The sequence below is a fragment of the Sus scrofa genome, chromosome 17, assembly GCF_000003025.6.
Source record: "Sus scrofa isolate TJ Tabasco breed Duroc chromosome 17, Sscrofa11.1, whole genome shotgun sequence".
Classification (NCBI taxonomy): domain Eukaryota; kingdom Metazoa; phylum Chordata; class Mammalia; order Artiodactyla; family Suidae; genus Sus; species Sus scrofa.
Window position 1 is genome coordinate 34334345 of NC_010459.5, and position 60948 is coordinate 34395292.

Sequence of the window (60948 nt, forward strand, 5' to 3'; positions counted from 1 at the left end):
AAGTTCCTGCTGTGGCTCAATGGAAGCGAATCTGACTAGTATCCATGAGGTTGCAGGTTCAATCCCTGGTCTTGCTCAGTGGGTTAAGGAGCCGGCATTGCCATGAGCTGTGGTGTAGGTCACAGAGGCAGCTTGGATCCCCACGTTGCTGTGGCTGTGGCGTAGGCCGGTAGCTGTAGCTCCCGTTCGACCCCTAGCCTGGAAACTTCCACATGCCATGGGTGCTTTTTTTGCCTTAGAAAGCAAAATAAAATAAAATAAACAACAAGAAAATAAATTATAAAAATGAGTGAATGAATATTGCAAGTGGAGCACTGAGCAACATGCACAGAAAGTTTCACTAAACAGACACCGTGGCGACCGCAAGAGGCAACCTTCATTGGCCACTGTATTAGCCGGGGAGGTCGGTGGAGTTGTACCCAAAGGGGCTGCCCTAACAAAGTACAGCAAACTGAAGGGGGTCAAACAACAGAAACTGGTTCTCTCCCAGCTCTGGAAGCTAGACATCAAGGTGTCCGCAGGGCCAAGCTCCCTCGCAGACTCTGGGTAGATCCTTCTTTGCCTCTGGCTTTAGGTGACGGCCATCAGTCCTTAGGGTTCCTTGGCTTGTGGCTGCCTCACTGCAATCTCTGCCTCCACCTCCACCCTCATCTTGAAGCTGAGCAGGAGGAGTTCCCTTCGTGGCGTAGTGGTTAACGAATCTGACAAGGAACCATGAGGTTGCTGGTTCAATCCCTGGCCTCGATCAGTGGGTTAGGGATCCGGCGTTGCCGTGAGCTGTGGTGTAGGTCGTTCAGATGTGGCTCGGATCCGGAGTTGCTGTGGCTGTGGTGTAGGCCAGCAGCTACAGCTCCAATTCGACCCCTAGCCTGGGAACCTCCATATGCCACGGGTGTGGCCCTAGAAAAGACAAAAAAGAAAAAGAAAAAAGAAAAAGAAAAAGAAAGAAAGAAACTGAGCAGGACCCTATGGGGCTTTTCCAGGTACAAAACTCCTCCGTGGCCTTTTTTGTTTGTAGAGAAAAGGCTTTCAGTCTCTTAGGCCTTTGCAGAGTTCCAAAGAGTTACTAATTAGGGAATGAGGGAAGGCAGAAACAAAGGAGAAGTAGTCAAACAGGAAAAGAAATGATAACTTCTAAAAAAGTTCAGGGATAGGAGTTCCCATTATGGCTCAGCAGGTTAAGGACCTGATGTAGTCTCCGTAAGGATGCAGGTTCAATCCCTGGCCTTGCTCAATGGGTTAGGGATCCAGTATTGCCAAAGCTTCAGCGTAGTTCACAGATGAGCTTGGATCTGGCATTGCCATGGCTGTGGAATAGGCCAGCAGCTGCAGCTCTGATTTGACCCCTACCCTGGGAACCTTCATATCCCTCAGGTACGGCCATAAAAAGGGAAAAAAAAAAAGTCCAGTGATAAATAGAAACCCCAAACTCCCAGTCCCTCTCCTCCCCTCCTTCCACCCCCTTGGCAGCCACAAGGCTGTTCTCTATGTCTAGGAGTCTGTTTCTGCTTCATGAAAGTTCATTTGTGCCATATTTTATTTTATTTTATTTTTTTTTTATTTTATTTTTTGTCTTTTTGCCATTTCTTGGACTGCTTCCCGCAGCATATGGAGGTTCCCAGGCTAGGGGTCGAACTGGAGCTGTAGCCTCTGGCCTACGCCAGAGCCACATCAATGTGGGATCTGAGCCGCGTCTGCAACCTACACTGCAGCTCAAGGCAACGCAAGATCCTTAACCCACTGAGCAAGGCCAGGGATCGAACCTGCAACCTCATGGTTCCTGGTCAGATTTGGTAACCACTGAACCATGACAGGAACTCCATTTGTGCCATATTTTAGATTCTGCATACAAGTGATAGCTTACTGTATTTGTCCTTCTTTTTCTGACTTCACTTAGTATGATAATCTCTAGCTGCATCCATGTTGCTGTGAGTGGCATTATTTCATTCTTTCTCGTGTAGTATTCCATTGAAGACATGCACCATATTTTCTTAATCCATTCATCTGTCAGTGGACATTTAGGTTGTTTCCATGTCTTGGCTGTTGTGGATAGTGCTGCTGTGAACATAAAGGTGCATATATCTTTTTGAATTATAGTTTTGTCCAGATATATGCCCAGGGGTAGGATTTCTGAATCTCATGGTAGTTCTATGTTTAGTTTTCTGAGGAACCTCCGTACTGTTTTCCATATCAGTTGTACCAATTTCCATTCCCACCAACAGTGCAGGAGGCTTCCCTTTTCTCCACATCCTCTCCAGCATTGGTTATTTGTAGACTTATTCATGATGGCCTTTCTGACCAGTGTGAAGGATACCCCATTGCAGTTTTTATTGGCATTTCTCAAATAATTAGCAATGTTGAGCATCTTTTCATGTGCCTACTGGCCATCCGTATGTCTTCTTTGGAGAAATGTCTATTTAGGTCTTCTGCCCATTTCTCAACTAGGTATGTTCACTTAAGGGAACATTCAATATGTAAGTCCTCATGTTTGCCTTTACATTTAAATATTGATGCCCTCCAGAAAATCTAGAAGGATGAGTAAGCTTTGGAAAACCAAGGTGAAATAAGAAAAGTCACAAGTCTGGAGTTCCTGTCATGTCTCACCAGAAATGAATCTGACAAGTATCCATGAGGACGCAGGTTTGATCCCTGGCCTTGCTCAGTAGGTTAAGGATCCAGCATTGCTGTGAGCTGTGGTGTCGATTGCAGAGGCAGCTCTGATCTGGTGTTGCTGTGGCTGTGGTGTAGGCCAGCAGCTACAACTCTGATTCGACCCCTAGCCTGGGAACTTCATATGTCTCGGGTGCGGCTCTAAAAAAAAAAAATTTTTTTTTAAATAAAGGTCACAAGTCCAAGGCCACTAGGACATGAAAGAAGCCCTGCTGGGTACTGGTCCTCACTGGGTGGCTACCGATAGGCACCATCCCCTGCAATCATCACAATGACCTGGAGGGAAAGATATATTTTGCATTTTCCTGAAGAGGAAACTGAGACTCAGCAACTTGCCCCAAATACCCAGCCAGTCATGAACTGAGCACAGGAAAGACTTGACTGGACCTGCATCAGCTCTTATTAGCTAACAAACCATTCCCAGATCTGGTGGCTTGACACAACAACTATTTACTATCCCCCACCTTTCTCTGAGTCAACTGGACCGTTCTCATGGTCAGGGCTGTGTGGTCTAGGATGTCCTCAGCTGGCTCGGGTCGTCAAGGATGGCGTCACACATCTTGGTGGGTTCAGGGTCACCTGGGGTGAGAGGTCGACCTGACTGCGTGTCTCTCATCATTCAGCAGACCAGCTGGGGCTTGCTCCCACCATAGCCCCAGGGTCCCAGGTGAGCGAGAGAGCAAAAGCCCTAAGGCACAACCCCTTTCAAGCCCCAGAACCTCACATTTGAAAGGGTCCCGTTGGCCAGAGCAAGTCATATGGCCAAAGCCAGCTTCAAGGGGTGGAGTCTTGAGGAAGTCACATTGCAAAAGGCATGCTGACAGGGGCAGGGCCCTGTGGTCAGTTTTGCAATATACCACAAAACAAAATCCAGTGTCCAACAAGAGGGAATGAATTAAGAAAATCCCGGCTGCGCCAGTGGAGGCTTAAGCCACCATTAAACATGTGCATATAGAAGAATCTTCTGCCGTAGAAAGTACTTCACAATACATAGAACATTAAATAGGAAATGCAGGCTAGGAGTTTCCATCATGGCTCAGTGGAAATGAACCTGACTAGTATCCATGAGGACGCAGGTTCAATCCCTGGCCTCACTCAGTGGGCTAAGGATCTGGTGTTGCTGTGAGCTGTGATGTAGTTTGCAGATGCAGCTCAGATCTGGTGTTGCTGTGGCTGCGGCGTAAGTCAGTGGCTACAGCTCCAACTCAGCTCCTAGCCTGGGAACTTCCATATGCCACCAGTCTGTTTAAAAAAAAAAAAAAAGGAAAAGAAATGTAGGCTATAAAGTCACAGGTACTCTTTCACAGGCCGCAGATTGCCAAAACAGTAAAGCAAGGGATGGCAGGAGTGCAGAGCAATAGAAACTCTGGTGCCTGCTGGTGGGAGGGAACTCGGTGAGCCACTTGGAAGCACACGTTGGAAATCTGCTCAGGCTGGTGATGTGAATTCCCCACGTCCGGGAGGGGCTCGCCTCCATTAATACCCTGGAGAAACTCTTGCTCATGGCACAAGGGCTCGTGTAGGAGATAGCCGCTGAAGCCTCTTTAGGCCTGGCAGAGGAATTGAATCAACCTATGGGTCCATCCTCAGAGGCTGAATAAATAGACAGTAATATAATTACACGATGCAATGCTGCACAGCAGTGGAAAAATTACCCTGGTCACAGTCACAGTCAAGGGGTCTGTCTGTGAAAGTGTGTATAGATCCAGAATACACAGTGTGCATGCAAGGCTTTGCCTACAATTTAATAGAATATGTTTGAGTTTTGAAAACATGAAAATAGTATTCATTATATATGGATACATACACATCCATGGGGGCAAGGAGGAGAGAATGAGATGGGGGAGGAAGATGTAAGGGCTGCCAACTTAGTGTCCATGAGGATGCGGGTTCAATCCCTGGCCTCGAGCAGCGGGTTAAGGATCCAGTGTTGCTGCAAGCTGCGGTGCAGGTTGTAGACGTGTCTCAGATCCAGTGTTGCTATGGCTGTGGCGTGGGCTTCAACTGAAGCTCCAGTTCAACCCCTAGCCTGGGAACGGCAGGTGCAGCCATAAAAAGGAAAAAAAAAAATCTGGTAAAATTTGCAACATGTTGACAGGTGCCCATTTGGAGTGATGGGTATATAGATTTGTGTTATATTACCCTGTGCATTCTTAAAATTTCTTTTTTCAAAAAATAAATGAAATGTAAGTAGAACAAAATTTCCAGTAGCTTAGAAAATGTTCCTTTGGGGGTTTGGGTTTTTTGTTTGGTTGGTTGCTTTTTGCTAGGAAACCACTGGAAAATATATATGTCCATAGGTAGAGAGAAATGATTGAGGGAAAAATACTCCAAAATGTTAGCTGTGGTCTTTGCCTCTGGTTGGTAAGAACCCAGGCAATGTGTATTTCTTTTCCCCTCTTGCTAATATGTATTTTCTGACTTTTCTATGAGGGACAAGCTGTGCTTGTTTAATAAAAACAAACAAAATCCAGAGGGGCCTATTGGTTCTCTGGGTCACAGGCTCCCCTTGGCCTCCGAGGGGAGTGGGGGTGCCAGGTTCCAAAATAGATCTGCCCTCCGACCTGGCAAGCTCACTCTTCAAAAACTGGAGTGAGTGCCAGATGTGGGCTCAGGGGCAGTGGGGCTCCCCAGGCCTGAGAAAGGACAGGCGTGGCTTCTGGCCCAGGCAGAGCAGCACAGCTAAGAGGGTACGTGTCCTCCCTCCTGGTCCCCTCTAGGGCGGCAGAGCCAGGACACTGCCATTGTTCAGAGGGGGAAACAAGGCCAGGTTGGACACCCCGGGGTGAGGCAAGCATAGCTGATGGCAGAGGCCACTGTGACGCCAATCTGGCGAGGAATGGACTGGGTGCCGATCTGCTGGGTGACTTTGGACCGGTCCCACAGGGTCTGTGGGCCAGTTTCTCCGGCAGCTCCAATGGACCGAATCCCACTTCCTGCTGCACCTTTAACTATCAGAAGGTCTGAAGGATGTTTTCATGCAAAGAGATGCTGGATCTTTCCCATAACAGCAGGGGTAATAATAACAGCTACCAACTAGTAAGCACTCGTGTGCTAAATACCTACATGGCATTTTCTCATCCTGCCCTTTGGTGGCGGATTATATCTTCCAAAAATGGCTACAACGTCTCCCATCCCATGTGATCTTTCAAAATCTTGCCACTTCCCACTAAGAGGTAGTCTTTTCCCCTCCCCTTGAACCTGAGTGGGACTTTGTGACTGCCTTTACAAGTAGAATGTGGAAGAGAGGGCTCGGCATGATGCGTGAGGCTAGGTCATAAAAGGTCATCCACCTTCTGCCTGATTCTCTTGAGACGCTTACCCTTGATACCCAGCCCACCTGTCATCAGGAGCGCCCCCACCCCGTGGAGAGGTCGAACCTCGTCGTTTGGACTGACAGCCACAGCCGAGGGCTCAGCTATGTGAATGGCTGAGCTTTCAGCTGGTTCCAGGCTTCAGCCTTTGAGCTGCCCCAGCCGATGTTGAACAGACTCTCATCAAGCCATCCTTACCAAACCCGGCCCAGATTGCACGTTTATGAATAAAGTATGTGTTGCACTGTTTTAAACCTCTAAGCACTGGGGTGTTTTATCACACGGCACTGGTAACTGGGGGTCTCACAAACCCTCCTCCCACAACACTTTGCTAATAAGGGACTATTTTCCCATTTCATAGATGTGGAAATAAAGTCTCACCTTCTAAAGTGGAATCGAGATCCGGTGCCAGGAATGGGGAGCTCTGGCTGGATAGGTATGGGTCGCAGAGTGACCTCAAAACCCAGCTTGGGTCCCTTCCGATCCATCCACTGTGTTGCAGCGCTAGGCTTGGAGTGGCGGGAAGCAGAGGCAGGGAACAGCTGTCTTGAGTGGAGAGTCTCACAGGGACACCTTGATTCCTGCTCCACGAGATCCCCCTCGGCTTCCTGGGGACACTGACAGACCATCCCCAGTGCAGTCAGCAGCCCCAGAGCTTCCCGCCAGGGCTCAGCCGTTGCCATCAGCGGTCCTAGGAGATGCCAGTCGCGTTCTCAGGCGTGCAAAGAGCACAGAGCAAGAGGCTTGGGGTGTCTCAAACTGCCTACTTGCCGCCCTCAATTATCACCCTGGGTGTTGAAATGCAGGAAGCTGAAAAGGGGGAGGGCAGGGGAAGTGCCAGATTGTGAAGACGAGGCCAAAAGTGGGAGACACAGACTTGTGACTTCATCCTCTTCTTTGGATCCAAGATCAGCAAGCGACTCTCCAAGAATGATCCTGTTTTCCTCACCTTTGTTCCCAGGAGCAGAAAGAGACATGCTTCCAGGAAAATCGATTCCAGAGTGTGACTCGAGGCACGTCTCCTCCCCTTCTGGGTATGTTTCCTCGGAGTTAAACGTGAGGTGAGGACCCCTGGAATCCCTGGTTACGCCAAGGCGCCACTGGCTGAGGGGGAGGAGGGGTCCGAAGCGGGTTCACTTGGTGAGTAACTAGGATGGGAAGCAGTGGGCAGGTGGTCTGTGCCCATCAACATCCATCTCCCTTCTGGTCTCTGCCCCCAGGTTTCCTTGAGAATCACCCTACCCTTCCCTCAATCCCTTTGGGTCTCATGCGGCTGACTCATGAGGCACTTGGCCCAGTCTGACCAACCAGAGTAGCTAATCCCTTTGGCTATTGTAGTTGGTTCAGGAATGTCCATGTGACCCAAGCCAGAAACTTCCCAAGATCTATCAGGAAAGGGGTACTCCATATTTGAGGGGGTTTCTATGTTAATAGATTGGAGCTGCTATTATCAATGGTGGAGGTGATGGTGGCAGGAACTGAGTGAAGCTAACAGAGGAAATAGGGGCCTAGAGCTGGAGAAAAAGGGGGAAAAAAAGGGATCCTAATATCATTTGAGCACCTGGATCCAGCTATGCCTGAAGCTAGATATCCCTGCAGATTTCAGTTACATCTGCCAATAAATTCTATTTTTGCCCCAAACATTTGAGCAAAAGCCAAATTCCCCAGATGGATATTAGTATTTTCTCCATGCTCTGGCTCCATGGCAACAACAGGCCTGCACAGAGAAAATAAACTAGGGATAGAGGGGTTGTTTTAAGTATTTGGAGGCAAGATACTTGAAACACCCCAAACAGAAACTTCCTGCTGTCCTTACCCTAGAAAGGGTGATTTCCTTAGTCCACCTTGAGATTGTAGCTCCAGCCCCACATTCATTCCACAAACCCTCTTGAGAACCTACTATGAAGTTGACCTTAAGACAAGCAACAGACACAGAAATGGAAAGTGTGGTTGATGCCTGGGAAGGGTTTTCAGGCTAGAGGCGGGTAAAGGCCTGCACACAAGGCTGTATAACCCAGGGTGAGTGCTTGGGTGCGGGATGCACTGGGAGAGGCCTTGGGCTCCAGAGGGAGAGGCCTTTTTCCACCAAAGGAGGAAGGTGGATGGGGAACACTTCCTGGAGAAGGTGATGCCGGAGATAAGACCCAGAGACAGGGAGAAGGAAGCTTGTGAGAAAGCTGTGGAGGAATATGCAAGCAGACGCAACGACAAAAACCAAGGCGCTGAGGCTGGATACAGCAGGAAGCATGTTGGAAAGTAAAACCGATGCCTCATCCCAAGGTACCAAGTCACAGGGAAAGAACAATGAGGCTGGGATCCTGCAGGGATTTAGAAACCATGTACAGAGTTTGGAGCTCACAACGGAAGCGTTTTAAGCAAAGGAGTCAGGAGCTGGATTTGAGTCCTAGAAAAAGTCACTGACTGCAGGGGATGAACAAGAGTTCAGTTCTGAGGCTCTTATGCTCCCATGGGCAAGGGACGAAGACCCTGGACTAAGAGAGTGACAGTGGGAGGAAATGATGACATCAGTGGCTGTCATTTATTGAGCACTTAGTATGTGCCAGGCTCTGTATTAACCCTTCGCAAGGACTGCTTTTTTTTTTTTTTTTTTTGCTTTTTATGGCCGCACCCGTGGCATATGGAGATTCCCAAGCTAGGGGTCCAATTGGAGCTACAGTTGCTGGCCTACACCACAGCCACAGCAATGCCAGATTTGAGTCACATGTGCAACCAACACCACAGCTCACGGCAACGCTAGATCCTCAACACACTGAGCGAGGCCAGGGATCAAACCCGCAATCTCATCGTTCCTAGTCGGATTCGTTTCCACTGTGCCATGATGGGAACTCCCCTTTTTTGTTGTTTTTTGTTTTTTAATAGCTGCACCCACAGCATATGGAAGTTCCTGGGCCACGGATTGAATCCAAGCTGCAGCTGCCACAAAGCCAGATCCTTTAACCCACTGTGCCAGGACCAGGAACCGAACCCCCGCCTCAGCAGTGACTTGAGCCACAGCTGTCGGATTCTTTTTTTTTTTTTCAGTTTATTTTTTGGTTTTTTAGGGCTGAACCCATGCCATATGGAGGTTCCCAAGCTAGGAGTCGTCGAATCAGAGCTGTAGCCGCCAGCCTACGCCACAGCTCACGGCAACACTGGATCCTTAACCTACTTAGCAAGGCCAGGGATCGAACACACATCCTCATTGATACAAGTCAGATTCGTTTCTGCTAAGCCACCACAGGACCTCCATGCAGTCAGGTTCTTAACCCACTGTGCCACAGTGGGAACTCTGGCTTTTTAATCTTTTTAACAACCCTATCAGGTAATTGCTGGTATCAACCCCATCTGACAGAAGAGAAAATGGAGGTAGAGACAGGTTAAGCCGATTCGATTAGACTACACATTTGGAAAGTGGGAAAGCCAGAATTCCAACCCAGAGAGGCTGGCTCTCTTATTCCCAGATAGCGAAGAGGGGCAGAGGGAGGAAAGCGAACAGGACTGATTGGATGTGAAGGCCGGGCTCGGGTGAGGAGGGTGATGGGGGCTGGAGCCTTCCTGGCAGGAGTGGCTACGTAAATTAAGGGGCCTCATGCAGAACGAGAGGGTTGGACCCTTAGTTCAGGGCTTATTAAGAATCTCAAGGGAGGTCCCGTTGTGGCACAGCGGAAACGAATCCAACTAAGAACCATGAGGTTGCAGGTTCCATCCCTGGCCTTGCTCAGGAGGTTAAGGATCCAGCGTTGCCATGAGCTGTGGTGTAGGTGGCAGACACAGCTTGGATCCCGAGCTGCTGTAGCTGTGGTGTAGGCCAGCAGCTGTAGCTCCAATTCGACCCCTAGCCTGGGAAACCTCCATATGTTGTGGGTGCGGCCCTAAAAAGCAAACAAACAAAAAAAAGAATCTCAAGATGGTGACAGCAGGACTTACCATCTTGACTCAGCAGTAACAAACCTGATTAGGATCTGTGAGGATGTGGGTTCGATCCCTGGCCTCACTCAGTGGGTTAAGGACCCAGCATTTCTGTGAGCTGTGGTGTAGGTCACAGACGCAGCTCAGATCTGGTGTGCCTGTGGCTGTGGCATAGGCCAGCAGCTGCAGCTCCAATTTGACCCCTAGCCTAGGAACCTCCGTTTGCTGTGGGTGTGGCCCTAAAAAAAAAAAAAAAAGGAAAAAAAAAAAGTGGTGACAGCAGAGCATTAAACGAAGTGTGGGACTCTGCTAAGCATGGGGCCCTGTGAGTTGCAGAGGTCACACACCCATGAACCTTGCCCTGCTTCCAGGTTTCTGGTCCAGATGCCTGGTCAGGGTTGCAGAATTCCCAGAGATGGAAGGATCCAGAAGAAGCTCCTTTGGGGTAGAATCATGGAAGGAAAAAAAAATGGGAGTTCTGTTTGAGACCTAGGAGGTCACGTCCAGAAGGCAAATGGCTCTGGCTCTGGTGCTCAGAAGGGTGTTTGGGGAAGTTCCTGTTGCAGCGCAGTAGGTTAAGAATCCGACAAGTATCCATGAGGACTCAGGTTCGATCCCCAGGCACTCGCTCAGGGGGTTAAATCATCCGGTGTGGCTGCAAGCTGAGGTGTAGTTCAAAGACTCAGCTCGGATCTGGTGTTGTTGTGGCCATGGCGTAGGCCAGCAGCTGCAGCTCTGATTTGACTCCTAGCCTGGAAACTTCCATACGCTGCGGATACAGCCCTAAAAAGATCAAAAAAAAAAAAAAAAAAAGCAAAACAAACAAACAAACAAAAAACCCAAAAAAAACAAGGGAGCTTGGGCCCAGGAGCCCGGGGCATAGAGCACACTGGTTACCATGTTCGATATTGTCTTTGGGGTCCCTGAGCTTGCTAACTGACTGTGGATGGCATCTTTCCAGTTTCCTCCCTGGGCCCAGCCACCAGCTCCTCCTGCCTGCCACCACCCAGGCACCTGCTGCTTCTCATGGCAACGAGTGTTCTCATTTCCCCAAAGGCCCAGTGGTCACCTTGTAAAGTCTCCGCCTCCGGGCTAGCCCTGTGCCCAAACCACCTCCAACACTGGCCATGAGGCCCTGTGTGCAAAGATCTTCAGCTGCCCAACAGGTGGCAAACTCTCCATAGAGTTCACCTCTGCCAGGTCTCAGGAGGCGTGGGTAGAGACCGTTCATGCCCTCTAACCAAGAAGGAGGAAGCTCCGGCCCCAAGCAGGAGTGACCTTCCCGAGGCCTCCCAGGGTCTGTGGCAGCTGGGGCTTGCCCTGGTCCTGCAGCCCCGTGGCAGCTCCACAACACTCCAGCCTCCTGCTCCTTATCAGCCTGACAGGAAGAGCTTGGCTCATGTATTCACTCACTAGGAGTTCCCACTGTGGTGCAACTGGATCAGCAGCATCTCTGTAGCATCAGGACGCAAGTCCGATCCCTGGCCCAGCACAGTGGTTTAAAGGAGCAGGCATTGCCACAGCTGTGGTGTAGGTCGCAACTGTGGCTTGGATCTGATCCCAGGCCTGGGACCTCCATATGCTGTGGGGCAGCCCCCCCAAAAAGAACTCATTCATTCATTCAGCATATTTACTGAAAACATATTATATATCAAATGCTGAGGACAAACAGAAAGAGGTGAATTATTGCACAAATAATTAATTAACCTCTGAGCACCTTGAGAAGGGTTGAGATAAAGGGGCCGGGCTCCAAGAGGGGCGGTTCTGATTTAAGACTTGAGCAGAGCTGAGGCCTGGTGCGCATGTGTCAGTTCTGCAGCCTGAAGCATTTCCCAGAGACGGCTACACCGATGCACCTCCCGTCCTGCAGGCTTCTCTTGTGACAATGACACTCCTCCATCAAGAGGTAGGGGGTCTATGTTCCTGCTTGAAGCTGGGCAAACCCCGACCAATAGCCTATGGTAGACAGTCCGCTGAATGACTTCCAAGTCTGGGTCATAAAAGGTGATATAACTTCCACCTGGCTCTCTGGGGACCTGAACCTTTGTAGCTCTTTGGGGGCAGGTAAGAAGCCCAGCTGCCCAAAGCCTCATGCTGGGGACACCAGTGTGGACAGTGAGGTGGATGCCCAGGTGCTGACAGGTGAGAGAAGAAGCCTTCAGGATGATCCTGGCTCAGCCACCATCTGACTTTGACCCCATGAGCCACTGGAGCCACTGCCCAGTCGAGCTGCTCCTGAATTCCTGACCTACAGAAACCCTCAGAGATAATACATGGCTATTTTTGTTTTAAACGACTAAGTGTCGGGGTAATTTTCTGGCAGCCACAGGAACAGGAACAGGATGGAAGGTGGGGGCGAGGGCAGGTGGACAGCCGTGTTCTGCACAGAGGAAGCAGTCTGTGCAAAGGTCCTGGGGTGGAATGAAGGGGCGGAGATTAACAGGGGCCTTTCCAAGATTTTCCAGAACTTCTTTTGATTCTCCCTGCATTTCTCCTGTAAACAGACAATCCTATTTCCTCCTTCCATGTTCGTGTAATTATGGGATTCGTGTCTATTTAATTAAGCCTGGTTGGAGCAGGGGAGATGAACATTCATGCCTTCTTTCAGTCTATGAGGCTAAATGTGTCGCCTGTGCTGGGATCGTCCAGTGTCACCGTGGTGCCCATGAGGAGGTGTCCAGGCTCCCTCCAGTGCACAGATGAGGAGGCGGAGGCTGAGGGGCAGGCGTCCTCCTGCACTGCTCTGAGGGGTAAGACAGGCTCTGGAGCCAGCCTGCCTGTCGAACCCGTGCTCCTTCCCCAGTGCCGAGTCAGGCACCTCCAGGCTGTGTGACTTTGGGCAAATCACTTCCCTCTCTGGATTCGGTTTTCTCCTCTGTAAAATGGGGAAGAAAATACCGCTGGCCTTGTGGAGATTATCGCAAAGCTCAACAGACACAAGCCTAATGACCGTTGCCTTTACGCTGGGCTCGTCTGCCCCGAGCTCACATGGTGATAAACTCGTGATTTGCATCAAGATGCTTCTTCCCACAAGGTCGGCGGAGGTGGGTGAGCAGGGCTCAGTGGATGCTGGTGACGGATGACCAGCTGCCTTTCCTTTTCCTGCCAAAGCCTCATACACGGTGTCATGCTCTCAGCCCCCGAGGTGCGTCCTCGGTTTGCCACTGTCCCAAGCAGACTGCCCCGTTCAAAACCCGGCCAGGATTTGGGAAAACAAAGGGAAAAAAACAATACCAAACCGCTGGATAAGCCCCCACTCTGGGAAAAACAAGCAGAGAAAGCTGGAAGAGAGCCCAACAGGAGGGGCCCAACCAACCCCTGGGCACCTTCAGCCCAGCGACCCATGCCCCAAGGACAAAATGATTCCATCGGGAGAAGAGAGATACAGGATAACTATGACACTGAAAATGACAATAAAAAATATTTTGTTAGCACTCATCTTGTGCCAGCACTGCTCTAGCTCACAGAGTTTTCACACCCCGTGAAGTGGATGGAATTATTTCCCTCAGTTCACCAAGGCAAAACAGAGGCACAGAGAGGTGAAGCAATTTGTCCAAAGCCACACAGCCAGAAAGCGGTGGAGCCAGGATTTGAATCAGTAAACAAGTAAAGAAGTAAATCAAAAATGCACCCGTCCCCACGCCAAGAACTCACATACATTCCTTATGCAAGAGATGGAGTTTACCTGGCCTAGCATTAGAATCTAGAGGTCTGGAGAAGTGACACTGCCCACCTCAGGTTGCAGGGCCAGCTGTTAGGGAGCAGGATTTAGAGCCAGCTGCCCCGAACTCAGGGGCTGGTCGAGACACCATTGCACCCCAAACTCTTCCCCCCACAATCCACCTCCCCACTCCAGCCAAAGATGGCTCCAGAACAATCTGCCCCAAGACAGGATGATCTCTCATCACTGTCAACAGCAGTGGAGTCAGGGCCACCCTAGGGCCCAACATCCCTCCAGGCCCCAAGGGAGAAGGCTGGATGGGAGCCAGCTCCCAGCTGGGGCACCCACTTCCCTGGACTTGTAAGAATGTTCTCTGTCTCTAGAAACCGACTGGATGGGCTGCCTCCTCCCCAGCCTCGCCCCTCTGCCCCCTCTCCTTTGCTCTTTAGGGTCACTTCGCTGTGTTCCAAGGCTAATGGGGAATCAGAGGGGGGACGGTGGAGGGGGAGGGAAGGGGAAGGCGGTGGGGGCTGAAATTTGAGATCCCAGCCTGGTGAGGGGCGGCTGGAGAGAGACGCACACACAGAGACAGAGACAGGAAGAGAGAATTCAGTTGCCTTTGGTTTTCCAAAGCGGGCAGCTTGGGGGTTTGAGGGTGTGTGTGTGTGTGTGTGTGTGTGTGTGTGTGTGTGTGTGTGTGTGTGTGTTTTGTTTTCTTTCCTCCTCTCTCGCAGGGAGGCCAGGCCTTCAGGATAATAAAAGGACTCAGAGGCGAGGCGGGCAGAGCAAGCCAGCGCGGGGACAGGGCAGTGTGTGGACAAGAGTGAGGAGGCAGGAAGGGAAAGGGGGGAGACTGGAGGTGAGGGGGTGTCGGGGGCCGGAGCAGGAGGCGGTGGGAGGAAGCCGAGCAGCTGTGGTATTTGGAGCAAGTATAAATAGCCGCCTGGCCGGAGCTCAGCCAGACAGGGCTTTGCAGCTGCAGCGGCTGTGCAACCAGGCCCGGCCACTGTTGGCCACGGTGGGGACATCCTGGGCACGGAGACAGGCAGTGGGCAGGCACGGCCCCCAGGCTCTGACCAGACACCCCTCACCATTGCCACCTCTCTGGATGCCCTCTCGGCCAGCCATGCTGCTGGGTGGCCTCCTCCTCATTGGGGCCACCGTGACTGTGGCCCAGCGGAGGGGGCAGGAGGCCGGCGGGCGCCGGCGGGCACACCGAGTCCAGCATGGCCAGTGCAGCTACACCTTCGTGCTACCTGAGCCTGAGCCCTGCCCTCCGGACCCCGAGGCCTTCGGGGGCTCCAACAGCCTCCAGAGGGACTCCCCGGCGGCTGCACTCAACCTCGGGGACTGGCCCACCCAGCGCGTGCGACAGCTGGAAAAAATGCTGGAGAACAACACGCAGTGGCTGCAGAAGGTAAGGGCTGGGCCTGCGGGGGGGGCGGTAGGCGGTGAGCAGCTGGTAGAATATCCATGCCAGAAGCCTGCCCTGGGCACAGACAGCCAGGCTGATAGGACTCTTGCCTCTGCATTGTGCAGATTGGGATGACAAGGCCCAGAGAGGGGCGGAGATGAGCCTGAGGCCACACAGCAAAATTGGGCAGAGTCAGAACTGGAAACGTGACTCCTTATCTGCCCTCCATTCATTCAACACATGGGCCAGGCCCATTCTAGGCGCTGTGGATACAACAGTAAACAAGACAATATATTACCTTCCAGACTGGGGAAGGAAAGAGGCAATAAAAAGATAAACAGGAATCCCTGTCGTGGCTCAACAGAAACGAATCTGACTAGCGTCCATGAGGTTGCAGGTTCGATTCCTGGTCTTGATCAGTGGGTTAAGGATCCGGTGTTGCTGTGAACTGTGGCATAGGTCGAAGATGTGGCTCAGATCTGGTGTTGCTGTGGCTGTGGTGTAGGCCGGTGGCTACAACTCTGATTTGACCCCCTGCCTGGGAACATCCAAAAAAAAAAGAGAGAGAGATAAGTATCTACTATGTCAGACGGTGAAGCAAAATGAAAAAGGGAAAAAGGCAGGGAATGACCAGAGGTGGCTATTTGAGGTCAGATAATCCAAGAGGACTTCTTGGAGGAGGTGACATTTGAACACAGAGAATAAGCAAAGTGACTGAGCAACCCCTGCAGTTTTCTAGGGGGAGGGCATTCCTGGCAAAGGGAATTGCAGGTGCAAAGGCTGTGTGGTGGGAATGCAGCTGGGGTACCGGTGGCAGCCAGTGTGGCTGGAGAAGAGGAGGGGGAGAGAGTGGGGAGGGACAAGATCTGAGAGGGGAGGAGAGGACAGCCCATGTTGGGCCTTGGGGGCCACCGGAAGGACTTTGGCTCTTGCTCTGAGCGTCACGGGAGCCACTGCAGGGTTTTGAGCAGGGGAGACCAAGCTGATTTAGCTTTAACAGAGCAGACTGTAAGGAGCAGAGTGGACGCTGGAGGTCCAAGGAGCAGGCCACCAAAGCCACCAGACAAGAAGTGACGGAGGCCTAGAGCTGGCCGGGGCTGGGGGAGAGGGTGTGGTCAGTCAGATTCTAGAATACTCTGAAGGGGGAGCTAACGGGCTCTGCTGATGAATTGGACATGGGGTGGCAGAACTCAGGGAGTCGAGGACCCCAATGATGTTTTGGCCCAAGGCCAGGTCAAGGCCACTCTAGGGTCTCCTATCCTCATTCGTTCAGCCGACACTCTGAGCACCTACTGTGTGCCAGGCCCTAGGCGAGGCACTGAGATACGGCGGTGAATAAGGCACATTTGGCCCGGGGTGGGTATGGGGTGGGAAGGGCATAGTGTGGTGTTCAAGATGGGGAGCAGTTCCCCCCCTTACCCCATGGTTTCCAAATTGTTCAAATCATTTGCTAGATAGGCAGTGCTCCCCACCCCCCAATATATGCATATTTATTTAGTATTGCACATGTGCCCACACTGATACAATATGTTCAGGGAATGACACAACTGAAGATAGAACCTTAAGAAGATGGTATATGAGGAGTTCCCACTGTGGCACAGTGGGTAAGGACCTGGCATTGTTGCAATTGTGGCAGAGGTGGCAGCTGTGGCTTGGATTCTATCCCTGGCCTGGGAACTTCCCCCAAAAAGGTATACAAAATCATGTCAATTGAAGTTCTGGTAGTTTCCTCCTATTTTCCAAAGGATTGCCTTCTGCATCCCCTGGGTTGATGCATCCCCAAGGGAGAGGGGTTGTCCTACACGTATCTAAGGAAGCTGATTTGTGCACACACTCACATTCACACCCATGTGCGCACACACTTAACCTCCTATTTCATTCCTGCCCCAACCTTCTACCTCCTCAGCCCCCCATTCACCATCTTCCCATAATGCCTACTTGGCCTCCACCCTTCCTGCCCTGCAATACTTCCAGCTGCCACCGCCCTACCCCAGGATCCCCCTTCAAGGGAGTCCTGGGCCTCAAACCCAGGGGGCTTGGTGCTGTCCTGAAATCTGTGTGTGTCTCTTCAGGCAGCAGTTTCCAGCCCCAAAGGGCCTTGCCCACCCTCGCCTCCTTCTCACCCTCCACCCATCCTCTCACCAGACTGTGGATTTCCTACGTCAACGACAAATGGGGCCCAGAGGAGAGAGGCTCCTCGACTGCCTGCCCTATACCTGCAGACTCACCCGTGCACCTACCAGTCTCCAGGGCCTTTCTCTGGCTCAGAGGGAAGACGTTCCTCCATGGGCCCTACCTGTGGGTCCCATCCCCTGTAGCCCCGCAACCACCTCAAGCCGCCTATCCCCTCCTGTGTCTCTAACAGCTCCTCCTTCTCTGCTGGTCCTTCCCCTCAGGGCTTAATTGCATTCAAGTATCTGCTGTGTAAAAAAAAAAAAAAGAAAGAAAGAAAAAGGTGTTCTAGTTGTGGCTCAGCAGGTTAAGAGCCCGACATAGTGTCCATGAGGATGCAGGTTCAATCCCTGGCCTTGCTGAGGGGGTTAAGGATCTGGCATTGCTGTGAGCTTCGGTGCTGGTCACAGATGCGGCTCAGATGCAGCTTTGCTGTGACTGTGGGGTAGGCCAGCATCTGTAGCTCTGATTCAACCCCTAGCCCAGGGGCTCCCATGTGCCGCAGGTGTGGCTATAAAAAGAGAAGGAAGGAAGGAAGGAAGGAAGGAAGGAAGGAAGGAAGGAAGGAAGGAAGGAAGGAAAAAGAGAAAAGGAAGGAAAGAAAGAGGAGGAAAGAAGGGGCAGAGGAAGAGGAGAAGGAGGGAGAACAAGCCCACTCTCCAACCCCCACCCGCTCTGACTTCTGGCCTGGCGCTCAGAGGGCCACACGCTCTGCCTCCACGTCCTCCTCCATCGCCTCCTTTCCCTAAGTAGCCCCCAATTCCCACTTCCCACTTCCTTCCTCCAATGGCCACGGCTCAGTCTTCATCTTACTTGACCTTTGGCAAAGTATTGCTGACCAATAGCCTCCTTCCAGAAACCGCCTCCATCTGCAAGTCCTCTTCTTCTTCCAGCAACAACGTTCCCTGCCTCCACCCTGGACTGGCCACTATCATCTCCACTGCCCAGGGCTCCATTTGCACCCTGACCCCCATGGTCCATCCTGCACTCAGCAGACAGAGGGAGCCCACTAAAACCTAAGCGAGATCCTCTGCTCAAAACGCTCCCAGGGCTCCCATCGCTTTAGAATAAAAGCAAAAGTCCTTACTGCCTAGAACAACCCTCCCCCGGACACTTGCGTGGCTCACTCCTGACCCCCCTCGGGACTACTGCCTAAATGTCACATCCTCAGAAAGGCCCTGCCTGTCCACCCCATTGAAAATAGCCACCCTTCTTGTGTCACTCTCTGTCCCTTCGCCCAGCGTTGGTTTTCTCTCTTAGCACCTGCCATCGTCTGTTCTTGAAAGCGTTTCTTTCGGTCCGTGAGCTCCAAGAGGGCAGGGGCCATGTCTGTCTTGTTCACGACTGGGTTCCCAGGGCCAAGAACAGTGACGGGCACATAGTAGGTGCTCAATGCATGTCTATTGAATGGATGAATGTGGGGATGCGAGGACGGTCCTCCAATCTCTCAGGCCGCTCCTGCTCCTCCTCCCACCCTGAAATGTCCGTGTTTCCCAGGACTTAGGCTCCATTCTTTGTCTCCTCTCATGCTTCTTGGCACAACCCCCAGGGCTGCCCCCGCCGCTCCTGCAGCACCATCTTCCCACCCCACCCCCTACCTTTTAGGGCTGCACCTGAAGCATACGGAAGTTCCCAGGCTAGGGGTCGAATTAGAGCTACAGCTGCCAGCCTACATCACAGCCACAGCAACTTGGGATCTGAGCCGTGTCTGTGACCTACACCACAGCTCATGGCAACGCTGGATCCTTAACCCACTGAGTGAGGCCAGAGATCCAAACTGCATCCTCATGGATACTAGTTGGGTTCATTACCCCCGAGCCACAGTGGGAACTCCCATGGCACCATCTTTGACCTGCCCTGTGATGACACCAAACCAACATCTGATGGGCTCTTGAGACCTAAATCCATGAGCCTGGGCTCCCCAGACATCTCCCTTCTGAGGGCCCACAGTGTCTCAACTCCAAAGCTGCCTGGGATGCAGCTCTTCTCTCCTCTGCCCACCTTTCCTGTTGAAAGCGTTACCATCCTCCCCAGCAGGCCATCCATGGCCCAAGGAGTGTCCTTCACTCCCAGGCAACGGGTCCCATCCTCCTGTCTCCATGGCCACTGCTCTGGCTCAGACACTGTGCTCACCTCCCTCCTGCCTTCTCTACCCCAGGTATCACCCTCTCATCCATCTTTGACTCCCCTGGGTGCCTGGTGCTTGGGTAACACTGGCCGAGCCAAATGTTAGATTTAAATCGATGGCTTTCAGGTCTGAAGGTCACCCGGCTCACCACTTCTGCTGGCAGTGGAGTGTCCTCTCCCGGACCTGTCTGTCCATCTAGGCTGATCACCCCGGGCAGGAGTCACTGTGGAATGCTGTGGGTCTAAAGAGCATTGATGTGGGAATCGGGCAGATCTGCGTTCACATCCTGGGCCCAGCACTTACTTGCCACATGGCTATGGATGAGCACGTCTCAGATTTCCCGCCTGCAAGATGGAGAAAATGACAGTACGTCTGGGGGTGGCTGGGCGGACCAGCGAGAGCACACACGCACCGCTCTCAGCCCGCTGCCTGGCTCTAATACGAGCCTTGTGCTTCATGAAGACACAGGGTGGCTCTTGTCGGTTAAGACACAGTAGCTCAATAGGCTTTTACTTAATTCAACACCATCTCTCTCGGGAGCCCTGCACCACTGGGCGGGGGAAGCCCAGTCCTTGTCAAGTCAGTTCAAGGCTGGCAGGCAACGTTGGGGCAGGAAATGTCACTTGTCCATGCTGGTGTTCTCTCTGATCTCCAGTCCTGCCTGGTGTCTGGTGAGGTCCAAGCAGGGGCTTGCGGTGCCATCTGATGGGTACCCTTGGATGGAGTGTCCCTTTCATGCCCTTTAGTCTTTGGGCCACTGCCAGGTCACTCTGTGCCAATGGAGCCTGCCACAACACCCATCGGCTCAAACACATCAGGCAGTCACTTTCCTCTGGTCCTGTCACCTCCTTGGACAGCAGCATAGCCACCCCCATAGCAGGTAAGAGCCCAACTCTGGAGTCCACCTTTTGGGATTTAAGATCTGTTCTGCCCCTTTCTAGCTGTGTGACCTGGAAGAAGTTGCTCCACCTCTCTGAGCCTCTATTTTTTCACCTATAAAATGTGGTGACAACACCACTGACCTTTAGGAAGATTGAATGAGATGATGCCTATGATTACCTTGGTCCAGCACCAGGCATAGAGAGAATTCTCAACCCATGTTAGCTGCTTCCATTAGGAGCTCTTCCTGCAGAGAAACATGAGCCCTGCATTTCTTGAGTGTTTCTCCCCCAGATGAGACGTGGGGCCCCTGACTCAGGCATGACCTAGACAGTCATCGCCCACCAGTCAGGGATGCTTATTACCTTCTGCGACCATGACCTTCCTCTGGCTCTTCTCTTGTATGGTCTCTTGGTCTGGGCTTATCTCAGAGTCTTCGAAATGTGAGGGCCTCTTTTTGGCTTCTGCTGGAACCTCCTGGAAGAGGGGAAAAAATGAGTTCCAGTATAGCAGAAATTGGCGTAATTAACTATATGTTAAGTTAAAAATCTAAAAAGATTTTTAAAAATCTTTACCATCACCACCATCGCCATCAGGGATGACCAGGGATGAGTGGGGACCGCTGGCCTCCCAGACTGGGCTCTCAGCAAGATTCGCTCACCTGGGAAGAACCTCGCTGCGGCAAGTTCACTGCAGCCAACACCTGCTCAGCCCACGTCCCCAGCCCTCTCCCTGTTCCCAGCGTACAGGGGAGAAAACTGAGGCCAGAGAGGGGAAGGGACTTGTGGGAGTCACACAGCAGTGACACCCAACCTGGCTTCTCCCTCCAAAAAGTCTGAGTCCCTTCTCTGGCTCTGGAGGGTGTCAAGGAGGTGGGTGAAGCCAGATCTGAGATAATGGGGTGGTCCCTTCTGACTCAGAATTCCCAAACCCCGACACCCACTCTCTTCTTCCCGTGGTTCCTCCTGCCTGGACTCCGGGTGCATGCAGGGCACCCCATGCCTGCCCCTCCCCCCTTCCTCCTGCCCTTCCATGCACCCCTCCCCCTCCCCTGTTTCTCCTGCTCTCCCCCCTCTCCTCCTGGAAGCCTCTGCCCCAGTGACTCACGTCTGGAGCCTGCTGTCGGCTGTCCTGTCCATGGGCTGCACATCAGCTCTTGGCTCCACTACACCCCCTCATCTGGGTGAAGAGCTGCAGCAGGGATGCGGGGGGCGGGGGGGGGACAGGAGGTGGGGGTACAGAGCCAGCTAGGGGTCCCTCGCTGGGCTGTGCCGCCCAGTGTTTAGTGCCTGGTTAGGGCCCGCCTGCGACCAGCGCAGTGAGCCTCATCTGTGAGATGGGAGCGTGCAAGCGCCTCCTACTGACATCTGATGTGGGGTCAAGAGAGGCAGAGCCCAGAAAGCATCCGCCCACAGCAGGTGCTCCATAAAGGCCCACTCTTCTCCTGTGAGTCCCCCAGCGGCCTCCCAGCCAGGAAGCACCTTCCTCAGCCCCCTCCCATGCCTCCCCAGTGGGACATTCCCTTCACACGAGGGGAGCGAGGAAACACAGCCCCCACCCTCCAACTCCCAAACTGCCCCCCAGTATCTGAGGACAGCACGTCTGAGCCTCCAGGGTCCCAGGAGCAGGGCAGACACTGAACCCCCAAATCAAGGGGCCCTCTACTTTCTCACCTATCCCAAGAACAGCTGGCCGTCTCTGCCTACCTCTGTGTGTCTCTGCCTCTGTGTGTCCCTGTGAGTCCTGGGGCTCTCACGGTGGCCTGACTCCCTTCCTCGAACTCTGTGGGTTCCTCTGTCACTCCCATTCTCTCTCCTGTCTCCTTGGCATCTCCCCGAGGCATCTCCCCCTTGACCCTAGGCCATCCGGCCCTCCTGCCTCTACCTGCCACCTGCTCTGTCCACACTGGAGGACACACCAGCCGGATGCACTGGCCAGTGCCCACCCCTCAGCCAAACTTCTCAGCCAGGGCCTCTTTCTCTTCTTCCTCTGCCCCCAGAGCCAAGCGGGGAGGGGTCAGGGGCCGGGCAGAAGCCCCCCAGCCTCTGCTGTTGGCTCCACGTCCCTGACGTCAAACCTCAGAATAACTCGGTCCCCCAGCCCAGGAGTCTCGAGGACTGGCCTGGCTGGATGTGGGTCAAAAGCCTATCCAGCAAGGGCGCAGCGTGGGGTCCTGGCCCAGCTCAAGGTCCTCCCAAACTGGCCAGGGCTCCTAGCTGCCCCGGCCTCCCCAGGCTGCCCGTAAATTCTTGGCATTTTCAGCCTCCAGTTATCCAAACAAGAAATGAATCTCGGCTGCCGAACAAAATGTCTTGGGGTTTGATTTCCTAACCTCACCACTGGCTCCTCTAAAAAGTTTGGGGCTGGGGGAGGGGATGGGGAGAACAGCATCTCCTTCGGGGAGGACTGGGGTTATTTTTCTTAGAAGGGAGCCTAGAAACAGTGGCACAGATGCCCTGGGCCTAGGGATGAGCAGGGAGCAGGGGCGGCAGCAGCCCCTTGAATGGGCGCCCCCGGAGGATCAGGCCAACCCCCGCCGGCAGGGCCCCAGGCTCTGGCTCTCTCCTCCCAGGCCCCAGAGCTCAGCCAGGCTGGGCTGCACACAGCCCCTCTCCTCGTCTCTCCTTGGGCTGGAAATGAAGCAAGCAGGCCCCAGGTCTGCCCCGAAGCCTGTCCCTCTGCCCAGACTGGCCTCTGAGCATTTGCTTCACCCTGGAGTCAGCTCTGAAATGTCTGGAACCGGGTCTGAGTCAGGGGTCATGGGCCAAGCATGCCATCCACCAGCTGTGGGTCCTGGGGAAGCCACCTGCCTCGAGTGGTTCCTCTGTAAGGTGGAACTTAAAATCCTCTGCCTCTCAGAGAGAGGGCAGGATGAAGAAACAGAAGAGGGGTTATGGCCAGCATTTATGGAGCACTTACTGTGTGCCAGACACTGTCCTAGGTACGTCAGGAGAATTACTGCATTGAATTCTCACAATGAGCCTATGAAGTAAGAGTGTTTGCCCATTAACAGATGCGGAAACTGAGTCACCAAGAGGTGAGGTCATTTGCTCGAGGTCACACATCCAGCAAGTGTGAAGTCAAATTCACACTCAGGGTCTCTGTGGCCAGAACCCACACTCTCAGCACTGAATCTGACCAGCACCCATGAGGATGCAGGTTCGATCCCTGGCCTCACTCGGTGAGTTAAGGATCCAGTGTTGCCGTGAGCCGTGGTGTAGGTCGCAGACGAGGCGCAGATCTGACATTGCTGTGGCTGTGGTGTAGGCCGGTGGCTGTAGCTCTAATTCGACCCCTAGCCTGGGAACCTCCATATGTCAGGGGGTGGCCCTAAAAATTAAAAAAAAAAATTAAAAAAAAAAACACAAAAAAAAACCCCATAAAAAACTACTTCCTCTTGGACAGAGGAACTGATCCTCAGAAGCTTAGGCAGGCAGAGCCTTGTGGCCCTTCACTCCTGACTCTAGGGTAACACCTGCTGCTCTACAGCGCGGCCACCAAGTGAGGCTGACGAAGGAAGGCGATTTCAAGCATGGAAAGGAACCCACATAGGAAAGTGCTGCCAGGGCTGTAGCTGGGCCCGCTGGGCACAGAGATGAGCTGGAGAGGGGTTGCAAGGCCTCTCACTTCAGGGTCCTGCTTACCCGGTTTCCAGTCCCAGCTCCACCCCTTGCCATTGGCCTGGTTGTTTTTCTCAGCTACTAATGTTTCACATGTAAAAGCTGGGAAATAGGAAAGTGTGTAAAGACACGGGAGAGGAAAAAAAAAATCACTCTCTTCTCAATCCCCTGATCATCTCCTAGTTAATTTCCTTGTTGTTCATTCTATGCATTTTAAATTTTCACTGAAATGTTTTAGATGTATGAAAAGGTAGAGAGAAAAAGTAAATCAAATTTCTTGTTCGCACAACTCAGCTTAAGCAATAAAACCTTACTGAGGTTCTCTTGTGGCGGAGCAGGTTAAAGGATCCAGCGTTATCACACTGCTGCAGCTGGGTTGCTGCTGTGGCTCAGGTTCAATCCCTGGCCAGGGAAATTCCACATCCCATGGGCACTGCCAAAAAAACTAAAAAAAAAAAAAAGAGAGAGAGAGAGAGAGAGAGAAAGAAACAAAACCTTACCAATCCCTTTAAGCCTCTGCCCCTCTCCTGCCTCCTTCTCCCACCAGAGAGGCTGTGAATTCTGTGTCAACGACCTCTTACTCAGGTCTAGCCCTCCCTGACCGAGGTGCATTTGCTTCCTAGATAAGTGGGGTCACACTCTCTCTTTGTACAATTCTCTTTGGTTCACTCAACCTTACGTCTAAAGATTTATGGCTCTGCAAATGTGGGGAAGGCCTGAGGCTCAGTTTTTCCATCTCTAAGCTGGGGACGATGGTAAGCGCATGCCTGAACGTGCTGTGGCGCCCAGATAACTGAGATCTGGGGGCGCACCTGGCGCTGCTGCCTCTTGCGGGTAAGTGGGAGATGCTGTTGTCGTTACGTCTCCTTGCTGCCACGACGGCACACACACAGGACTGTCTGTGCCAGGCACCAGGGTACGTGTTTTACAAATACTGCTGCTTATTAAACCTTACAACACCCTAAAAGGTCAGGACTGTTTTGAGCTCCATTTATTGAGGGGAAACAGACCCAGAGAATTCACTGGCCGCAAAGGGAGGGAGGTGAGCTCGAACCCAGGCAGGCTGGCTCCAAACCCCACACCCGTCACCACCAGACAGATCGCCTCTCCATGCTGCTTATTTACACATGGGCACACCGACCCTGGGAGGGGGAGTGACTTGACCACCTTCACCCCTGGGGGGTAATTGGCAAGGACATCTTGCTTCTCCTCCCTAGTAGGGACAGGACACACCGCATGGCATAAGCCCTGTGAATACCATGCGTCCTTACAGTTAAGAAGTTCTGGAGTTCTGTGCAGGCCTGCACACCTGCACACATGCAGCATTCTGAACTTAACTGGCCAGGTAGGGTGTTCATTCCTGCCTTCACTTCATCACCCCCTCCACTGATGTTTATAAAGAGCTTAGAGGCTGGCTCTGTGCAGGTAATGAGGATTCAGCAGAAATAAAGGAAGACACAGTCCATCCAACTCTGGGGGCCGTGGAAGAGACACTCACCCAGGAATTGTTCGTAGGCAGTGATCAACCATGATACAGGCTGGGAAGGAGGGGCTCACCTGTTCTAGGAGTGGAGAGTAGGGGACCCAACCTTGATGGAGGGAGGGCAAGAGGAGGAAGGACAGAGCTGAGATTTAAAGGGTGGATTGGCAGTTCCTAGGCCAGGAAGGGAAGGAAAAAGATTTCCAAGCATAGGTGACAGCAAGTGCAAAGGCCCTGGGGTGGAGTGGAGCAAGGTGATGTGGAGGAAATGAAAAGGGCTCTGTGTCACCAGAAAGCAGAGTCAAGAGAGTGTGACCAAGATGAGACTAAAGTGTTCATCAGGGCTGAGATCAGGCCTCCCTGGGCCTGACCCTACTCAAGAGGCTCTCAGGCACTAGGTTGGATGTGGCCACTTTTCTGCCCTGCGCCCAGCGAGGACGGCTCTGCAATGGGCAGTGGCCACAGACATCGGGATCTGCTCCCCGCCTCCTTCCCAGACCCCGGTCCTACCCCCATCACCCTGTCCTCAGGGTCAGCCTCAGCCACCTGGCACACAGGGTGGGAGGGGGCAGAGCACCTAGCCATTGGGTTCAAATCCTCACTTGCCAGCTGTGGGCAATCCTCTCTGGGCCTCAGGTTCCTCATTTGTCGAGTGGGGGGTGATGGCTCTTTCCCTCCAGGCCGCTGGGGATCAGACGAGAGCAGAGCCACACACCAGAGGGTACAGGAGGAAAGCCTGGGGCTTCTGGGGGAGATGCCCCAGCAAAGCCTCCCTCCCTCTAGCACAGGATTGCCTCCCTCCCCCAGGTGGAGCTGGGGTTGTGAGAGGTGGAGGGGTGCTGTCACATGATCACTTCAGCCAAGGTGACTTTGGAGAAGGGCAGCCTGGGACAGCCACTCCCAGACAGTCTGAATGTGTCCCTGACAAGCTGCGTGTCCTTGGACCAGTTGCTGAAGCTCTCCATGCCTCATCTGTAAAACGGGTTGATAATAGCTCCTACCTCAGAGGGTGGCAACAAAGATTTAATATACATGGTGGTTAGAACAGTGTTCAGCCCATGATGAGTTTTAAGTAGACACTTGCCAAGCGAAATGGACACGCGACCCCGTTCCATGTTAAGGCTGATGCACGTGGCAGAGGTGAGCAATTGCAAGAAATGTGCTGCTTTACTTCCTCTCAATTAAACTCCCCAATTTTTTTCTTTTTTTATGGCTGTATCAGAGGGATATGGAAGTTCCCAGGCCGGTGATCAGATCCAAGCTGCAGCTGCAAGCTATGCCACAATTGCAGCAATGCCAGATCCTTTAACCCACTTCGCCACACCAGGTCAGGGATCAAAACAATACCTCTGCAGCAACTTGAGCCATTGCCGTAGGATCCTTAACCCACTGCACCATGGCAGGAACTCCTAAACTCTCAATTTCTGTATGTGGGAGAATAAGAAGGGCTCCTCTATTAGGCCCCATTGTAGACAAACCTTCCAAAATCAAGATTTAGGCACACACAACCACAAAGGGATAGCCAAGCCCGAGAAGGCCAAGGTCCTGGCAGCCTTTCCCCAGCTTATAAGAAGCATCACAGGAGCTCCTGTTGTGGCTCGGTAGTAATGAACCTGACTAGGATCCATGAGGATGCAGTTTCGATCCCTGGCCTCGCTCAGTGGGTTAAGGATCCTGCATTGCCATGAGCTGTGGCATAGGTCACAGACACAGCTCAGATCCCGCATTGCTGTGGCTGTGGTATAGGCCAGCAGCTGCAGCTCTGATTCAACCCCTAGCCTGGGAACTTCCATATGCCTCGGGTGCAGCCATCAAAAGACAAAAAAAAAAGAAGATGAAGCACTACCCACATTCACGGGGTAGGGGCACCCATGCCAGGCCCTCTGCCAGGAGGAATCAATGAGCCCCATTTTCCGATGTAGGCAATGAGGCTCAGAGAAGTTACATCACTGGCTCAAAGGAGAAAAGGCAAAGCTAGGATTGAACCAGCGCCTGTCAGCGAGGACGCCAGGCCCACACGAGGCTCCACGCCGCAGCTGGGCGTTTGGCGAAGCCAGGCCTGTGCCGGGAATCAGGCTGAGAGTTGAAACGCTCATCCCGCCTCAACAGCCTCGCTGGTCCCTGACCCTCTCCACCCCTGGCTCCCTGCCCACTCCACTCACTCCAAGCCCGACCCAGAAGAAGCAACAGAATCTCCCGCAGGGAGGAAAATAGCCGAGGAAGACTGGGCGTGGGTGCTCAGAAAAAACAAGACAAACCTCACTTTGCCCCGAGCCAGGGGTCAGGGCCTGTGTGGGTCCCGAGGGAGTGGGGGGGCCTGGAGCCAGGCAGAGGAGGAGGGGCCAACCTTGGCCAGCAGGCTCCCAAGCCAAAGTCAGTTCCATGCAGAAAATGAAGACACTGAGGCCTGGTGGCGGGGGCAAGGGGGGTGGTGGGGGAAGACAGGGCAGATGAGATGTGACAACCAAGGCGGGGGTGGGGGGACAGGACCTGGGAGCAAGAGGGTCTGACCTCTGTAACCTCTGCAAAGGCAGTAGCATTGTTACCTATTGCAGCATAAACACATTAGGCCCTGAGACACTTAGCAACTTAAAGTGACCCTGGACATATATTACCTGTCAAGTTGCCCAGAGTCAGGAATCGGGAGCAGCTTAACATGGTAGTTCTGACTTGGGCTTTCCTCCCTGCACTTACACGTGGATGTCAGGTGGGGCTGCGGTTCCCTGAAGGCTCGAAGGGGGCCGGAGGAGGAGCCTCCAAGGTGGCCCCGCACAGGGCTAGAAGGGTGATGCTGGCCGGTGTTCCTCTCCAGATCAGCCCCTCCTCAGGGCTGCTTGAGGGTCCCCAGGACATCGGGGCTGGCTTCCCCCAAATTAAGAGATTCAAGAGGGGACAGAGCAGAAGCCACAAAGTGATGCTGTCACCACCATCACCTCCAACGCTTCTACAGTATCCTGTTGGTCACACTGGCCAGTCCAACTACCCTGGGGCACGAGGACCCGGAGGGGGGTCGTTGGGGCTGCCTTGGGGTCTGGCTGGCACAGGCAGCCCACCTGAGTGACAAAGGCTGTGGTCTCGGGGGCCCTAAGACCTGGTCCCAAGCCAGCCTGTGCTGCTCACAGGCTGTGTGACTTGGGAGACAGGGTCATCTTCTCTATGCTTCTTTCCCTCATCTGTGAAATGGGGGCAATGAGAGAGCCGAGACTAAGTGGGCTCTGTTCGTAAGGCCCTGGGGCCACGGCTGGTACGCTCAGCACTGCCGAGACCTGCCTTCGGAGGCCCCGCAGCTGCGCAGAGCTCAGTCCACCCCGGGAGCAGGAATGAGCCTGCTCTGGTCACTGCGCTCTGCCCAGCGCCCCTCACGGGTCCTGGTACTTCTAATGAATTTGTTGTACTGTGTCAGATTTCTAGAACATTCTCCTGCAGATACCCCAAGCTGGCTCCCTCCCTTGCCGTGGGCCTCCCTCTGCTCCTTCTCCCTGCCCTCCTGTCTCCAAGCTGGCATTTCTTCCCCTCTCCCTCCTGCCCTTGGACCCATGGTCGCCCCAGCTCTCTGGTCCTCTGGCCTCACCTCTCACAGGGCTCCCGGGGCAGCTGGGGCTGGGTCGGGATGCCCAAACTTATTTCTAGCAGCCAAACCATTATTCTGTGGACACCCAGCGCCCCTTACGTAAAACGGATCTATTTGTTCCTTCAACAAACTCTTCCTAGGACCTCTTATGTGCCTGGCACTGCTGGAGGGACAGAGGGTGTGGCCATGGACATGGCAGCCCTGGGCTCCTGGGGCCGATGTTCCGCGGGGGAAACAGACAAACAGCAAGTGACCCCAGTGATTTCAGATGTGGGACGTGCCATGAAGAACCCACACAGTCCTGGCAGGTGGAGTAGGGCTGGGGGCAGAGTTACCTTTAATGAGGTGGCCTGGGAACGCATTTCAGAAAAGGTGACATTTGTGAGCAGACCTGAAAGTCAGAAGGGGGCTGATGGGAGAAGCTCGGGGGGCTCCTGAGCTGGGGGCATGTGGATGTGTGTTGGGAGGATCCCAGTAAGTAACAAACACTGTGGCTCCTGTGGCCAGACCCCAGGGCCCCTCCTCCAAACACAGTGTGGAAACCACAGACACGACCTCTGCTCAGGGCAGCGTGTCCACATCACAAGGGCATACACCTTTCAACTTGGCAGTTCTGCATCGAAGGATTTATCCCCGTACAGCCTCGCAGGAGGGTGAAAGACAAGCGGGCAGGATGTTCCCGGCAGCCCTGGTGTGACGGCAAAAGCTTGGTGGGATGGAAATGACCTATGGCCCCAGCTCTAAGGGACCAGATGAGCAAACAGTGGTGGCTATTAAAACAGCAAGGCTGGTGTCTCTGGATGACTCTGGAACAATCGCCGAGTTATAGTAAGAATAAAGATGCAGGGTGCAGGGTGTCGAGCTGACCTTTTCACAGACGGGAAGCAAGGGGATATAAACATACTGCTGGTACTGGCTTAGCATTTCTCTGGGAGGAAACTTGGGAGCCCCTTCAGTGGCTATAAACAACTATAATTAAAATTTCAAAAGTTTGCTTTTAAATTGAAACACACGCGCAAAGTCATCAAAGCTCTAACTTCTGGAGCTCCCACTGTGGCTCAGTGGAAAAGAACCTGACTAGTATCCATGAGGATGTGAGTTGAATCGCTGGCCTCACTCAAAGGGTTAAGGATCCAGCATTGCCGTGAGCTGTGGTATATGTTGCAGATGCGGCTCGGATCTGGCGTTGATGTGGTGTAGACTGGCAGCTGTAGCTCCAATCTGACCCCTAGCCTGGGAACTTCTCTGACTTCCTAGCTGTTCACAGGTCTGGCTAGACTGGGCCACTAGCTCCAGTGTGGAGCCTCCTGCAAGTATGTATCTGACTGAGGCCTCAGTTTCCCCATATGTGAAATGAGGCTGGGCTGAGTAGGCCCTGCCGGTCCTCCGGGCTCTCTGTTTCTGGGCTTTTATCTCTTCCCACCTTCCCCTCCCACCTTGAGTGATTAAGCCTGAATTTAGCCTGTCCGGCTCTATCCTAATTCCCACCCCATCTCAAGTGCAACCCAATTTAGACCCTGCTTGTTGGGATAGTTTTTCCTGTTTACAAAGTAAAGACTTTTTTTTTCTCTTGGAAAGAAATTTGCAAGAACGCCTGGTTCTTGCTAAGTGATATGGGAACTACAGCAGGTTTTGTGCAGAAGGTGCAGTGACCTGACACGTTTACTGGGGTCTCTCTGGCTACCGTGTGGGCCAGGGAGCTTGGTGGCCCAGGAGCAAGGCCAGAGCCTGAGAACCCAGCAAGGAGGCTGTGAATGCCCACCGCAGCCAGGATGGAGGCTGGACCGGGTTTCAGGGGTGGGGGTAGGGGTGGGCCGAGGAAGAAGTGATTATCTTCTGGATGTGATCCAGAGGGGACACCACAGAGGGGAGGCGGGGTGGGGGGAGGGAGGGAGGGAGAGGAGTGAGGCTGGCTCCGAGGGGCTGGGCCTGAGTGACCGGAAGGATGGCGTTTACTGAAGAATGACATAATTTGGGGAGTTCCTGTCGTGGCGCAGTGGTTAACGAATCCGACCAGGAACCACGAGTTGAGGGTTCGATCCCTGGCCTTGCTCAGTGGGTTCAGGATCCGGTGTTGCCATGAGCTGTGGTGCGGGTGGCAGATGTGGCTCGGATCCCGTGTTGCTGTGGCTCTGGCGTAGGCCGGTGGCTACAGCTCTGATTAGACCCCTAGCCTGGGAACCTCCATACGCCGTGGGAGCAGTTCAAGAAAAGGCAAAAAGACCCCCCCTCCCCCCAAAAAAAGAATGAAATCATTTGACCAAAGTCAAGGAGCTCAGAGATGTGGATCCAGGGTCTTAGGCTCCCAGTTCGACAGTCTGCTTCACTCTCTCCCTGCTGCCTCCCTGCAATTTCACGGGAGGTGGTTTTTGGTGGGGGAGAATCCCTGTCTTTCCTGTATCCTGACTGACACCTAAATGCGCAGAAGCCCCTGGTTCATATTTGGTCCCATTCAGGCAGGAGCCCTGAGGCAAGGAACCCAGAAACGCAGGCAACAGGCAGAAGCCGGCAGCCAGGCACATTGGTGCTCCGGGCTCCCTGGAGGGAGGCTGAGCCTCGGGTCCCACACTGGGTGAGGGAGGCACGGCTTCCACCTGCTCAGCCCCTGACCTGACCCTCCTGTGCCCACTGCACCTGATCTCCCAGCCTCCAAAATCAGCAGACCCAGTATGAACCCAGCAGCTGTCAACTTGACAGGTAGCCTTGGAGGTAAACTTCACGTGTCTGAGCCTCCATTTGCTCACTTATAAAATGGGGTCAGGGAGTTTCCATTGTGGCGCAGCAGGTTAAGAACCCGACTAGTATCCATGAGGCTACGGGTTCAGTCCCTGGCCTCACTCAGTGGGTTCAAGATCCTGTGTTGCATTGAGATATGATGTAGGTTTCGGATGTATCTCGGATCTGGTGTTGCTGTGGCCATGGCGGAGGCCAGCAGCTGCAATTCCAATTTGACCCTCAGCTCGGGAGCTTCCACTGTGGCTCTAAAAAGACAAAAATAAAAAATAAAATTAAAATTAAAGTGGGATCAATAGCAGAGCCTCCATGCAAAGGACAGTGAGGTGCCATAAAGGGGACAACCACGTCTTCCAAGAGCCCTTGACTTCTGCCCCACTCCCACTCCTGGTAAAGTCCCACCAGCAAAGGACAGAGGGACCAGAGGCCAGGCCAAATGTTCTGCAGTAGGACAGAACCTCCAGCTTTCCAAGATGTGCCAGCCCCTGGCCTGGGCTGCAGGTGGAGGTGCTGGGACAGACCAGGCAGCAGCTTAATGGCAACAGCAGAATAATAACAGCAGCTAAATTTACTGCGCACACAGCACGTGCCAAGCATGGGCTCCCTGAACACCCGTGTCTCATTTAACCCACAACAACTGCATACAGTAGGTCCTGCTACTGTGCCCATTTTACAGCCAGGGAAACAGGCTCTGAGAAACCTCACAGCCAATAGGAGTCAAGGCTGGATATAAACAGAGGCCCTCTCCAGCCTGCAAAAAGAAACAAAATGTTCTTAGAGGAAGTTTCCAGAGCCTCTCAAGAGGCGATGCAGGGAGACTGTGGTGTTTGTTGGGCACCAGCTCCATGCCAGGCACTCTCTGGTTCTTTGCCCCAGTGCCTCACACTAACCCCAAGAAGGGGTGTGAGGCTTCCTCATTTGACAGATAAAGAAACTGAGGCTTGGAAGGAAGACACTTAGCTGAGGTCCCATGGCGGTTAATGGAGAAGTTGGGATTCAAACCCAGAGCCTAGAGGTCTAATACTGGAAGCCTGGCCAGCCCCGGGAGGGACGGCTGCTGGGCCCCCTTCTCCTCCAAGGCCCTTCCCACCCAGGGGACAGGGCCAGTCCCCCAGCCTCCCGGGCAGACCAGGCCTCCTGCTGAGATCCAGCCGGCAGTGACCCAGAGCTAGACCCTGTGCAGAGATGCCTTTGACTCCCAAAGCCACCACCCCAGCACAGCTCTGTCCCACTGGGGTCATGACAGTGACGTCTACCCTGCTGGCCTCCCTGCATCCTGCAGCATCCTTGACCAGAGAAGCTCTCAGCATTCCTACCACAGGGCCCTTTTCAATGAGCTCTGCCTCCTTTCTACCTTCCTCCAACCCCATGAAGTGGTCCTGTGCCCACCACAAGTAGTGATGGGAAACAGAGGTGCAAAGGCTGGAAGTGGAAAGCCAGGAGGCAGCTCCCACTAGGATTTAAATGTTTTGTAAAAGCTTCTTTCCTTTCCTGTCATTCTATTTCCCAGCGGCTGCACTACAGAGCCACACGGGTTAGTTTATTTCAAAGCTAATTCTTCCAAGAGGGGAGATGTCCCATCTATTCATTCATTCAACTTAACGAATATCCATGGAGCACCAAGAAATTGCCAGACATCGTTCCAGGTACCCCAAGCTCTGTAGGCAGGCAAAGCCCCTGTCTTCTTGGAGTTCATGGCCCACTGGGTGGACAGTGATGCAAACCACAACACGGACATAGAGACCTACTGGAATTTGTCGGGTATCAATTACCTATCACGCTCCCGACCCTTTACATGGGTTGTGTCAGGAATCCTCCCTACAACCTGGAGATGAGAGCTACGATTATCCCCATTCTAGAGAAGAGGCCCAGAGAGGTAGGGGTACCTGCCCAAGGTCACACAGCCGCAAAGCTGAGAGCTGAGATTCAAACCGAGGCTCATCACATCCAAGGCATCTCTGTCTGGGTTGACTTTTTTCTGTAGTGGACAAAATGCTTTACCCACATGTGAACCACAGGCACCATTTCCAGGAGAGAGACAAGCAGGACGCATTGTTCTTATTGACCTTCTTTTTGATTCTCTAATACCCCAGACACACTCCCACCTCAGGGCCTTTGCACTGGCCCTTCCCTGCTTCTGGAATTCCCTTCCTCCTGACTTTCCCACCGCCGGCTCCTTCACATCCGCTCCCCTCTGATGGCCCCTTCAGGGAGGGTTTCCCTGCCGCTCTGGCTACACTTGCCACTGCCCCCCTCATTACCCCTCTTATTTTCTTCATGGCACTCATCATTTCTGGCATTTACCTGATGTAGTCGGTGGAAGGGCCGTGGAATCAGAAAACTTGCCAATTTTGTTCATTCTTGATTATTTAGAACCTAGTAGAGGGTCTAGCACAAAATAAGTGCTCGAGAAATAATTCCCGAGTTGAATACTTGAATGAAACTGAGAGGTGAGGGATTCGTTTGGGAAATATATTTATTATTATAACACATATTTATATGGGACAGTTTATAGAACCTTGGGTTGGGGGGGTTGGTTTTATATTGAGATATAGTCCACAGACTGTGAAAATCAGCCTTTAAATGTACAGCTCTAGACATTTTGACAAAAGTATGTAGATTCACGCAATCACCAGCATGTAATATAGAACACTGCGACACTCCAAAATTTCCCCTGTGTCCCTTTGCAATAAATCCCCAGCCCCAGGCTCTAGCCACTAGCAACCACTGATTCTGACTTTTCCAGAAAGTCATATAAATGGAATCCTACAGTATATATATACTTTTTTTTTTTTTTTTTTTTTTGCTTTTTTGCTTTTTAGGACTGCACCTGCGGCATAAGGAAGTTCCCAGTCTAGTGGGTCAAACTGGAGCTGCGGTTGCCTGCCTACAGTATGTACCTTTGAGTCTGGCTTTTTTCGTGCAATGTAATACATCAGAGATGCCTCAGAGATGCCTCTGTGTGGCTGTTTGCATCAGTGATTCACTCCTGAGGAGCCATGGAGGAGGCTAGGGGCCTGATGAGTTTGGGGCCCTGGGCACTTTGCCATCTGGGTAAAGCCTAAGGGTCAGAATAATACTTTTTTTTTTTTAAATTGGCCATGCCCATGGTTGTGAAGTTCATGGGCCAGGGATCAAACCCACACCACAGCAGTGACCCAAGCTGCTGCAGTGACAACGCTGGATACGTAAGCCATAGGAGAACTCCTAGAATAATACTCTTAAACAGATAAAGTATAAGAACTCCCAGTGACTTTGCAGTTATAATTAAAACATTAAAAATGAAATCTCATTGAGAACTATGTCTAGATACTCATGTTGCAACAGAAGAAAGGGTGGGGGAAAAACTGTAATTGTAATGTATACATGTAAGGATAACCTGACCCCCTTGCTGTACAGTGGGAAAATAAAAAAAAAAAAAAAGCTTAAAAATGAAATCTGTGCTGGAAGTTCTCTTGTGGCTCAGTGGGTTAAGGATCCAGCCTTGCTGCAACTGTGGTGCAGGTTACAACTGCAGCACAGGTTCTGTCCCTGGCCCAAGAACTTCCACATGCCACGGGTGCAGCCATAAATAAATAAATAAATAAATAAATAAATAAATAAATAAATAAATCTATGCTACGGTTGTATCATTATCTGGCGGTGGGTTTGAAAATGTCCATAATTCTGAAGTCATGATCAGCATTTTAAGAGACTGTAACATCTGGACTATGATATGAAAATATTGGTGATTTCTGTTGGTAATGAATTTGCATGATCAGCTAAGAGGGCTATGATTTGGGGTCTATGCTCACAACTGAAAGAAATGCCAATTTTTTTTTTTTTTTGTATTTTGTCTTTTGTCTTATTAGGGCAGCACCCATGGCATATGGAGGTTTCCAGGCTAGGGGTCGAAACAGAGCTGTAGCTGCTGTCCTACACCACAGCCACAGCAACACAGGATCTGAGCCACGTCTGCGACCTACACCACAGCCGCAGCAATGCCAGATTCGAGCCACATCCGCAACCTATGCCACAACTCACAGCAACACCAGATCTTTGACCCACTGAGTGAGGTCAGGCATCGAACCCACAACCTCTTGGATCTTAGTCGGGTTCGTTAACTACTGAGCCACAAAGGGAACTCCCGTATTTTTTTCTCTTGAGTGTGGTAAATACACAGCTTTTAGTATATCATCCTTTATGCTGTTTGTGTCTGGGAAGTATACCATAATAATATTACTAACTTTTATAAAAGGTGAGCGTGGAAATGGAACTGAAAATAGAGACAACTTATTCAAGAAGTTTTGATGTTTGAGGGAGCAGAGAAATTGGAGGGGGCTTTGGAGCCAAGGATTTTTTTTTTAGGTGGGAGCACATTTGCGTGGTGCAGGGCACAGTGGAGGTGGGGGAGCTGATGGTACAGGGGAGGAAGGGGTTAACGGGAAAAGGGCTTGATCAGCTCAGATGTGCTCATGTCCCTAGTCCTCAGTCCCCTCTGTGACCTCCACACCACTGGATCTCACACTTGAGAGAACATCCAATTCACCATCCACGTCCGGGCGAATCCTCAGTGTCACCGACACAGAGGGTCTGGGGTGGGCTTATACATTTGCATTTAGAACAAACTCCCTGGTGATGCTGCCTCAAGCACCACACTTTGAGAACCACAGGTATCATCCATACCACGGGCGCCCCCTTCAGGATTTGACATTGCACCACAATGGGCCGGGCCCCTTAGCAAGCAGGGGAGGAAGGCATGGGAGCCAAGAGCTGAGATGGAAGAGGGGAGACCACGAAGGAAGAGACAGCTGGAGCCTGGCCCCCTGGCCAAGGTCACTGCCTCTCCCTGGGAAGCACCACTTTTGGACCTCCTGGAAGACTGAGTGACAGGCGGAGGGAAGGAGCCCAGGCTGGTTGGGGCGTAGAGATTGTGGCAAGAGGCCGCTAAGTGTGCCAAATGGAGAGGGAGTGGAGGAGGGGCACCCGCTCCCGCCTTCAGGCACTGAGCCCTGAGAACACGCTGTTCACCTTTGCAATTTGATCCTGGTCTCATGCCAGACCAGCTTCTCCGGCTCTTGGGAAAGAAAGCAGCCCTGTCAAAAAATGAACATTAGCTTGTCAGATCCCAAAACATCCAAGCTGGGAGAACCCTTGGAGGCCAGCCAGTGCAGCCTCATTTGGCAGATGGAGGGAGCCAGAAAATAGAAAGTCCAACTTGGTGATTGGACCTGCAAATTCATGTACAGGGAAAAATGCATCCCCACCTCCTGCTACTGGCTCAGCCCTAGGAGGCGGGGTGATGGGCATGAACTTGGGGGCTCTGAGCTGACCCTCGCTGCTTTCCTTTTCATCGATTCATTGAACACATATTTTTGAGCACCCTCAGTGTGCTAAGCATTGGGCTAGATATTGAGATAAGCTGGTGAGCAAGACCAAGCCCCTGGCTTCATGGCATTGACATTCCAAGGGTAAATAAAACAGGCTATAAACCAGATAAATATGTAATACAAAGTCAGGGAGTATGGTAGGAAGAGACCTGAAATGACATGAGGGAGTGAGCCATGCAGATGAGATAGAACAGCATGTGCAAAGGCCCGGAGGTAGGGGCACGCTTGCTGTGTGGAAAGGGTATCAGAGGCCGAGTGGAGTGAAGGAGAAAGGACGAGGGGAGGAAATCAGAGTGGTAAGAGGAGGCCAGGTCATGAAAGAAGCTGCAGTCGGGGAGAATGTTGGCTTTTCCTCTGAGTGAGACAGGAACCCTAGGAGGGTTTTGAGCAGGGGAGCAATGTGATTTGACTTACGTCTAATAGGCGTCCTCTGGCTTCTGAGTGGAGGATGGGCAGTGTATGGGACAAAGATGGAGGTGGAGAGGACAAAGAGAAAGCCACTGGAACAGTCTAGGCAAGGGGTAATGGTGGCCCAAGCTGGCAGCAAGGCCTTCCCTGGTTGCTCTATGTCCCTCCATGGGGGCATATGGAAGGGACAAGAGCCTGCCCCCAGCCTCTACCCATGACCCCAGCCCATGGTCTCCCCACAGCTAGAAAGGTACATCCGGATGAACTTGAGGTTGGAGCTGGCTCAGGCCCAGCAGCACATGGTCCAGAACCAGACGGCCACCATGCTGGAACTGGGCACCAGCCTTCTGAACCAGACCACTGCCCAGACCCGCAAGCTGACCGACGTGGAGGCTCAGGTACTAGAGGGTCAGGGGGTGGCACTGGGGGGCGCATGGTTGGCCAGCCTGGCTCATAGTCTCAGTCATCTTGCCTTGACCTCTGTCCCCGGATAAGGTCAGTGCCTCCCCTGGGCCTGCAGCCGCCTTGAGACCCCTTCCTAATGACCCTGTCCCCAGACTGTCTTCCACCAGGCCATGAACCTGGGGTGGGGGGGTACAAGAGGGGGAGGGGAGTAGACCCTGGATTTGGCATTTCTGCCAGTGACTCCAGGGCCCGGGTCCACACTGGGCACTGGAATGACAGGATGCAGAAGCACCTGCCCCCACCCTCAGGGGGTTCACAGTGCTCCAGGGGAAGCTGGATAACAAACAGTGCATCAGCCCTCAGGGGGCCAATGACTCTGAACTTGGGATCTGCAGAGAGGGAGGGAGGGAGGGGACAAGGGTATAAATGAGGGTGAGGGAATGTCTGAAAAGATGCCTGACAAATGGCAGGGGCGTGTGTTTGTTAAACCCAACTAAGTGCCGGGCACTGTTGGGGGCGCCAGCTTCTAGTTTACAGCAGTAAATAAAACAAGCAGGCATCCGTACCCGCCTTGGAGCCGCTTTTCTAATGAGCACCAAGAAAATGAACAGGAGAAATAGTATGTGTGTAAGACGATGGTAGCACTAGGGAGAGGAGAGCTTGGACGAGATGGGTGGGGAGTGTGAGCTGGGAGTGGCGGGAGGGGTGAGTGCAAGTGTAGACAGTAGTGTAGGCCGGGAAGTCACTGCTGGGAGGGTAGGATTGGAGCCAGGCTTACTGGGAGAGCCTGGCAGACAGGGAGAACAGCATGTGCAAAGGCCCAGGGGTGGGACCATGAAGCTCGGGAACATCAAGGAAGCCAATGTGGCTGGAGCGAGCAGGAGGAGAGTGGTGGGCCAGGAGTCAGAGAGGTGATGGGGGCAGATGGAGGCCCCCGCTGTGTGAGGTGGGAGCCACAAGGAGATTCTGAGCAGGGGGACACATTTTAAAAGTCTGCCTAGGAGTACCAAACAGACAAGGGACTGTAGGGGGCAAGGGCAGAAATAAAGAGCCCTGGAGGCGCTGGCACAGGACGCAGGGCGAGAGGTGATGGGGGCTGGGGCCGGAGTGGGGGCCACGGAGGGCAGGGAAGTAGTTTGGAAGGCAGAGCTGATGAGACTTGCCGATGGATTGCATGTGGAGGTCAAGGGTAACTCCTCCTGGGGTCTGAGCAGAATGGAATTGCCCTGTGCAGCGATGGGGAAGACCCAACTGGGGAAGCAGATCTTGAGCTTAGTTCGGGTCTGTAGGCGAGTGAATGAATGAAAGAATGAATGAACAACCATGGGACTTAACTACAAGGAGGGTGGAAATAGGTCAGCAAGTCTCTGGACTGTCGGGGCTGGAGGGCAGGTGTATGGCTGCCAGGCAGGGCCCCTGAAGAGCTTACAGAGCCCCTGTCCCCGCCCCTCCCCTTCTTGCCGGGGCAGGTCCTAAACCAGACATCGCGAATGGAGATCCAGCTGCTGGAGACCTCACTGTCCACCAACAAGCTGGAGAAGCAGCTGCTGCTGCAGGGCCACGAGCTCCACCGGCTGCAGGGCCGCAACAGGTGAGCACTGGCCCCTGGGGCCGGAGCCAGGCTGGGACCCACGTGGGCTTGGGCCCCACGGTGAGCACCGGGACTAGGCTCAGGCCAGGGCCAAGGGTGGAAGCTGGACTCGGGCTAGTGCCTAGGACAGGGGCCGGGGCCAGAGCCAGGGGCCTGGATTGAGACTGGAGTGAGGGGAGCAGGGCTGGAGCTAGACCTGGGGAGAGGCCAGGGCCAGGTAAGGACCGAAACCAGGGTCGGAGATGAGACTAAAGCTGAGCGTGAAGGTGGACACTGGGACTTGGCTGAGGCTGGGGCTGGAGGCCAGGCAGGCACAGGGCCTGGGTGGGGACAGGGGACAGGCATTTTCCTAGGGCTCAGGACATCCTGATTCTTTCTCTGTTGTATCTTTTTCTTTCTGCCTCTCTCTTTCTCTCTTTATTTTTTTTCCTTCTTGCTTTCTTCCTTTGTTTATCATTTCTAACAGCTTTATTGAGCTGCAATTTACACACCACATAAATCGCCCTGTGCATTTTAATTCCATTTACGTATATGTAAATAAATAACTCGGACCTCATCTACCGATTCCCCTTCCCAGAAGCAAGCACAGTGACAAGTTTCCACTCTGCCCTAGCGGACGGACAGTCTCCACATTTACAAGCAACCACACACAGGGGAACACCCTTTAAATTACAAAGAAAGAGAGTCAGGAGGCACAGATAGGCAGAGACAAGGACGCCCCGAAGCTGATTTCATCTCGGTTTCAAGCTGAGTGGAGAAAAAACTGCCAAGGTCAGGCTGCTAGAGAAAGCAAAACCCACACGGGGAAACAGTCACAGGGGCTGTGACCAGGGCAAAATGTTATTGTTGCCACGTGCTGGGTCAAGATAAGGCCATAAGCATCCTCCCGCTCGCTCCCTGTGATCCAGGGGCCACTGAAGAGAGTGTGTGTGCCGCTGTCTTATTCTTACTCTTCACCCCGAGGTGGGGAGGGTGAGAACTGGGACATTGTCACTGGTTCTGAATTGGTACCAGGTACCTCGAAATCAGTGAAGATGTCCTCAACAAGCTCTCGGCCCATGGAGTCAGCTAAAATTCTAGAATCCGAGTGTGCCCCCATTGTCCCTCTTCCAGGGGCATAATTTTGGGTCCCCAGGGAAGTTCCTCCTTCCCTGGACTCATTTTCCTAGTCTGGCAAATGGGATGGCAGAAGGTCTCCCTCCTACCCCTATCTCCCAGGCGCCCACCCACCCACCCACCCACAGCAGAGACAAATATGTATGCACAGTCCCCTTTTCACCCTTTTTAAACCCAAATGGAGCTCGCCACTTCTTGCTTTTTGGTTTCGCTTCTTCAATTAGCCTGGAAAGAGTTCCATAACCGCAAGACCCCCTTGCCCATTCTTTTCCCCTGCAGCATCACGTTTCACTGGGTGGCTGTCCCTGCCTTTCTTTCCCAAGCCCCGATCAATGGGTCCTGAGGTTGTTTAGTCTTTTAAGACGCCAACCAGCGATGCCATGAACAACGTCTCCCTATCTCCCCGCACACGCATGCGAGCAAATCTGTAGGATAAAATGCCACAGGGGCAAGAGCCAAGCCCAAAGCATCTTCCTGCTTTTTAAAAACTCTTCTTTTTATTTTTTAACTCATGACAAAAATGCCTTATGCTAATTATATCACCAGACAATAGAGACTAGTAAAGGCAGAGTCTGTCCCCTCCATCTGCCCCCATCTTGCTCTTCATCCAATCAAACCTGCTCTGCAGAAGTAACAGCACTTAGTGGGTTTTCCTGCACATTCTCTGTAAAGACAGGCGCCTCTGTGTCCTTCCACGTGTCTTTCCAGCCTTTTCCTATAAGCTCTGCAATATCTACATTCACATGAATACCTTTTTCTTTTTTTTTTCTTTTTAAAAATTAAAGTATAGTTGATTTACAGTGTTTTGCCAATTTCTGCTGTACAGCCAAGTGACCCAGTCGTACCTACATAATACATTGCCTTGCTTATATTATCTTCCATCATGGTCTTTTCTGTCTCTTTTAATTTCCCACATGTGGGATTGGACTAGCGGCCCTGATGTGCCAGGGCCCAGGCATCTTTCCGATTCTTCATGGATCCAGAACACTTCCAGGGACACCAGCACAGAACAAACGTAGCCAGTTCTGGCTGTTGGGTATTTAGGCTGCTTTGCGTTTTTTGTTTTTTTGTTTTTGTTTTTTTTAGGGCCGCACATGCAGCATATGGAGGTTCCCAGGGCAGGTGTTGAATGGGGGCTACACCTGCCCACCTGCATCACAGCCACCGCAACCCGCAATCCCAGCTGTTTCTTCCACCAGAGGTGAACCTGCCTCCTCATGGATACTAGCCTATTCGTTACTGCTGAGGCACAACAGGAACTCCCCATTTAGGCTGTTTGGGTTTTCCCAATTACAACCCGTTCCCCTACCAGCATCCTTGCCCCGTGCTCTCTCTCGAGGTTATCTCCTGAGAGTAGACTGCTAGGTCAAAGGACAAGCATATTTGGGAATCTGATAATGGCTACATCCCACTCCACCTTTTTCCTCCCCTGGACCCCAGTCTATTCTACTCCAGGTCTCTCTTTCCTCCCCTCCTCACTCTGTTCTATCTGTGGGCACGGACTTCCGGGCTGTGTCACCCTGGACAGGACGCTCCACCTCTCTGAGCCTCAGGGCAAGTCTGTACCGCGAGTCCCCCGGATCCAGAGGGAGGAAGCGCGCGAGTGTAACTGCACGGTGGGGGCGGCGGGTTCACCCTTGTGCGCCCCCGCCCCGCAGCGCGCTGGAGACGCGGGTGCTGGCCCTGGAGACGCAGCAGCAGGAGGAGCTGGCCAGCCTTCGCGGCGAGAAGGAGCGGTTGCGGCGCCTGCTGGGCCGCCAGAGCGGCGCCCTCGCCGGCCTCGAGCGCAGCCTGCGCGCGGCCAGCAGCAACTCCAGCCTCCTGCAGCGCCAGCAGCGCCAGCTGCTGGAGTCCGTGCAGCGCCTGGTGCGCGTCGTGACCCAGGGCCCTGGTGAGCGATGGGGGCGCCTGGATGCGAGGAGGGCTGGAGGGGGAGGGGACCCCTCGTTCCCTCTCGTCCTGGAAGCCACCGCGGGAAAGACCCCTGATCTGCCCTCCACACACATACCCCCCTAAGAAACAAATAATAAAGAGTAATGATATGGGAGTTCCCTTTGTGGCGTAGGGGAAGCAATCCGACTAGTAATCGTGAGGATGAGGGTTCGATCCCTGGCCTTGCTCAGTGGGTAGGAGGATCTGACATTGCCATGAGCTGTGGTGTAGGTCGCTGGGGCGGCTTGGATCCCGTGGCTGTGGCTGTGGCCTAGGCCGGCAGCTATAGTTCTAATTCGACCCCTAGCCTGGGAACTTCCATACCACATGGGTGTGGCACTAAAAAGCAAATAGAAAGGGGGAAAAAAAAAAAAGTAGTAAAACTAGAGACAACAGTCCTGAAAGGAACCAATCCAGAGACTCTTCTCCCTGAGTCCATGAGGGACCTTGAGCCCCTGCTCCTCTCTTGGCCTCTGTTCAGCCATCTGTTTGATGGAAGTGGTGATAATAAGGACACCACCAGCCCAGACTGACAAGTTAAGGTTCCAGGAGGCTCCCTCTACCCCCACTAGGCTTGATGGCTGGGGGGGGGGGGGGGCCTCCGCCCCACCTCAATTTCCCTATCTATAGAGTGGACCCTCCAAGGACTTCTCTCACCCTGACACCCCCGCCCCTAAGCCCAAGAAGGCCAAACAGATGTGGGGAGGTGCCTCTGGCCCAAGCTTCTGAGAAAGGAGGACGATGGCTGGGCCCTAGTCCCCTCTTCTGATGGGACTAACTCCAGGTGACCAAGGCATTCCCAGTTCCAGCTTCAGTCACTCCATCCACAAGCACTTACTGGGCACCCACCATGAGCCAGGCCCAGGGCTGGGTGCTGGGACTACGGCAGTGAACAGCGGAACTGTGGCCTCTGTCTCCACCCAACACCCAACAGTGGGTCTCCAAGGAAAGGAGGAAGGAATGCTTACTCGCTGAGCACCTACTATGTGCCAGATGCCCTGCTAACAGTATTCCTGAAGTTTCCAGACCATGGAAAGCCTAAAAGCCTGGCCGCAGGATAGGAAACTTTAAGCTGAGGGCAGTGAAGAGCCACCGCAGGGTTTTGAACAGAGGGGGACCAAGTTTGAGGAACCCGGGAGGGGAAAATGGCTTGAGGAGAAAGACAAAGAAAGGTTTCCTTCTGCGACTAGGTCACCAGAAGGGGGAGACTGGAAATCCTTTAAGGCTCAAGGAATCAAACAACAGCGATGGGTTCCAGGCTCTATGTCTGGCAGAGATTTGGGGACAAAAGGTGGCACCATGGCTCCACCTAAGTCGGGTAGGCCCCACCAGGGAGGGGTCTCAGGCCTGAGGTAGCCACAGGCAAAGGGGGTGGGCGCCTTCCAAACCAGGAGATTAGGAGTGACGGGAACCCATCCCTGGCTTGTGCAGAGCCTCAGCAGTGCGGCTGCCTAAATTAATCCCGTGTCACGCGGCCTGGGCCTGACCCCTTCCCCACAGGTTCACCGCTGACCCAACCACCAGCTGTGACCCGGTGTGTGCTCCCCAGGCTCACCAGGGAGGTGGTGATGGGCACCTCAGGCACCCTTTGCCCAAACATCTGTCCTCCTGTCCCACTGTGTCCAGGGAAGAGGCCCTAGGAGTCATTTCTCCCTCCTGTCTAGATGGAAAAACTGGAAGAGAATTAGTCGGCAGGTGTAGAACAGAAGATCAGAGGAGTTCCCGTTGTGGAGCAGTGGAAACTAATCCAGCTAGTATCCACAGGGATGCAGGTTCAAATCCTACTTCATTCAGTGGGTCAAGGATCTGGTGTTGCCATGAGCTGTAGTGTAGGTCGCAGATGCAGCTCGGATCCCAAGATGCTGTGGCTGTGGCTCTGATTTGACCCCTAGCCTAGGAACGTCCATATGCTGTGGGTGTGGCCCTAAAAAGAAAAAAAAAAAAATTGAACAGAGACGGGCACAGAAAACGGGCATCCATGAAGGCCAGCGGGAAGCCTGCACCCCTCTCTGCATGGCTTTGTCCTAGGCAGGCGGAGGCGGACAAGGGGTGGAGAACTCGGGGCCTTCTAAATGTTAGAAGGGTGGGGACCCAGGTAGAAAAGACCTCTCCAATGCACAGTGTCCGAAGCAGCATGGAGTGACGAGGTCTCTTTGTCCAGCCTTACAGCCACTCCGTGGCGGTGACCCAAGGGGAGGCGGGTCATAGGAAAGGCACTGGCTCTCCAGTCAGATGGAGCAGGGTTCGAGCTCTGGCTCCCTCGCTGACTAGCACCCGCGCTTTGCACGCATTTAACGTCTTAGAGTCTCAATTTTCCTTCCCTATAATATGGGCCTAATAATGGCACCTGTCTCACAGAGTTCTTGCACAGGATCAAATGAGTTCAAGCACGCAAAGGGGCTGAGCACAGGGCCTAGGGCCAAAAGGAGGTGAAGCTGGTTCAAAGATTCAGGGCTCCAGGCTGGGGCCAGACTATGTTGCATGTCCATACTGGTCCATCCTTGCTCTTATGCTCCCTGAAATATTTTTCCTGGCTCCAAACTGCCCATGGCCGTCACTGGCCAAGAAACACTACAATCCATGGTGGGTATGTCACTTTTGTTGTCATTACTGTTGGTGAGACTATTGTCATTGACTAAGGACAACTGTAGTGGACAGGACCTAGGCAAGAGTGCCTGGAACTCTGAGGCCAGCTCCTAGCTCTGCCCTAGGCCTGTCCCAGCCCACCTCCAGGCCAGCACCCTACCAGGCTTAGCTGGACTCCTGTTCCCCAGGGCCCAGGGTGGCTGACAGGTAAGGCTGTGGAGACCCTGCCCAGGGAAAGTTGGTGCACAGACTCGGGTGGATTGGGGCCTTGGTCCCTTCATTTGTCGTCTGGGAACAGCAGTCTCCTTTTAACAGGGCCCCAGCTCCAGGACTCAGAATCCAAGTTCAAGTATGAGGCCAAAAGACCCCTTGGTAGCTTCCTGGTTCTCCGCTGATGCAGATATGTATCCATCTGGAACTCCAACCCTATCCTCGGATACCCACCTACCCAGAGATAGGATTCTGGTGGAATCATAGCCCAAGCTCTCACTGGATCCCATGAAAAGAGCCAGAGAAGGGATGGGAAACTTCTATTGTTTATTTACCAAGAGTCTTTTTTCAGGCTGGGCCTGGAGGCCCTTGGGGCCCTGGTGGGATTCAGCCATTAAATTAATATTCTCCTGAGGTAAGATGCTTCGGCACTTGAGGCCAGCAGTCAGTCAGCTCCCAGGGCGGGCCTAGTGAGGGGGCCCACCTTCAGGGCTGCAAGGCTCTCTGGCTGAAGGAGTAGGCTGTGGAGGGCACTCTGGCCCATAAGACCTGGGGAGAGGGAAAGCCCTGCCCACCTCCTCCTGCCCCACCAGCTCTGTGCCCTTGAGCACTCTTGGGCCTCAGCTTCCTGGCCTGTCAAATGGACCTCAGTAGAGCTCAAGCCCCAGTTACCTGTCCTAGAAGATTCCAGAAGTTTATCTCTGGCTTCCTTGCTCTGAGTCTCATCCACTTTGGTGGCTGTTCTACACTTTGGCCAGAGCGCTCTTCCTCAGCACAGACTGGACTCCTCAGCCTGGCATTCAAGGCCAAACTCTCAGCTCATCTCTCTTCCTTGACCTCCTCTGTGCCAGCCTCACCCCATTCCTCTCAGGTCCATCAAACGGCCGGAGCGCCCTCTGGCCTCCGCTCTGCCATCAGGGTGTGAGTCATCTCCCGTCCATGGCCTCCGTCAGCTCCCCTCGCCACGTTCCCTGCACCCGCCAGGACTGTTCCCACCGTGGAGCCTGAGCATATGCTGTTCCCTGTGCCTGGGACCCTCGCCCCTTCTCGTGCGGGCGCCTCCTGCTCCTTGTCCAGGTCCCAGCTCACCGTCAGCTCCTCTAGGAAACCTTCCAGGTCCAATACATCTCCCTGTCCCCAGCACCTCCCAGCCCAAAACCTGACACAGAGCAGGCTGGAGTGACCCCTGATGCCTTCCCACTCGCCTTAGCTCACTTCCAGTTGTTTTTACCTTGTCCCACTGCAGCCTCCATGAGGGCAGCTGAGCAGGTGTTCCAAGACTGTGCAGAGATCCAGCGCTTCGGGGCCAATGCCAGCGGCATCTACACCATCCATGTGGCCAACGTGACAGAGCCCAGAAAGGTCAGGGGGCTCCCTGGGGGCCAAGGCCATAAGAGGGTGCCGAGCCAAAGGCTGCTCAGACAACCCTCCAACCCTACCCCCACTTCAGCTTCAGGCCTTGTCCAACATCTGAGATTCTGGAGAAGGTGGGTGTGACCCTACCTTCTGGAGCCCCAACCCATTCAGGTGTCAGATCATGCAGTTAAAGCAGAAGGTCCCAAAGCTGGTGACACATCCTTCTCCAGCATCTTTTCCAAGGATGCCTTATTTTATTTATTTATTTATTTATTTTTAGTCTTTTTGTCTTTTAGGGCCATACCAGCGGCATATGGAGGTTCCCAGGCTAGGGGTCGAATCAGAGCTATAGCCTCTGGCCTACACCACAGCCACAGCAGCGCGGGTTCTGAGCCACATCTGCAACCCACACCACAACTCACGGCAATGCCAGATCCTTAACCCACTGAGTAAGGCCAGGGATCGAACCCGCGTCCTCATGGATGCTAGTCCAGTTCCTTAACCACTGAGCCATGACGGGAACTCTCAGGGATGCCTTTAAGTTGGAATAGCAGGAAACGGTTCTCTGTCGGTTCAGGTAAATGCTAGCTGATATAACCAACAAACCTTTAAGAATTTCAGTTCCACAAAGAACTTAACTTTGGGCTTAACACAAAGAAGTTTATTTCTAATTTACATACAGTCCAGTTGAAGGCAGGTATGGGTGCAAATTGGGGATGGGGGCTGATAGAGGCCCCACCACCTTCAATGAGTGGCTCCCAAGGTTGCCCTGAACTTTGAGGTTCAATTATCATATGGGAGGATGGTCAAGGGAAATTGTGGATGTCAGGATGGGAAATTGGGGGGCCAGGCCCAGAGGTAGAAGAGTTTGGGGAACAACTAGCCAGTTTCCCCACTTTATATTCCCTTGTCAGTTTTCTTTGGACCCTACTGAATCTATCAAGGAGAGCAGCGCAGAGTGTCTTTAACAGTTCTCATACACCTGCTAAACCCCCCTTTTAATAAAAAGAGATCGGGCCTTCAATTTCTAGCCAGAATATTGCAACACTCTTTTGTCTTCATTGTATGTATTTTTACAATTATCTGAATAAAGGTGAGTTTACTAATTTTCCCTTTTAGGGTATTGATGAGATTTCCTTTTAAAACACATTTGATCTGAGTATTTAAGCTTTTAAAAAGACACCATTGGCGTTCCCGTCATGGCTCAGTTGTTAACGAATCCAACTAGGAACCATGAGGTTGCGGGTTCAATCCCTGGCCTTGCTCAGTGGGTTAAAGATCCGGCGTTGCCGTGAGCTGTGGTGTAGGTCACAGATCCCACGTTGCTGTAGCTGTGGTGTAGACTGGCAGCTGTAGCTTTGATTAGACGCCTAGCCTGAGAACCTCCATATGCCACGAGAGCAGCCCTGGAAAAGGCAAAAAGACAAAAAAAAAAAAAAAAGACACCATTTTATGAATTTTATATGAAGTTAAGTAAATTCAGCTGTAGTGGAAATTCAGAAGGCGTGAATAGCTAAAATTTGGAAACTCTGATAGAGAGGGAAGAGGTGGCCTAGGAAGTAAGAGATCAGGGCTCAAACTTCAGCTTCAATTTTGACCCATTTGCCTTGAGCAAGTCCTTTCCCCTCTCTGGGCCTCAGTTTCCCTTCCTGCCACCTCTGCTACCCTCACAAGAGATGTCACTGTCTTCTCTCCCTGAGTAGGCCTTTATCCTTTCAGAGTCCCTACGCCTGCTGCTCCCTCCACTGGAAATGCCATTTCCGTTCATCTCTATCTGGCAGGTACATCATCCAAGGCCTTGTTCCAGTGCCACCTCCCCCGAGAAGACTTCTGGGGTTGCCCCATGACTCTTTGGGGGAACTCTCCTTATTGCTGCCCAAATATTCATATTCAGTAGTCTTCCAGCCCTATCAGACCTAGCCCTGTCAGTCTGCTAGCTTACTCCAGACCAAGCCAGCTCTGGGGGTTCATTTATCTCTGATTTGTCTCTGATTCATCTAGTACAGGGCCAGGTACCAAGTGTGCCCTCCCAGAACACTGTGATGGAAAAATCGTATGTGAGCAAAAGTTAAACTGAAAGATGTGATTGTGATGGATGGGAAGCTCTTTGAGAGATAGAACTCTTTGTAGCATCCATGTTGGCATCTCCTGTGCCTTGAATGGAGCCTGGCGTGTAGTAAGTGCTCAGAAAACATTTGTCCACTGAAGGTAATAACATTTCCTAAACTCCACTGTGTGCCAAGCGCTTTATACACCTTGGCATTTATGTCTCACAGCAACCTTGCAGTAACAGTGAATGAAAAGTTTCCATTTGCTTGGTTCCTAGTATGTGCCAGGCTCTGTTCTTTAGTGGGTGACTCATTTAATTCTCACAACGATCCCAGTTTTCAGATGAGAAACTGAGGCACAAAGAGGTTAAGGTATTAATATCCTCAATTTGAAAATGAGAGAAGGGGAGTTCCCGTCACGGCTCAGCAGAAACGAATCTGACTAGGAACCATGAGGACACGGGTTCGATCCCTGGTCTCACTCAGCAGGTTTAAGGATCCGGCATTGCCATGAGCTCTGGTGTAGGTCACAGACGCGGCTAGGATCTGGCGGTGCTGTGGCTGCGGTGTAGGCCGGCAGCTACAGCTCCGATTCGACCTCTAGCCTGAGAACCTCCATATGCCACAGGTGCGGCCCTAAAATTTAAAAACAAAAAAGACCAAAAAAAAAAAAAAAATGAGGAAAGGAAGGCTCCAAGACGCCATCACTTGCCCAGCACTTTAGAGAAATGAAGACAAGAATAGGGAGTTTGGACCTGGTTCTTTCTGATGCTCTTGACAGCCTGGCTGGCCCGCCGCTCTGTGAGGTTCTGTCAATCAAGTCACCCTCAGGCTGGACCAGACCTGGCATCTGGCTACCTCCTAGGGCTTCCAGCTTCCCCTCCCCATTTCCCTCCAGGTGTTCTGTGACCTGGAGGCCAACGGAGGTGGGTGGACCCTCATCCAGCGCCGCGAGAATGGCAGCGTGAATTTCCAACGCAACTGGAAGGATTACAAACAGGTAACACTGCTGCCCTGGGGAGAAGCTTTTTAGCCCCGAAATCTGGGGCAGGAAGGGGGCTATGGGCAAGGGTTTTTAAAGGCTACAGGAAAGGAAACAGAAAAAAGTCATCTCTGCTGCCGACCCCTGCCTGCCTTGCTTAAATGAAGGTCTTTGTCTTAGCAATGTAGGAGACACTGCAGGAGAGATTTTTTTTTTTTATGCAAAATTGCTGGCTCAAAGACCCCATGCATTTTACAAGACAAGGAATAGTGTCGGATTGCCTTCCAATTTTTTTAATTAAATTTTGAATAAAGAATTTTTGGCAAGCTGACTCAAAAGCTCTTAAAGTTTTCAAGAACGAAAGGAATAGAAAAAGATACTTGCACAGATACATGACAATACTATTTTTGTGTGTCTGCTTGCTGTTCATTTGATAAATATTAAAAAATAAATACCAAAGGAAGCTATGTGTTCTTAAACCCAAGATTCTTTAATCTCAATTGATTTAAAGAATCATTAAAATGACAACAAGAAATAGGGTGCTCAGAGACAGAAATACACCAAAGAGTGCTGAATAGTAACCATTGGACTGATAGGTAGTGCAGCATGACCAAAATGGGGAGTGGGGCTTTGGCGTGCCTTGTCCTTGGTGCTGAATCATTGTTCCGGCCAGGGGCATTGGTTTCTTGCCACTCTGGGACACTGATGGCAAGAAACCCAACGCTCCTAGCTTTCCACTTCTATGTCACTGAAACTTTGCAGTGGCTGCCATGTCACTGATCAAAGTTTGCTCTACCATTTATGCAGCCAATTTGAGTTTTTATTTTTTAATTGAGATTTAATATGCACTCGGCTAAGTGCACAAATCTTAAGTGTAAGATTCAGTGAATTTCCACATATGCATTCACCCACCTGACCATCATTCAAAGCTAGGTATACAGCACTTCCTGCACCCCAGAAGCCCTCCTCATGTCCCCTCCAGGTCTGTACTCCCCCCAAAGCAGTTGCTATTCTCATGTCTATCACCACAGGTTTTTGCCTGCTCTTGAACTTCATAGAAATGTACTTTCAGTTATTTTTACATTTTAACAAGTTTTTACATTTACAAAGGTCTTAGTCTTTTTGCTCTAGGAGGTAGGGAGCTCCCATCCCCAGGCCTGCCTGGACTATACTTTATCAACTCGGTCATTAAGCAAAGTGGTTTCGGGTAAGTGTCCCCAGAGCCTGGCCCAGCCCATTCTCACAATGGGCGTAACCAGAGGCATAACCCGCATCCTTGGCATGCAGCCCACCCCTCTTCTCCCCTTCCCTAGGGCTTCGGCAACCCAGCCGGGGAGCATTGGCTGGGCAACGAGGTGGTGCACCAGCTCACCAGCAGGGCAGCCTATTCTCTGCGTGTGGAGCTCCAAGATTGGGAAGGCAATGAAGCCTATGCCCAGTATGAGCATTTCCAGCTGGGCAGCGAGGGGCAGCTGTACAGGTGGGCTTGGGGCCCAGGCTGGTGGGTGGGCTGGAGGCCCTGGGCTAGTGGCTACAGCATCTGCACCAGGGGTCAGTCCCTGGGCGTCTCCTGATCCCGCCATCTGTCCCCCATTTGGGCGCACGTCATGGGATCTGGAGGCGGCTGGTTAGCACTCAGCACATCCCGGCCACTGGTGGGGTGGAGAGAATGTCCCTGATGCTGCCCTCCTAAGAGCAGGAAAGGGCCTTCCAAGGTCAGTCACCCCAAGTCGGTCATTTAACAGAGGCCCAGAAGCAGGGTGGTGATCTTCCCAGCCTGTCCTGTGCGGTGGCATGAGGCGGAACAGTCTCGAGGCTAGGAATCGGGGGGTTGGGTTCGTTCTGGCTCTGCTCAAGTTCACTTTGGGAACTTGGGCGAGTCAAGTAGCCTTCTCTGGACCTCTGCTTTTTAACTACAGGATGGGCTTAAAGCATATTTTAGAATCAAGGTCTCCCACCCCTCCCTCAGCCTGGTTCTTGGCTCCATTCAGGAAAAGGAATGAGCATTTTATTGAGCACCTACTATGTTCCAGGCACACAATTCCATTTAATCCTCCCCACCGCCTTCTTAGGTAAGCATTGTTTTAGCGATGTGGAAACTGAGACACAAGGAGTTCCCCTTGTGGTGCAGCGGAAATGAATCCAATAGTATCCATGAGGATGTGGGTTTGATCCCCGGCCTCTCTCAGTAGGTGGGGGATCTGGCATTGCCATGAGCTGTGGTATAAGTTGCAGACGCAGCTCAGATCCCATGTTGCTGTGGCCGTGGCATAGGCTGGCAGCTATAGCTCCAATTCAGTCCCTAGCCTGGGAACTTCCATATGCCACTAGTGCAGCCCTAAAAAGGAAAAAAAAGAAAAAGACAAAGAAACCAAGACACAGAGCTTTTGTCCCCTGCCTAAAGTTACAGGTTAGGCAGGCCCTGGTTTTGAAACTCAAGGATCTTGAACATAAGCTATCCTGGAATCAGGCCAGAACTGAGTAGATGCAAGCTCCAGGGCCACAAAGATACCACACGTCATCTGGTTCTTCATATGATGCTAGACTCCCTTCCACAGCCATAATCATCACCCAGCCACGGCTGGAATGCCTCCACTAATGGGGAGGTCACGTCCTCCCAAATCATCTCTGATGACTCTCTGCCCCCTTGCACTACAAGCCTGATTCCACCTCTGAGGGCTTCTCAGTGCTGTGCCCCTAACCCCTCCCTTCTATGAAATGCCCCAGGGAGCTGGTTCTTACATCCCTCCTATAGAACCGAACCCAATCGGATAATGTCCCTCCTCCAAGTGCAGGGTCCAGAGCTGAATGAAGCATCCCCTGGCCTGGGCTAGGCAGGGCTGAGCTGGATGCCCCCAGCTCCTCCGGCTGAGAACCCACAACACCCTGCTGATTCCTATTTAAGCCACTGTCCTGCGAAGCCAAGGTTAACTCCTGGCTTTATCCCCATCTCCCTGAGTGGCTTTGAGCAAGTCCCTTCACCTTCTTATCCGCAAAATCGGTGCCCTGGGTATACCTCCCTCATTCAAAGTGTTATGAAGCTCTAACGATACTACATGTAGAGCGTCAACGCTGGTACTTAATAAATATTCAGTAAATAATATTGTAATTACTGTCCCTGAGCCAGCCCTTCCCACACTTGGCTGGCCTGCTCCGTGCAAGTTCACTGCTGTTCCCATCCCCAGTGCCTGGGACATGGTAAGAGCATAACAGGAAGCTGGGGGAGCCTCCCTGGTCCTCCCTACACACGTAACAGCTTCATCTCCATGACCCAGATCCTGGGCATCAGCTTCTGTGGCCTAGGTCCAGAATCCGCTATTTTTCTTGGGGAAGAAACATCAAGAAAAGTATCTCATTGCACTACAGAGCACAGCCCTGGAGTTCCCACTGTGGCTCAAAGGGTTAAGAACCTGACATAGTGTCCATTAGGATGCGGGTTCCATCCTTGGCATCGCTCAGTGGGTTAAAGATCCGGTGTTGTCTCGAGCTGTAGCATAGTTTGCAGATACAGCTCCGATCTGGTGTTACTGTGGCTGTGGTATAGGCCAGCAGCTACAGCTCTGATTCAACCCCTAGCCTGGGAACTTCCATATGCCTCAGGTGTGGCTATAAAAAGAAAAAAAAAAAGAAAAAGAACATGGCCCTGGAGCCAGGCTCTATATACAAACCCTGACTCTACTGCTTTTTTGGCTTCATGACCTTAGACAAGTTACTAATCTCTCTGTGCTTCGGTCCTTATCTGTAAAATATAGTTTATATGTCATAATTGAAATAATCTGTGGAAAAACGCCTAGCATAAGTGTTAAATAAATGGTGGCTCAAAAAAAAAAAAAAGGCAGGGGGTGGGGAGTAGTTCCCATTGTGACTCAGCAGTAAAAAACCTGACTAGTATCCTGGCCTCGCTCAGTGGGTTGGGGATCCAGCGTTGCTGTGAACTGCAGTGTGGGTTGCAGACATGGCTCAGATCCTGCATTGCTGTGGCTGTGGTGTAGGCCAGCAGCTGCAGTTCCAATTCACTCCCTAGCCTGGGAACTTCCATATGCCACAGGTGTGGCCCTGAAAAGACAAAAATAAAAAATAAAAAACCAATGGTGGATATATACAAACAATATAATTCAAAGACAGGAATATGATATTTCTGCATCTACATATATCTCAATTATTTATATCCATCCATAAACAAGTACATACATGTATATTATATTTGGAACTCTCCTATGTGAATTTGATGCCCTGCCTCTGGCTTTTTATCTGAGCCATGGAGAGCTCCCTGCCCAAGGTTCCAGACTGTTATGCTCAGGGTTCAAGAGGGCCCACATCTATCTGACCCTCCGTGGAGCCCTAAATAATACTAATGGTATATTGCACACGTGCCCTGTGCTGAGCACGAGCTGGCCTTGGGGAAGACTCAAACCTGCGCTTGACCCCTCAAAGCTGCTCACAGTGCAATGTGTCATGCATGTCTGGGGGTGAGTATGTCCACAGGCAGTCCCACAGCCCTAGAAAGACAGGAGCTGCCTGCGGGGAAAGCACAGGGCAAAGAGATGCTTGTGTATCTGGGAGGGCTCCCTGGAGGAGATGATGCCTATGAAGAGTGGGCATGCGCCAGACAAAAGAGAGAGCAGCCTAGGCAGCAGGTATATTCTGGGGGCAGGGGGCGCAGAACGAGAGTTGACATCAAAAAGCCATAGAAACCCCAATCCTGGAGTTCCCATCATAGCGCAGTGGTTAATGAATCCGACTAGGAACCATGAGGTTGCGGGTTCAATCCCTGGCCTCGCTCAGTGGGTTAAGGATCCGGTGTTGCCATGAGCTGTGGTGTAGGGTGTAGGTCGCAGACACGGCTCGGATCCTGCATTGCTATGGATGTGGTGTAGGCCAGTGGCTACAGCTCCGATTAGACCCCTAGCCTGGGAACCTCCGTGAGTCGTGGGAGCGGCCCTTTTAGAAAAGGCAAAGAGACAAAAAAAAAGAAAAAAGAAAAAAAGAAAATCCAATCCTGAGCAAGACTTTCAACGGCTGCTGGGATCATAAGGAAACTCATCCGGGAAAAGCTTGGAGGATCCTGGAAAACGCAGGGGGGCCTGGAAACTGCCAGAGAAGGGCCATGGGGAGAGTGGCAGAAACAGATGCTGGGTCCCCGGGCCCCCACCGTACAGTCAGCTGCCTGGTGAGGTGGGGAGGGTCCCCACAGGGAAACCCAGAGGCGGCCAGGCGCGGGCAGTCAGCAGCTGAGGCAGGGGTCTCGGGGTGGGAGGGGCACCCTCGTCGATCGAACACAATAATGGGGCCCCTCTGGGGCCTGGCTGGGGCGCATGCGTAAGCCTGCGGAGACGTGGCACAGTCAAGGCACTGACACACACTGACACCAGGCATGGGCCTCCCAGAGGTGCCCACACACCCAGACCTGATAATGAGCACAGGTGCACGTACACACAAGGCCACACAGACACACATGCACACATGGTGGAGCTCACCTCACCCCTGGCTACACACACGGGCCTTCAGAGCACAGACTCACACAAGTGCCACAGCTACACCAACAAGCAGACACACACCCAGACCCGTGTGTAAATGTGCCTCAGAGAAGCCCTGCAGATATAAACACATGCACAATCCCAGGCACGAAGACAGATTCCCGACCACACACTCAAAGCCATCGTAGATATTGCCACGTACACTCAAAACACGCCCACGTACACACGCGGGCACAAATACTCATATCCAAATGCTCACCACTATAGACACACACTCACGTCCCTCATGTGTCTCACTCAGGGATGTCCAAGGAGTCGTGCGTTTGTCTGGGGTCCCAGGCTTGAACCATGACTGTGTTTGAAGTGCATCTGAGCAATGGCTCAAGTGAGGTTTCTCAGCCCATGACTTAGGGGTCCCTCAGAGATCACAGACCCCACACGCACACCTCCTTCTGGCTCCTAGCAGGGAGGGGAGGAGAGGCAGAGCCTGAGCTGAGGACTTGGGGCCAGTGGGGCACCAGTGCTGCTGGAGGGACCCCGTGAAACCATCCGGCTTTGTCCAGCACTGATTCCATGCAGCCCCTGACTAAATGCGATGCCAAATGAACTGAGCCCTGAGGGGGGCCCTCGATGGCCACAAGGAGAAGCTGGGACCACATGAGCTGGTGGGCTCACCTGCCTGTCCTCACCCCAGGGAGCTCCCGGCCAGGTGGGCCTCTTGGGGGGTGCTTTGCAACACCAGTCATGCAAGTCCAGGATGGCATAATCAAGGGCACGGTTAAGGCTTTACAGCTGCCCTTAAAGACAGAGTGTATGTTGGGACAGAGCCCGTGGTGGCACAGAGCCCGTGGTGGCACAGAGCCTGTGGTGGGACAGTGTCTGTGGTGGGACAGAGCCCGTGGTGGGACAGAGGTCATGGTGGAAGGCACAGGGACTGAACAAGGCCACACGCCCAGGCCACACATTTCCTCTGGATCCCACTGGGGGCAGCTTCCCTGAGCTGCCCTGGATGCATCCAGTGTCCACCCGCCTCTCCCAGTAGGACCTTCTTGATTGCCGAGAAACCAGCTCCCTCCTCAGCTGCCGGTGCAGCACCACACACACACACACACACACACACACCTGCCCCGCTACAAGCCCCCAACACCCTCCAGCCAATCTCAGTGGAAGCCTGTGCCAACCGCGCGCCGTGGGCTGGAACACAGGGACAGGGTGCATACCAACAAGCACTGCCCGTGTTGCGTGCTTCCCGCATGCCAGCGCTGCTCCACACTCGCCACACGCGGAGGTCGCCCCATCACCATGACCCAGATGCCATTTTAACAGGTGAAGAAACTGAAGCTGCCCAAGGCCATGCGGCCGGCCGCAGAGCTGAGATTTTAAATCCAGGCATTTTGCCCCCGGACTTCATGGTCACGATCACCACTCAGGCCTGGATGGGCCCGCCAGGGCCTCACCGTCTGACAAAGAAATAAAAACACTCCCCAGCTGGCTGCAGGGATGGAAGTCACAAGGGCTAGGGTGCCTCGGGGCCCTGATCCATGCAGGCTGGTGTGGTCAAGGAAGGCTTCCTGGAGGAGGTGGGTGGGTGTGAGGAGGTGTGACAGGGCTGGGGGTGCAAGATGGTTGGCCAGGGAGGAGAATGCCGGCAGCTCCCTCATGGAGCCACATGGGGCTGGGATCTGGCTCGCACCCTCATTCATTCTGAGACCTTGGGCAGGCTCCTGTGGCTCTTGGGATCTCGGTTTCCTCTTCTGTAAACTGGGAAAAATTGGGCATTGTGAGGATTAAATGACAATGAGTTAACCCACATAATGCAATTTTTTTTTTTTTTTTGTCTTTTTGCCTTTTCTAGGGCCGATCCTGCAGCATATGGAGGTTCCCAGGCTAGGGGTCTAATCGGAGATGTAGCCCCCAGCCTACACCAGAGCCACAGCAATGCCAGATCTGAGCCGCATCTGCAACCTACACTACAGCTCACGGCAATGCCGGATCCTTAACCCAATGAGCGAGGCCAGGGATCGAACCCGCAACTTCATGGTTCCTAGTCAGATTCGTTAACCACTGAGCCACAATGGGAACACCCCACATGATGCACTTTAAACCATGCCTGGCACATGGTGGATGTTCAAAGAAATGTTAGCCTTGGTCCTCGTTATTATTATGATCCTGATCATTCTCACAATCGTCCAAGACTCAGGATCAGCCAGCTGAGGGAGGCCTGGCACACGGTGTGTGCTCTGTCTCTGGAGGCAGCAAGCAGGGAGGGCAGTCCAGGAGGGCAGATGGCCCAGCACCCCAGGCTGGGGCTCCCCCCTACCCCAGGATGACCAGAGGGAAAAGCCCCCTCCTCAACCAGCCCCAACCTGACTCTGGGCCTCTCTCCCATCACCACCTCCGGGTGGCTTCCAGGCTTTCTCTGAACGGGTACAGTGGCTCAGCGGGGCGCCAGAGCAGCCTGGTCCTGCAGGGCACCAACTTCAGCACCCGTGATGCAGACAACGACAACTGTCTCTGCAAGTGCGCCCAAATGTTGTCTGGAGGTGGGTTTAGGCGGGGTGAAGCCCCCCACCCCTGCCACAGGAGGAACACCCCCATGCCCTCCCTGCTTGCGTCCTTGTGCAGCCAGGTGCCATCAGGAAGTGGGCACTGGACAGGGTCTCACCCAGGCATAGGCTGGCCTGGCTGTGCTTCATCCATTCCATCCCGCCCCCACCAGGTCCTTGTCCCCTCCGGGGTCTCAGCTCCTCCTAAAGCAGGCACCACCTGGCATCGTAAGGTGGTACGATGCCTAATCCGCCCCAACCCCAGACCCAACACTCCCCACCCCACCTCCCGCCGCCACTGCCACCCTCCTCCCAGGCCAAGCAGGATCAGAATGAGGGAGGACTCGGGGGTGGCAGTGGGCAGAGGGGCAGCTGCCCACCAACTCTGGCTCAGGCGGTGTTTTTTGCGAGGAGAGGCCTGAGAGAGTGGGAGGTGAGGATGAGTGAGAGACGGACAAACGGGAGGGACGGGGATCCAAGGAGACTTCCGGAGACACAGAGACAGGGACAGACAGAGATGGGAGAGACACCAGGACTGACAGACAGAGTGACAGACACAGGAACAGAGGGTAGGACAGAGGGAAAGATGGAGAGGGAAATGCAGCCCACAGAAAGACAGATGGATGCAGTGTATGAGAGACAGAGGGACCCAGAAAGTCAAGGCAACAGAGCAAAGAGGGAGAGAGACATCAGAGAGAGGCACACGGAGAGGCAGACAGGCTGAGCGGAGGGTCGGGAGGGTCATGCCGCCCCCATGCCCATCCCCATCCAGCCTCGTCCCCAACGAGCTGGCTTCCCAGAGGGACCAGCGGCCCCGACTAATCTTTGAGGTAGGGGGCTGCCCTCAGCCCACTGACTGGGCCCCTTCGTCCCCAAAGCCTCTCCCTCTTTTTCCACCAGGGTGGTGGTTTGATGCCTGTGGCCTCTCAAACCTCAACGGCATCTACTACCCGGCTCGCCACCACGTGCGCAAGCTCAACGGCATCCGCTGGCACTACTTCCAGGGCCCCAGCTACTCGCTGCGCGCCACCCGCATGATGGTGCGTCCCACGGGCATCTAAGGAGCAGCCGGGCCCGGAGGCTGGACCCACAGGAGGACCTGCACGTGGTGTCCTCTGGACAAGCAGGACCCAAACACAGGACTTTGTCCTGGACACCCTGGGTCCCCTGAGCCAGCCCTCCTTGCCCCAGGAGTCCAGAAGAGTTGCCTGCCTCCCTCTCCCCCTAAGGTTGTGACAGGGTGGGCGTTAGGGGGTTCCTGCCTCTGCAGCACCCCCCTTTCCCCTTCCCTCCTGTCTCCTGCAGGGCCCACCTGCCAGCTCAAGGTCCTCAGTGAGCTGAGAACAGACTTAACTGGGCTCCTCCAAGGGATACACAACTAATGGTGGAATTACAGGCAGGAAACCACCCAGGTAGAGGCCCAGATTCTGTCCCCATGTTGTCGGGAAGGCCATCCCTTGTTCCCAGCTTCTTTAGCCTTGAGATGGCCTTGAACTTCCTGTTTAAGATTGAAGGAGCTGCGTTCACCCCATCATGGGAATCTTTATTTCCACCCACACCATCCGCCACTCCGGGGCCCCAGCAGCTAACCCTCAATGCTCCAGGAGATCTAAGAAGGATGCCTTTACCCCTAGAATGTCTCGTATTGTTCCAGAGGCAATAGCTAGGACTCCCCCCTAAAAAAAAACCTATGATCAAGTGAGGGAGGGAAACACGGGGTTACATCAATGAGAACAGGCATTCTTCCTTAGCTGCAGGACTTGTCAGAGCCATTCCTGCGGTCGTGTGCTTTGCGATTGCCCATGAAAGGGCTAGAGTGGGCAGCTTTCCCCAAATTTACTTATTTGAAAATGTCCTAGTTTATCCCAAAGCATCTCTCGGGGTTCTGGGTGCCCTTGGAAAAAGCAGGTCCTCACGCCTCATGAGTTGAAACCCACGCCCCCACCTCCGCCCCCAGCTGAAGGCCAGTGATGTTCTCAATCAGCCTCTAAAAACAGCAGGAAGGAACCTTTGGCTTAGACACACCATCCCTGAAGAAGGGTCTAGAACTGAGTTTCGGGTCTGTGCCATGGGCCGGTGTCCTCCCAGGCTCCTCTGGCCCTGAAGGAAGACAGATCCCGGCTTGAGGACTGTCCACTCTGCCTTGAGTCGGACACCGATTGCTGGGTCAAGATCCTTCCTGCCTCCGAGCCAGAAGCCCTAGCCTCCTCCTGCCTCATCCAACAGTGAAGCCGCAGCTGAGGGTCCACGGAGACTCAGCCTGTGCCTGAGTCCGGGAGACCAGGGGCTCCCCATGAGCTTCTTTCAGAGGGGCCAGGGCCACTCTGCCACCCACTCCCATTGCCGTGTCACCCTCCTCAGTCCACATGAGGCCCCTGCAGTCCTGTCATCCTCAGCCAATACCCGGCCCCAGCCAGGACCCACCTTCCCTGCTTCCAGGATGTACCTCTGTCTTCAAAAGGTTTTCTCCTGGGTGAGGCTGGGTGGTGGAAACAAGGCCCCTGCATCACCCCTGGCTCTGCCCCAGCCCCTGAGTCCTGCTCAGCCAGTCCGCACGGTAACCCAGCACAGATTAATGCTGATCTTCTTCAGAGAAACAGAAGGATGTGGTTGCTAATGGTGACATTTCAGGCAGGAGGGAAAGGAATTTAGGGGCAGACAGCTGCCCAGAATGCTGGCATGGTCTTATCCAGCATTTGCTCGGTAAGCTTTTATTTAGCATCTGCTGTGTTCAGTGTGGTACCACGGGCAGGACTTTGGAGTCAAACAGACCTGCTCCGGCTCTTGAACGTGAAGCCAGTGGCTCAGGCTTTTAAGGCCTTAGTTGTCTTATCTGCGAAGTGGAGATGGTGATGCTTCGTCCTCCCTTCCCTGGGGGCAAGGAGGAAATGAGACTATGTCCTTCAACTTCTTAACAGAGCCTGGCATGAAGCAGGTGCCTAATAAATGCTAGTTTCCAAAGCGGTTGAATGGGGTGGAGAGATCGGGCTCCTGACATGGAGAAACTGGCATGCCACACCCTCTCCTGGACCCAGGGAAGGTAAACATTTTATTTCTGTATCTATGGCATTTATTTTTGTATCACAAGGGTATAGGCAACGCTGTGAGCCCCAGGGCAGAACTCCTCCGAGTGGGGTGAGGGTCCAAATTTCTGTCTGCCCTCCATCTCTCTAAAAAGGCCAAGAAGCTCATTTGAATAACCCTCACACACCTGTTCTTAAAAATACTCATCCTTCCTTCTTACTCCCCTTCCTTCTCTGTGCCAGGACTCTCGAGTGCAAGGGATAGAAACCTTACTCTGAGAAATGGGTTGACTCACATACAGGAAGTCTAGGGATGGATTCAGGTGTGGTTGGATCCAGGTGCTCAAT

At 52.9% G+C, this 60948-nt stretch overlaps 1 protein-coding gene, 1 long non-coding RNA gene and 1 other non-coding gene across 4 annotated transcripts; 1 reads left to right on the plus strand and 2 right to left on the minus strand.

Moving 5' to 3' along the window:
- MIR9798 (microRNA 9798) lies at nucleotides 6448-6530 on the minus strand. Its single transcript, NR_128480.1, has one exon. It is a non-coding gene; the product is annotated as a microRNA 9798 (primary transcript).
- Nucleotides 11582-60633, plus strand: ANGPT4 (angiopoietin 4). Its single transcript, XM_013985210.2, has 9 exons — nucleotides 11582-14971; nucleotides 37571-37726; nucleotides 39203-39324; nucleotides 42099-42331; nucleotides 46415-46530; nucleotides 49471-49572; nucleotides 50868-51034; nucleotides 57444-57574; nucleotides 58478-60633. The coding sequence occupies exons 1-9, from the start codon at nucleotides 14663-14665 to the stop codon at nucleotides 58636-58638; spliced, it is 1497 nt and encodes a 498-aa protein (XP_013840664.1). The 5' UTR covers nucleotides 11582-14662; the 3' UTR covers nucleotides 58639-60633.
- On the minus strand, nucleotides 18908-23376 carry LOC110257400. Of its 2 annotated transcripts, XR_002339949.1 has the most exons (4): nucleotides 21854-23376; nucleotides 21255-21338; nucleotides 20723-20808; nucleotides 18908-20624 (listed from the first exon to the last, which is right to left on the minus strand). It is a non-coding gene; the product is annotated as an uncharacterized LOC110257400 (long non-coding RNA). The 2 variants fall into 2 exon arrangements; XR_002339950.1 differs by lacking the exon at nucleotides 20723-20808.

Coding starts and splice junctions, on each gene's coding strand:
- ANGPT4 (XM_013985210.2), top strand. CDS start 14,663: ATGCCCTCTCGGCCAGCCATGCTGCTGGGTGGCCTCCTCCTCATTGGG. Junction 14,972..37,570: donor ACACGCAGTGGCTGCAGAAG/GTAAGGGCTGGG, acceptor GTCTCCCCACAG/CTAGAAAGGTACATCCGGAT. Junction 46,531..49,470: donor ACGTGACAGAGCCCAGAAAG/GTCAGGGGGCTC, acceptor ATTTCCCTCCAG/GTGTTCTGTGACCTGGAGGC.